Genomic DNA, 72,089 nt, shown 5'->3' with positions numbered 1-72,089 from the left:
GGTGAACTAATAAAACAAAATGTTGGCATGGTGTAAAGTGACATACCCGCTGTCCTGTCAAGCTCACACTTTGTCACTGATCCACGCAATCAAGTTATTCTTTTCAAACATATACAGTATGTCATCTATTTTTCCTTCTTATCACTTTGTGGTAATAATCCTATAATTTCCTTCCCAATACCCATGTCATGTGATTTTGTTTGCCATTTCAAATTAAAAGCATCCCACAATGCCATAATACAATGGTACCTCAGAACTCGAATCCGTTCAGAACTACGGATCGAATCCTAAAAAGTTCGAGATCTGATCGAATTTTCCCCATAAGAAATAATGGAAAACCAATTAATTGGTTCCTGGCCCCAAAAAATTACACCTAAATATGTTTTTTTTAGCATTTAAAGACAAAATGAACCGGATAAAACAAGAGCATATACTGTACTAAAGACATCTAAGCACATTTATCAAAACAGTAATTTGTAAAGTAAGAAAATAAATATATCCAAACAATGTGTAAAGTTAAAAAAAAAACCAATGTGTCCTGCCCCGATCGTCCGCTCCTTCTGTGTGCCACGCCCCCTCGTTCGTGTGGAATCCCCATGTGATCAGCTGTTTCTGGTTGTTTTCATTAGTCCTCTGTATTTCATCTGCGTTTCAGTTTGTTTCCCCAGTCCAGTCATTGTATTGTCCGTCTGCGTTTTGCCTGCCGTACCTGTAATTAAACCCCGTATTCCCGATACCCTGACGTCTGCGCCTTTGTCTCCATTCCGTCCCAACTCGGCACGACAATATTATTATAATTAAATGTATTAATAGTTTATTATTAATATTAAAATAATGAATAAGAAATCTTTATTTTTAAATGTATTTTGTTATATAATAATATTTACTGTTACTGTCTATCTGTCAGGACTGCGGGGCAGGCGAGCCAGAAAGCAGGCGAGCGGAGCCGTGAGGTCGGGCAAACAGGGTTTATTTGGAACGGAGGGTAGACAGGCACGAACATCCACTGACACTACAATGACGGATCTGGGGAAGACGGACTGAGACTCGGACTAAATACAAAAGACAAGGCAAACGGAGCAGGCAACAGATGAGAACAATCAGGGATGAACACGTTACAAGGGTAACGAGGTGGGTGTGGCACACATCAGGAGCGGACGGAGCGGGGCGTGACACTATCATTGTCTAAATGTATTTTTACTGTCTAAATAAATGTATTAAGCTAGAGTAAACATGCAGGATGCTATCACAGCGAATGCGAGGCTGAGACTGAAGCATTTTCCTTTGTTTCCACTGAGAGACTCATTTCCCCTTGTGTGCAAGTTATCTTAGTTCGGCGTTCACGGTTTCACTTCTGAGATTCAGATAGAGTTCTGGGTAATTTTTTTTCGAACTGGCTGGTTCACATTTTAAGAAATTCGAGTCCTAATGAGTTCGAGAACTGAGGTACCACTGTATTTGTAAACTTATTTTGTGATGCTTGGAGTTTCATCCAGGTGGTCTTGCACCGAAAGACCTGGAGGGGTATTCCCATTATGCAGCTGACTTTCTTTATTCCATCATAAATTACCAGTCAAATCTATAAAGCAAGGATTTCATCAGCATCACTTACAGTGCGGTGAAGCATTTCTTATTTTGGCTCTGTACACCTTTACAGTGAATTAGAAATGAAACAGTGTTATAGTGAGCTATATTGGCTGACCTGAATACGAGCCAGTTTTATATGTACATCCAAAAATATTTACAGAAATTAATATTATCTTAATTTAAAGAAAATTGTCACATTTAATACTTTGTTGCAAATCCTTTGCAATCATTGACAGTCTGATATCTGGAACCCACAGAGACCATCGAGCTCTGGGTTTTTTCACTGGTGACACTCTGCCAGGCCGTTGCTGCAGCCATCTGCAGTTCCTGCTTATTTTATCTGACTGCCTATGCTCAGTCAGATTTAGGTCAGGTGATTGACGCAAACACTTGCTTTAGCCCCATCTGGGGAAACACAGCACAGGATACATATTGTAAATGGTCCTTGACACACTCATAATGTATTCATCTCAAAAACAGGTCTAACAATACACAATAATATACACACAAAAAAGATCCACAAAAAAGATGAGTGATGAGGAAGTGATGAGTACAAGAAGACACTATAGGTCTCAAATAGCTCAATGGCCTCCACAGAAGAAAAACAGCACATGAGAAAGAAAGGGAATGATGGAGAGCAGAAGGGTCCAATCAGGGTCCTGTGTTGTTCCATATTAGGTGCTCACAGATAGGCCGGTCACCGTTTATATGTGCATATAGTTCTTTCAGGAGGTTGCTATCCCCATGAAGTGGCTGAAGCAGACCTACTTCCTGTTTGAGAGCCAGTAGCTCAGAGTGTTGGGTGGCCTCTTTTAACCCAAGTGGGACAGGCCCCTTTGAGGATATTTCACTCCGAGGCCTCCTCTCAGCATGTCAGTCAGTCACCAGCCAAGAGATAGCAGAGCATTGCGTTCTTCTACAGTGAGAAGACATCAATATTCTTAGTGACTTTCAGACGTTTCATTCTGGAAGGAGAGTGGTCATAATCTCAGGGCTAAAAACCAAAAATTAGCAGAGAAATTGTACTACTAATCCGGCCTGCATTTTTGTTTCAGGACCCGGTAAAATGATTCCTTCATTTACTTTGGTGTCGACAATGACAGAAAGCTAGAAGACCATTGCTGATGCAGGTAAGTTGTTATGTATAAACAAAAAATTTATGAAGAAATCAGAATCATTATAATAAATCTGTGAATCTGAATTTTTTGGCAAAAGAAAATATTTATTTATTTAGCTAATGTTGTTATTCAAAGTGACACATAATTAAGAAATCAGGATCAGCCAGTCCTTGGATCAATTATGGTTCAGAGCTATAGGCAAGGGCCCAATGGTAAAATCACTCTGTTGGCCATGGGATTTGAACCAGCAACTTTCTGACCCCAGGCACAGAATCTTAACCCATAGAGCCAAAAATCACCTGGTAAAAGCTACATGTATATGAGAGATTCAACCTATGTACTGCTGTTTCTAAAACTGACTTTACACTGTGGTATCATTTTAAAAAAGAATCAAACAATATAACGTCTGTTGCAAAATGGTAAAAAAAGAATATATGCAAATGCAGAAGAGGAAGGCAGGGAGTTCCAGTAAAAGTATGAGCCACACTCTCCCAGCAAACACAAATGCTGGTGAATTTTGTTCCAAAGCAAGAAAGACTCGAGGATCCAATAATATACCAAGCCTTCAACCCACACACTGTACGGAATAGGACGTATAGATCCACCCCAAGTTACACCATTGCTCAAACTGCTTTTGTCTGGGAATTCTGGACCTGCTAGTCTTCTACCCAAAGAACTGGCCTAGACATTCAGACATAGCCTCCTTACAAAAGCCTGCACATTTGTGGTGACATAATACCAATGTAAGATTAAAACACTCTGGGCACTATATAGATCCTAACCTTTACCAAAGTCATTGGTATTATATTCACCCCTAGCACATCTAGAATTCCTGCCACTCTGTGTTACAGTACCATCTTGCCTTCTCGTTCACAGGCTTTTGACTTTCACCTTGGAACCAACCAAAGTAGATAACACTTCCTTCTACAACCCAAAGATTACCTTGTAGATTATGTTTCCATCAATAGACATGATACATAAGGGATGATACATAAACAGGATTGAGGGATGCTGTAGAAGGGCATGTCATATATCCTTTTGCCAAATAAGCCACGGTCTAACAACTGGGTTAGAAGTAAAGCAATAAATTCCCCAATATTATTTAATAATAAGAATAGTACTTCCTAAGACTGACGCACTTAAAAAATATCAATTGTTTCAGAATTGCTATTATAGCACGGGAAGATGCTATTTCAGCAGGGGAAGCACCTCCAACCACATCAAGGTTAAATTACATAGCCTCGGAAACTCCAGTTTCCTCCCACAGTCCAAAGACATGCACTTTGGTGAACTGCCACCTCCAAATTGCCTGCAGTGTGTGTGATTGTGCACATGTGCGTCATGTGACAGAATCAGGTCCGGCAATCCTACCAATAGGTCCCTCTTGGTTGATTTTGCCACCCGGTGGGTCTCCCTCTGTAGATTTCACTGGTGGGTGGGGGGGGGGGTTAATTCAGTTTACCGCCTGGCTATGTGCTTGATTAGTAACAAAAATATTTTTTTGAGGGGGCAAATTTATAGTCCAGTGGCTATGCGTCCGCATGGACTGACATCCCATCTATGGTGCACCATCGTGTCCCATCCTCCTTTGCCCCCCTTGACTTTGTTAAAATTTCTTCAGAGTAGGTTCACTTCACTCTCTGTTATGCAAATTATGGTAATACTTCACTTGAGGGAGCACAAATAATGTAGAATTATGCTATTACTTATGTACTAATTAACCACAAACAAAGTCAGTTACATACTGTACTCATATCCAGTCATCATTAATGAATCTAGACATCTTTTATCTCAAGCAGTTACAATATTTATTGCTATATCTGTTAATTCTGTAAACCTTTGTGAATGACTTAAGGAATGACTTACAGAACTACTGAAAGAACAAATAATGAATAACACATGTGAAATACTGATCTCATATTTGTTCATCATTAATGAATTGTAACAAATCTTTTATCCTAAGCAGTTAGTATATTTGTTACTGTATCAATTAATTCTGTACATCTTCATGTGCTACTACAAAGAAACTACTAAGGAACTATTGAAGGAACAAGTAATGAATAACGCAAATGAAATACTGATCATACATTGATCACGCAATGAAATACTGAAATACATCATTATTGAATTATGACAATTTTTATCGCAAGTAGCTACTACATTTGCTCAAGATTTGTACTTCAGTAGTAACTAAGTAAATGATACATCTGCCCAATGAAGCACAGATATCAAAATTTCTTAGGCAAATGATTATAAAATAGCTATAACAACAGAGGAAATGAAAACAAATGAGAAATAATGTAGGGAACCGGATTTCTGGGTTAACATTGAAGAATGCAGACCAGTCCTAAAACATTCTGCAGACCATCCATTGATTTTAATCAACATCCCTTTGCATTTAAGGACATGATCAGGGTATGTTTTTATAATGCAAGCTTCTTCTGCCAAACCATGCTTCACAATCAGTTCTAGAAAACAATTCGATATCGTCAGCATTTTTTATTTGTATAAAAATGTAAACGAATGGCTGTGGTGGAATTCCCCTTCAGCCAGAGATTTCTAGTGGGAGCAGGTCATTACCTAATGCAAACACTCAATGGCTCATTGTGTTCTGATCGAAGCTGAATGACTCCATCCGCTGCCCACTGATTCAGATTGCTGCACAGTGCAGAAACACACAGAGAACTTCCAGACATTATGTTTATTCATTGTGAGAAATGTCATATTTTCTCAGTGACCTAAGATGACACTACAATGCAGCAATTTCACTAGTAAACTGGCATTGTGTAACTGACAATGTGGGAGATGGGATTTTTTGCAGAAATGACTGAAATTGCATGAGACAGTATCAGTCTCTGCCTTTATTAAGACTTGAATTTCTCCTCTGAGATGGAGGCAAATACACTGGGAAAGCAAGTAGATGAGGAACACAAAGGGGCTTTGTGCCCCCCTCAGAAGGAAACCATTCAGTGTGTGTAATAGTGTGTCACAGTGGCTGAGTCAAAGTCCCTCTTCTCTCACATCTGTATTATAGTCATACATTTCCTAAAGGAACTTCAAGATTGGCTTCACTTTCCAACTTCCCTGAGTCAATTCCTTGTTTCCTTCAAAGTATGCCTAAAACAATCCTTCATGTATTTACTACCCATACAATTCAATCATATGATAAAGTTTTAATATGTTATCTACTATGTATTTGTTGCTAAATACCAAAAAGCTTTATACCCTTTCTCAGAAATATTTATGTACTTGCACATCAGACAGATTATTGAGACACTGAAAAACTACAAACCAAACACTTTTCTAACAAACTTCAAAAATTTTCTTCAATTCTGTCATGGCCATATGTGTCATTGACATAAAAGTAATTGACAGAATCTTTTAGTAATAAAACTGAATAAAATTTACTTTAAAATAAATTTTTAAGTTATATCTATTAACCCAAAGAATTAAAGAACCCCTTTTTGTGAACGGAGAGTACTTTTACCAAGTTTGCTGTAGATCTGATATTAGCACACATTGCCACCAGGTGGTAAGGCAGTGTAAAGACATAATGGTAAGAAAATTGCCCAAAGGTCATGTCCTTTAAACTGGGGGGGGAGCATGATGGGGAAAAAACTGGGTAACACTTTACTTGAGAGGACACAAACACAAATATATGAACAAATATAGTTGCTTTTTAAGATGAAAGATGTGTCATGATCATGGCCATACCTACCGTTGAGGACACTGAGGTCAAGTCCTCAGTTTTTTCTGCAACATGAATAACCATGGTTACGAGGCACACTAAGAAGTGCAAGCATAACGAACAGGCATGACATCAATGCGCAACAATGAAATGTGTCCTCTGCATTTAACCCATATATGACATATCAATGGGCAGCTATTATTTAGCACCGGGGGAGCAGTACTTGGGGGCAGTACCTGACTAAGGGTATTTCAGTGATGCTTTGCTGGGCAGGAATTCAAACCAACAACCTTCCAATCACAAGCATGCTCCCCTAACCTTTATGCCACCACTGAAAAAGAAGAAAGTAAAGAATTTACTTTCCTGTTCATCCTGGAATTTCCATCGGATTTGAACCTCCAACTTAGGAAGAGGGAGACAACAGTGCTACCTACTGTTACGACAGAGCTCGGGGAGCTCAGAGTGATCAGCTGACCCAACAAAATCCATGTGACTGTGGCACCTCCTTACACTACTATAGCAAGTATAAATAGGTCAGGATTTTGGTGGTATGTTTGGAAGAGCAAAATATTAATATGGGAGGTTCAGAGAAGATTTAAAAAAACCACAGAAACAGAAATAGAAAAGTTAGGGACTAACTTTTAGGTACAGATAAATTAAAATTCAGATGTACATGTAAAGGTAAACAATATTTAAGCCACTTAAGGAAAGCCTCATTCATGTATCCCTGACAACCTACTTGTCACTGTTACGTGCTGAATGGGCACCGAGCGGAGACAGGAGCGGGAGTCCAGGAAGTCGGGGAAGCGAAGGATTTATTGGGGAAACAAGGGTTTTACTGGGGAGACAGTCGGGCACACAGGACAAACAGGCAGAAATGTCAATGACAGGACTGGGGGGTCGACGAACAGGGGGGTACTTAAATACACCAGACTACATTGAATGAAACTAGACACAGTCGGTGACATGGGGATTCCACACGGGGCAGTGAGGGAGGGGGGCTTGGCACATGGGGATCAGACGAGCGGGGCATGACAGTCACCCTTTTACATGTCCAGTCACATCCAGCTGTACCTGGGCCTCTTCACAGCACCGCTGTTTTTGCTCAGATTTCCGCATTCTTTACAGAAATTGCAGTCTGGATGAAGGATCAGCTCCAGCTAAGACTGAGCTTCCCTGCCAGCCCTGCCATCCAATATGACAGTTGTACAGTTTTGGTCATCAGTAGGGCTGGACTGACATTAAAATCAGCCCCAGACTTCCTCCATGATGACCTTCCATGGATACCATGTCAGTTTGATGTTTTGCATAAGGTACCTAGACTTATGAACTTAGATGTTAACGAGTTCCAATGATTACTTTAAGTGTTTAGCTGTTTAGCTGGCGATTCTAGAATTTGACCCTTAGGGAGGCTCAGCCCCCTTGAAGAAATATGGGACGTACCCCCTCATGATTATATTTGCAGAGTGTTTCTTATAAGTCGCAGTAGCTGTAACCCACACCTTCAATCATGTTTAATTGATTAGACTCCAGGTTTGCTAACTAACTCCATTTAACTTCTATTTTAGTAATTAGCCTAGGCCCTAGGGATTCACATACTTTTTCCTACCTACGCTATGTACTGTATGTTTGAATGATGTATTCAATATGTACAAGAACAGTACAATTATTTGTGTGATATTAGATAAAATAGATCGCATCTGTTCATTATTGGAACTTGGATGAAGATCAGACCAGAAGACTAAGGCCCTCTATTGGCACTGAGTGGGGAGACTTTGAGGAGCATGATGGGTTGCTGTACAGGTACTGGCTGCCAGCAGCTGGTGAGAGGATCCTGCTGTAGCTGCAAAGCAAGATGGTACGGCAGAGAGTCCCTCAAGGATCAATTCTGGGGCCCCTCTTATTTAATCTTTATATGTCCCCACTCTGCCAAAATCTTTGAGACAGTAAGATAGCTTATCATAGCAATGCGGGTGATACCCCGATTATGTAGCTCTATTGCCAAATGACTTAGTCCAGTAGATTCACTGTGTCTGTGCTTCAAGGAAATGCCTGGATGCAACAGAATTTCCTCCAATTAAACAAAGACAAAACAGAAATAATACTATTTGGTAACAAACCTATGGCTCTAAAGACAAGAGGCTAAGCTAAAAATGTTGCTTTTTAATAGATGAGGACCTTAACTTTGTCATTTTATCACCTTAAAAATATTGCTAAAATCTGAGAGTGTGTTCCTAAACAAGATCTTGAGATCTTATGCATGCATTTATCTATAGATTGGAATATCTCCTGACAGGTCTTCCACAAAAGACCATCAAGCAACTTCAACCCATTCAAAATGCTGCTGCTAGAATTCTACCTAACACCAAGAAGAGAGAGCACATTACTCTGGTTCTCAGATACGTACACTGTCTCCTAACTAACACCAAGAAGAGGGAGCACATTTCTACAGTTCTCAGATCCTTACACTGGCTCTGTCTCCTAACTAACACCAAGGAGAGAGAGCACATTACTCCAGCTCTCAGGTCCTTACCCTGACTCCCTGTCTCCTAATTAACACCAAGAAGAAAGAGTACATTACTCCAATTCTCAGATCCTTACATTGGCTCTCTGTCTCTTAACACCAAGAAGAGAGAGCACAATTTGTTAATTTTCATATTTCATGTCTATTTTTACTTTATGCACTTAATTTCTTATCTCTTTTCTGTAAAACACTTTGAATGACCTTTGTGTATGAAAATGCGCTATACAAATAAACTGGCATTGACTCACAGACAGACCAAGGCTGTATTCTGAGCCCACTGCTGTACTCTTTGTTCATGCAAGACTGTGTGGCCAAACACAGCTCAAATAAAATAGTCAAACTTGCTGACAGTTGTGATTGGCCTGATTTCCATTAACTCTGAGAAGGCCTGCATGGACAAGGTGGACAATCTGATGCAAAGGTCTCAGGATAACTGCCTCTCACTCAACACCTGTAAGACTAAGGAGGTAGTGGTGGAGTTTAAGCGTAAGCAGTCTGGTACCTACAACCCTCTCAAAATCAAAGGAAGAAGAGGAAGAATATCTTTAGATATCTGGGAGTCTATCTCTGATGACCCCACCTGGTCAAATCATGTACAGACTCAGATACTAAAGCCAGGCACTGCCCTGTCAGCACAGATTGTAGGCAATACGTCGCATAAACGGCGGATGGGATGGCGTTCCATTACGAAACATAGCGTTTTATTTGCGAAAACATTGGACTGTCGCAGTGTTAAAAAGCGTTACTCATCAAAACGCTGGATCATCGCATTTAAGTCAAAGGTCGCTTGTTGGTAGGGAAAACTATGCATCACATTGGATCTTGTTTAAAAAAAGGGTTTGTTTGCCTCTGGTAGTAGTATTATTACTATAATAATATTATTTAATATAGTAATATTACTTGTAATATTATAGGGTATGGTACGATTTACATAGCTATTTCATATACTGGACATTATTAAATGTTTCTTGTTATCATTGATAATGTTCATTTGAGATCCTGTTTATATGAGAGTATTTTAAATATGAGTGCACCTGTGTGGGAATTTATTGAGAGATGTCCCACTGTGGGTGAAAATTTGGCAATGTCAGATGGCTATACATGCAACTGTTCTTAAATAAGTGTGTGTTTTTGGACTGTTGTGTCTCTGATATTTGATGTGTGCCCTTTATCACCAAATCCATAAAAAACTGATATATGAACATCAACCTGTGTAGTGATTTATTGCACTTGTTCATTTTGGGAGCTATAGTTGTTTACATTTCGATACATGTTTTACAGTTAAAATAATTGCATTACATGAAGCCTACATTCCAAAAACACAATTAGGCCTAATTTCTTTACAAAATAATAAAGTTGGATTAAGTGTTCATCCTCAAAGCAGGCAAAAATAATTACAGCTCTCCACCATTTGGTGGCGCAGTGATGTTCATGTTTCTGATTTGCATATATAAAACGTACATTTTTTTCCCCCACTCAGAATCTTTCTTCGCGCCAGTCGCCGATAAGAGAGGTAGGTTTTTACCATTGTCCTTGATTTTGTGTATAGAAAAAACAAAAACTGATCGTATTTTAAAAGATATTTTGTTCCTTGTTAAACGAGCTTTAAAAGACAAGAAAAAAAGAAAAGTCTATTCCGTCGCGTACTGTACACTTGGTTGGAAAGGTAGGTTGAAAATCAGTTCTTTCTTAAATAGTTTCAAAATGATCTAAATGATTTTCTTTTTGTTTTTGATGATACAAATTATTATAAGTTAACAATCGTGTTTTGATTATTTATTGTTACGAACTTTTTATTGCACTTTAAGCATTTTAACATCTATGGCTATGCTAACGTTACCATGCTCGACCTTTTGTGTGATGCGTTTGTATGTTACTATTAATTTGAGTTGTATTACAATGGCGTAAGATCACTCTCAAAATACATGTGCATACTGAAAATTATCACAATTGTGCTTTTTCCATTTGGGTTATGTAAATTATGAATTACTACAAAGAGCCCTGATAACACCCAAACTTATCAAGAAGAACAACGTGAGGAATTGTTAAGTGCTAGACCATTTTTTGTGTGTGTGTTCTGATACTTTAAATGCCTTCTAATGCAAAAGTAATAACTGTGGTACTAGTGTCACGTTAAGCGGTGCAAGTGAGCGAGGAAACAGGCAAGCTGAGCCAGGAAGTCCAATAACTGGGGTTTATTGGTCTCAGACGGGCAGAAAAGGACAGGAACAGGCACTACTTTAGACAACATCAATGATATAACTGGGGAAACTAACCAAGACGTGGACTAAATACACAAGACAAGCTGAGGGTAACGAGCAACAGGTGAGAACAATCAGGCAGAAACAGGAGGTAACGAGGTGGCCGTGGCACACACGAGGATCGGACGGAGCTGGACGTGACAACTAGTTCCTATGAGTATCTGAGAGAGTATATTTCATGAGTGGTTTTAGGTACAAAAGAGGCATTTAAAGTATGTCGTATGTATATACAGTGGTACCTCAGAACTCGAACTTAATCCGTTCAGAACTCCGGATTGAATCCTAAAAAGTTTGAGTTGTGATCGAATTTTCCCCATAAGAAATAATGGAAAATCAAATTAATTGGTTCCAGGCCTCAAAAAAATTACACCTAAATATGTTTTTTTTAGCATTTAAACACAAAATGAACCGGACAAAACAAGAAGAGCACATACTGTACTAAACACATCTAAGCACATTTATCAAAACAGTAATTTGTAAAGTAAGAAAATAAATGTATCCAAACAATGTGTCATGCCCCGATAGTCCTCTCCTTCCGTTTGCCACGCCCCCTCGTTAACCCCGTGTGGAATCCCCGTGTGATCAGCTGTTTCTGGTTGTTGTCATTTGTCCTGCGTATTTCGTCCGCGTTTCAGTTTGTTTCCCCAGTTCGGTCATTGTATTGTCCGTCTGTGTTTTGCCTGCCTTACCTGTAATTAAACCGCGTATTCCTCGATACCCTGACGTCTGCACCTTTGTCTCCGTTCTGTCCCCGCTCAGCACAACAATATTATTATAATTAAACGTATTAATGCTTTATTATTCATATTAAAATAATTAATAAGATCTTTATTTTTAAATGTATTTTAGTATATAATAATTACTGTTACTATCATTGTCAGTGTATTTTTACTGTCTAAATATATGATTCAGCTAGTATAAACATGCACGATGCTATCACAGCGAATGCCAGACTGAGACTAACCATAACCCTAACCCTTTGTTTCCGCTGAGAGACTTGCGGTGTGACTCATTTCCCCGCGCCTATAAGTTATCTTAGGTTGGAGTTCACAGTTTCAACTTCTGAGATTCAGATCGAGTTCTAGGTAATTTTTTTTCAAACTGGTTGGTTTGACTTTTAAGAAATTTGAGTTCTAATGAGTTTGAGAACTTAGGTATCACTGTGTTCAGTTAGTGTAAACATGCATGGTGCTATCACAGCGAATGCGAGGCTGATCCTTTGTTTCCGCTGAAAGGCGTGCTGCGTGACTCATTTCCCCGCTCGTACAAGTTATTTTAGGTCAGCATTTACGGTTTGACTTCTGAGATTCAGATCGAGCTCTAGGTAATTTTTTTTTCGAACTGGTTGGTTCGACTTTTAAGAAATTAAAGTTCTAATGAGTTCGATAACTGAGGTACCACTGTAGTTATTTCCGGTTGAGATTCTGAGAGTTTACATATTGTCACGCTGTGCGAGCGGCGAGCAGGCAATGGAGGCGAGAGCAACCAGGCTGACGGAAGAACGGGGTTTATTGCAGTCAAACAGACAGGACTGGTACTCACACAAGCTATCGATGATGACACATCTGGGGGAAACTAACTGAGACGTGGACTAAATACACAAGACAAACTGAGTTTAACGAGCAACAGTGGAGAACAATCAGGCATAAACACGAGGTAACGAGGTGGGCGTGGCATACACAAGGATTGTACGGAGCTGGGCATGACACATATAATACAATATGTGTTTTAAGGTGAATAGAGGAATTGAAATTGTAAAAGTAATGCAAAAAAATATTTAATAGTACTTAATAATTAAGAAAAGCCATAGCGCATATTTCTGATTCAAACTTTAAACAATCCAGTAATTAAATGTCATATTTTCAAATCAACAGCTTTCTTGCTTCTATAATTCTTCGTCATATCTCAATCTTTATAAAAGCCCTCTACTACAAATTAAACCACTAATCCATAATTCATATTCCCATATCAAAAGATTTTTGGTTGATTTATAATTAATGCAAATGTACAGTTTTCCATTTTATACACTACAGAAACACTGAGCTTTTGTGTTTACTACTTGTTCTCTGACAATAGTATGTCTTTCACTTCATCCTCTTACTGGACATTAAAAAGAAAGGCTAAAGCTTTGGTTGATGAAAAGCTACAATCATAACATTTACAAGGATTGCACTGTTGGGACTCTCAAACAGAGACAGCAACGGAGGAGTTCGAGGACTGTCAGTCTCCAGATGATGAATTTTTTGATGCACTTGAATTCACCGAGACTGAATCAAGTTCTGACTCAGACAGAGATTTTCCAGAGTCTCTGGAAAGCAGTCTGGCGTCATGGGCTGTACACCATAACATCATGCATTTTGCATTAAATGGGCTTCTCAGGATCCTATCAGATCACCATCCAAATCTCCCTCTAGATGCAAGGACCTTGCTTGGGACAGTTTGTTGCAGTCAGATTAGCTGTAAGGATATATGGTGGTGGCCAGTATTATCATTTTGGTGTGCTCACATCCATTAGACACATTTTACAAAACACAAGGATCTTTTAAAGGAGACACCTCTTTTGGACCTCCAGAATAACATTGATGGCTTGCCTTTATTTAAAAGTTTCACTACACAATTTTGGCCTATACTTGGAATCATAGAAAATCTTCCAGAACATGAACCTTTTATAATAGGATTGTACTGTGGCAATCAAAAGCCTCGATCACTAGATGCATTCCTACATGACATTGTGTCAGAAGTCATTGACCTAGAAAAGGGATTTGATTATTAAGGAACCTACATGTCTATAAGGCTCCTCACAGTAGTCTGTGATGCTCCAGCATGTGCATTTATAAAAAACATTAAAGGACACTCTGGTTACAATGGCTGTGGAAAATGCACTCAGGAGGGCAAATACATTGAAAACAGAGTTGTATTCCCAGAAAGTGATGCTCGATTGAGAACTAATGAGTCCTTTTTAGCTCAGACAGATGAAGATCATCGTCATGGTCCCAAACTACTACAGGAAACATCATTAAAAATGATGACAGGTCTTCCGCTAGACTACAGGCACCTTGTCTGCTTGGGTGTTGTACGCAAGCTGCTGATGGTGTGGCTTCGAGGCCCTCTGTTCTGCGGACTGCCTGCCTCAACGGTCAACATGCTTTCATACAGCTTCACACAGTTCCAGAAACATGTTCCTCTGGAGTTTTCACGAAGGCCAAGGTCTCTGAGAGAGCTGGACAGATGGAAAGCTACGGAGTTCAGGCAGTTTCTGGTTTACTCTGGCCCTGTTTTGTTAAAAGACACACTTGACCCAATAATATACCGCAACTTCCTTTTACTTTTCGTTGGACTATTTATTTTAACCAGCTAAAACCTGGTTAAAACCTATCTTGCTTATGCTGAAAACATTTTAGTTTCATTTCTGAACCATTTCTGGGAGCTCTATGGTGAAAAATTCATGTCCTACAATGTACACAATCTTGTGCACTTGGCACAAAATGTTAAAATGTATGGTGTGCTTGAAATTTTTTAAAATTTGAATCATTTCTTTATCTGATTAAGAGGCTTATTCGAATACCGGGCAGCCCACTCTGTCAGCTGGTGAGAAGACTGTCAGAGAGGCCCCAAATTACAGCTAAAAGCAGGAATCGAATTGCTTTGTTCAAGCAACATTCTTCTGGACCTCTTCCCCAATTATTCCAGCCTGTTAATCAGTTTCATGAAGTGAGAACAGAAGATTTTTCTATAAAATTAGATTTAGCCAACAGGTATGTTTACCTAAATAACAAAGTTGCTAAATATTTTCACACAAGGGAACAATACTTTCATTGCTTACTGCCTATTTCTCCAACAAGATCCCTTCTTTGAATACCCTCTTACATCCACCATTCTTGGAATTTACTTATTGGACAAGCTCTCGGAGACAACAGAATTTTGCAAATTGTCAGACATTCAACAAAAAGCATTTGTTATGCCGTACAAGGACAAATTAGTCTCTGTTCCACTACTACACACAAGCTAAAAAAAACTATATTAGAATTTTTTCCCCATCCTTTTTCTTTCGTATTCTATTTTGTAAGTTGTTTATGTAAAGCAGCAAGTGGCAGTACCTGTTCCCTATGTGCTAGGAATGTACCTACTTGTTGAATTTGTGGATGAGGGGATTGTACCAGTGGCAGCAGACTGGTACAGAGATGGTCTGTCATGGTGGCCTCCCCACACAGAAAAGATAATAATTCTTCAGTGTGTCCAAGCAAAGGAGACACCAAATGAATTTGTTCAACTTTTACTGTACCATTTTTAAGAAAATCCACTTTGAAATCCATGGGTTTCATGCCAAAGAGATTGACTGTAAAATTACATTAAAATGGTGCAGTAAAAGTTGCCCAAATTTGGTGGAGGTATAGGGTAGGGCCTTGCCTTTCAGGGGTACCAGATAGGTTTGTACCTTATGGGATAATCCTAAGAAATGAGTTGTCAAACCTGGCTCATATATGCCAACGCATATACTGTAAACCCATGGATTTCAAAGTGGATTTTCTTAAAAATGCTACAGTAAAAGTTGCCCAAATTTGGTGGAGATATAGCCTAGGCCCTTATGGGATAATCCTGAGAAATGACCTGTCAAACTTGGCACTTATATATACTGTAAATGCATATACTGTAAAACCATGGATTTCAAAGTGGATTTTCTTTAAAATGCTACAGTAAAAGTTGACCAAGTTTGGTGGAGGTATAGTGTAGGGCCTTGACTTTCGTGTGCTTCCAGAGATGTTTGTACCTTAGGGGATAATCCTGAAAAATGAGTTGTCAAACTTGGCTCATATATTCCAATACATATACTGTAAAACCATGGATTTCAAAGTGCATTTTCTTAAAAATGGTACAGTAAAAGTTGACCAAATTTGGTGGAGATATAGTGTAGGCCCTTATGGGATAATCCTGAGAAATGACTTGTGAAACTTGGCACTTATATATAAATGCATATACTGTAAAACCATGGATTTCAAAGTGGATTTTATTTAAAATGCTACAGTAAAAGTTGACCAAGTTTGGTGGAGGTATAGTATAGGGCCTTGCCTTTCATGTGCTTGCAGAGATGTTTGTACCTTAGGGGATAACCCTGAAAAATGAGTTGTCAAACTTGGCTCATATATTCCAATACTTATACTGTAAAACCATGGATTTCAAAATGCATTTTCTTAAAAATGGTACAATAAAAGTTGACCAAATTTGGTGGAGGTATAGGGTATGGCCTTGCCTTTCAGGGGGTACCAGATATGTTTGTACCTTATGGGATAATCCTGAGAAATGAGCTGTCCCACTTGGCTCATAACATAAAATTATATGGATTTGAAAGTGCATTCTTTTAAATGGTACAGTATATTAAATCTGACCAGATTTGTTTAGGAAATAGCTTTGAACGTTGCCTTTCAGATGCCATATGACTTGTTCATACATTATGGGAAAGCAAGACATTAATTGCATTTAAGTATATCCTGTACTTTGCACATAGGAATACTAACCATTTTCCTATGCGCGATCGCTTGCAGTCTATTTTACTAAACCGTACGGCTGATACCGTAATGTCATGTCTATGCGTGCACAAAACATTTTAAGCGCGGATGATTTGACCATGTTTCGGCAAAGTGCGGATAGCTTGACCGCAGTAATTTACATGAGCTGTCTATAGATCGTTTAAGATCGGAATTTTTCATACAAAACAATTTGGTTTCGCGCTGTCAGTTTATTAAAAGTAGAGAAGAAAACATTCAAACGGTTTCCAAATGTTATGAAGTATCTATAAAAATCTTCACTTAGACGCGATTATTTTTTCCCGGCAACATCGGTAATATTTACTTCTTTGGAAATGTACCATTTTGCGGAATTTCGAAACGTCATTAGGAATTGACGTGCGTAACCCATAGTGCACTGCGGTAAACCCGTTTTCTCGCTATATATATATAACTGAAGCATCGCGGATGAGAAATGGATCGTTTCTTGATTAAAACTGGCACAACAGGCCCTGGAAAAACTGAAAATGAGGACAAGAAAATAAAAACAAAAGCTAAAAGGGACCGTAAGTATGATAAAAAAAAAAACATCTTTTATATAATGTTCTACCCTGTCAGCACAGATTGTAGGCAATACGTCGCATAAACGGCGGATGGTCGCAATCGGATCGCGTTCCATTACGAAACATAGCGTTTTATTTGCGAAAACGTCGGACCGTCGCGGTGTTAAAAACCGTTGCTCGTCAAAATGTCGGATCATCGCATTTAAGTCAAGGGTCGCTTGTTGGTAGGGAAAACTACGTATCACATCGGATCTTATTTTAAAAAGGGTTTGTTTACCTCTGGAAGTAGTAATATTATTATTATTATATTATTTAATATAGTAATATTACTTGTAATATTATTATAGGGTATGGTACGATTTACATAGCTATTTTATATACTGGACATTGTTAAATGTTTCTTGTTATCATCGTTAATGTTTATTTGAGATCCTGTTTATATGAGAGTATTTTAAATATGAGTGCACCTGTGTGGGGATCTATTGAGAGATGTCCCACTGTGGGTGAAGACTTTCCGATAAGTTTTGGGTGCTTTGTTACGAGGCTCCATGGAGTGTTGGTGCCAAGTTTAGGAGGTGATGATGAGAAAATGCTACAGTAAAAACTCACCGAAATAAATCTACTTACGATAACATGGCAATGGCAGATTTTTGGGACGTTTTGAAATGAAGGAGCAGGGGCCTCTACAAATAGCTGAAAAAAGAAGCATTTAACGTGGACCGGAAAAATCCGAATAAGGAGCTGCGAATAAGTAGCCAACTTCAGCCTCGTTGCTTTGTTTCGATATGCCGCTTGAGTTTTGATGGTTTTAGAGCCTCGTTTGAAAGTGTTAATCCCACAATACACACACGACCTTGGGCTTACAACGCTGGCTTAAAGCAATGCATTCTGGTCCTGACGCAATGCATCATGGTTAGATTTAAACGTGGTGCTGGCGGCCCTATACGGACCAATGGCCAGTCTCGATTTTAAATTCGCGGCCCAATCTGTAGCCTTCGCTGCCCATCAGTGGTTGAGAAACGTGGTTTTAAAAGATATTTTGTTCCCTGTTAAATTCAGTAGAAAATATGCACATAAGATGTATGTAATAATGTTTGTGTGTGCGCATGCACAGGAATTAAACACTGAAAAACTTTATGCCTACAGAAAGAAAATCCTCTCCAGCTGTCCCACAACATCCTCTGCACCTCTCAGGAGAACAAAGTAAGATTCCAAAACAATCATGTTTTTTTTTTTGGAATTGCTATTTGTGTGAATGAGAGGTAATTTAGAGTGCAATATTGCACTCAATCACTAAGCCTTACAAATCACTTCAATCGATGTGCTAAAATGTATATATTTTTGAACAGGATAAATTTAATTCCCATTTACTATCTGCAAGTTTAGGAATAGTTGGCACATCAGAATACAATACAAAATAGTAATTGTGATCACTTAGGGCTTTAGAGTAATTTTTTACTCTTATTCTTACAGATGTTCCTTCGAAAACTCGGTTACCCACAGGGCAACTTATACCAAGTCAATGCACACGTAAGCTGAAAACAAATCTACATCTACATCTGTCTCGATGTATGTCTAAATATTTAATGCTGTATTCTCTATTGCTGAGCTTGCAGCAACAGAGAGGATCCTTCTGCAAATGTTGGGGGAGTTGCAGAGCCAGGTCCAACACCTGACACAGATTGTTACCCAAAGACCTCCCTTTTTGGGTAACGGTCCTGCAGAGACACCATTAACAACGGCAAGTGCACTGTACAAAATTGCTTTATGATCTATTTTAATTAAATTATTTTAGATTGATTTTGGAAATGTTAATTTTTTTCCTAGTCTAAATAATAAAGTTTCAAGGTGTAGTTAAGTTTATATTTCATACCAATTGTATTTCTAAGTGAATTACTATTAACTCAATTACAGAGATTTTAAAAATACTTTGAACTTTAAATAATTTAATCTTTTGATTTAGATCAGCGGTTCCCAAACTAGGGTACGCGTACCCTCTGGGGTACGCAAGAGGCTGAGGGGGTACGCGAGGGAGCGGGGGGAATCACGAATTCGAACAACGAGACAGTCAGTAATTCTCACAATAACGGAGTCGGTGACCTCCAAAAACACAACATACAGTCGTGTTTATGTCATATGTTTTTGTGCTTATTAAATTTAAGTGTTTTCCAAAGATTAATCCCACAACAGTAATAAAATAAATGTCTTGCTTTAACATAAATACTAAAAGAATAGATCGCTTTAATCGCTATTACAGTTGGGTATGGGCACGCGGTCTTATTTAGAAAACATACAAAAAGAGACGCATATAATGTTTATTTGTATTTGTCCGGTCCAGGAGGTTAATTTTGGGGATTGTTAAAGTGATAGACCACCTATCTTGATTAAGCCTGATTCGGTTCCTTATATATATTATTAAAAAGTAAATATTAAGTAAGATTGAGAATATGAACAACCATGGGAATTATTTTTACAGTGAAAACAATTGGTATTAATTATATTGTATGTTCTTGAGTAATCGATAAAATCAGTATATGCAAGACATCAATCTGTAATAATGGAAAATATGTCCAGTTGATATGTCCAGTATGATCTAGGTCTGTGTGGTCAGACACTGTGCAATAAACAGAATTTTTAGGGACATGGCAAATGTTCACATTGCAGCATGGAAGTAGGTTCACTGTCACAACGCTGACCGGGGAAGCAGAGGCGAGGAGACATAGGATCGGGGAAATGCGGGGTTTAATGAGCAAAAGGAACACACACTAGCGGTAAAGCAGAATTACAATACAATGACAGGACTGGAGAAACAAACAGAAACACGGACTAAATACAATGGACTAATGACAAGTTTGACAACAATCAGGAACAGCTGGTAAACACGGGGAATCCACACAGGGTTAACGAGGGGGCTTGGCACACGGAAGGAGCGGACGATCGGGGCATGACACTCACTGGAGAGCTTTGTCACAGATAACTTAACGGTCTCTAACAGCGTCTAACCGCACATTAAATAAAGTCCTGCGTATTTTTCTATTCTGAAATTCTGCCATGGCATGCACCAGTATGATGCTGGTGCAATTTTCTCAGGACCCTAGTCAAAAATATCTGCCACTCTGGTCGCGGAAAACAAGCGCTAACGGAAATATATGAAAAACACGGGAGCGGTAGAAGATTTTTTGAAATTTGATGGGAATGGGACGGTACGGGAATGACATCCCACGGGACTGAACGGGATGGGAATGGGTTTTGAAAATTTGGCGGTTAAATTGGACGGGAACGGAAACCCTCCAACGCGAATGGGATGGGACGGAAACCAAAAACCTTTTCCGTGCCCATCCCTACTGTGAAATTCTCCCACCGGATAGCAACAATCTATTACTAAAATATATTAATAAATTCATTTGGTGGTGAGAAATAATCGACTGTTCAGTATTTATTTTTATGCATGCGGTATTGCAATCTATTTATAGACACTAATTAAGAGTCGTTGGTAGCAGGGGGTACGCGGCTAGAAAAAGTTTGGGAACCACTGATTTAGATGTACCTTAATAGATTTACTGATCTTTGTGCACACTGTTACCCAGGTCTTTGTATAAGAATCTATTTTTTCAGTGTGCAGAGGATGTTGGACTTCCACTGCAAGACATTGAGGAGCTGAAGAACATCGAAATGCAGTTGGGAAATGTTGACTTTAAGAACAAACTGGTATGATTATGGTTTTAGAAAACCACGTGATACATAGATAATACATGGATACTGTTACGGACGCGGTGCAGGCGAGCAGGAAAGCAGGCAAGCTGAGCCGGACTGACAGGCAAACAGGGTTTATTGAGCACAGACAGGGACAGGACTAGGCATTACGTCGGACAACGTCAATGACAGAACTAGGGATTACAGGTACAGACGGCGACTAAATACACCAGACGGGTAGGAAAGCACAAGGAACAGCTGATGACAATCGGGTAGTCACACGAGGTAATGAGGGGGGCGTGGCACACACGAGGATCGGACGAGCTGGGCGTAACAGATACTAAGAAATATAATATATACTTGTCACGTTCGGTTCCGTACGCGCAGCCAAGCGAGCGGGGAAGTAGTCGAAAGGACTGATGGGTAATCTGGGTTTATTCCAGTACACAAGCGAGACGACCACGAAACAATACATCACAATACAATGACGGATCTGGGGGATAGTGGGAGACGCGGACTAATATACACAGGACAGGTTGGAATTAACTAGACATAAGTGGGAACAATCAGGCAGAAACAGGAGGTAACGAGGTGGGCGTGGCACACACGAGGATCGGATGGAGCTGGACGTGACAATACTTATCATATTATATATATATATACACTCACCTAAAGGATTATTAGGAACACCATACTAATACGGTGTTTGACCCCCTTTCGCCTTCAGAACTGCCTTAATTCTACGTGGCATTGATTCAACAAGGTGCTGAAAGCATTCTTTAGAAATGTTGGCCCATATTGATAGGATAGCATCTTGCAGTTGATGGAGATTAGTGGGATGCACATCCAGGGCTCTGGTGACTGTGGGGGCCATTTTAGTACAGTGAACTCATTGTCATGTTCAAGAAACCAATTTGAAATGATTCGAGCTTTGTGACATGGTGCATTATCCTGCTGGAAGTAGCCATCAGAGGATGGGTACATGGTGGTCATAAAGGGATGGAGATGGTCAGAAACAATGCTCAGGTAGGCCGTGGCATTTAAACGATGCCCAATTGGCACTAAGGGGCCTAAAGTGTGCCAAGAAAACATCCCCCACACCATTACACCACCACCACCAGCCTGCACAGTGGTAACAAGGCATGATGGATCCATGTTCTCATTCTGTTTACGCCAAATTCTGACTCTACCATTTGAATGTCTCAACAGAAATCGAGACTCATCAGACCAGGCAACATTTTTCCAGTCTTCAACTGTCCAATTTTGGTGAGCTCGTGCAAATTGTAGCCTCTTTTTCCTATTTGTAGTGGAGATGAGTGGTACCCGGTGGGGTCTTCTGCTGTTGTAGCCCATCCGCCTCAAGGTTGTGTGTGTTGTGGCTTCACAAATGCTTTGCTGCATACCTTGGTTGTAACGAGTGGTTATTTCAGTCAAAGTTGCTCTTCTATCAGCTTGAATCAGTCGGCCCATTCTCCTCTGACCTCTAGCATCAACAAGGCATTTTCGCCCACAGGACTGCCGCATACTGGATGTTTTTCCCTTTGCACACCATTCTTTGTAAACCCTAGAAATGGTTGTGTGTGAAAATCCCAGTAACTCAGCAGATTGTGAAATACTCAGACCGGCCCGTCTGGCACCAACAACCATGCCACGCTCAAAATTGCTTAAATCACCTTTCTTTCCCATTCTGACATTCAGTTTGGAGTTCAGGAGATTGTCTTGACCAGGACCACACCCCTAAATGCATTGAAGCAACTGCCATGTGATTGGTTGATTCGATAATTGCATTAATGAGAAATTAAACAGGTGTTCCTAATAATCCTTTAGGTGTGTGTGTGTGTGTGTATATGTATGTGTGTGTGTGTGTGTGTGTGTATATGTATGTGTGTGTATATGTATGTGTGTGTGTGTGTGTGTGTGTATATGTATGTGTGTGTATATATATGTGTGTGTGTGTGTGTGTGTGTGTATGTATGTGTGTGTATATATATATATATGTATGTGTGTGTGTATGTATATATGTGTATGTATGTATATATGTATGTGTGTGTGTGTGTGTGTATATATATATATATATGTGTGTGTGTGTATGTGTGTATACATGTGTATGTATGTATATAAATATATATAGACACACACACACACACACTACCCAAAAGTATGTAATAAATTTTGTATGACGAAACATCTGTTGTTGCCTCCAGGTTTCCAAACTGTCAATGGCTGGGGGGCAAACACTAAAGAAAACAGTTTGGAGGATCTGTGGAAAGGTGTTTGCTCCCCAGTTGGCAGTTCATTTAAACTGGTGTGGCAGAGGGGACAAAACACCAATGAGGAATACAAACATCATAGATGTGATTATCCGTAAGTAAAACCAATGTTTAAGCAAAATTAAAATTTGACCTTTCAGGATAAAGTTTTTATCCTAAAGGTGCAAACACAATATGGATCTAACCTCCCAATGCACGTTACATAATTCTTTCCCATAGTTTTCTTTGGTTTTAATGCCCAAAGTTGCTTTTTTTCAGACAAAAAAAAGACAGATAAAAACTGAACAATCACAATGTAAAGGAATAACAATAAACTCACCTGTTTATGATTGACATTTACCATTTAATAATGTATAATGTAAGTGAATTGTGTCTGTTCTGTTTTTTAGAGTCTGCATTACAAAACCCACTGGTGTCTAGTCCAAATGAGGCTGAAGCTGAAAAAACCATCAAAGAGTGGCTCAGACTGTCTCGTGACAGGCTGACCAGGCGTGTCCGATAGTCCTTTTCTTTCAGTATTTTTATTTTTATGTATTTTTTTTTTCCCCAACGTGTGCATTTTATATTTTGTTTATTTAATAAAAACTCTTAATGAACACCTTTGTATTTTTTTATTATATATTATAAATAAAATATTAGTATCAATATGTGTTCAACACTAAAGCAAACATAGAAATAATTATTGGCAATCATAGGATAATGAGTGGGTCAGGAAATGATCGCGGAGTTTTACTTAGACATAGAGTTTTGGAAAACGTCGGGATTACATCACCTAGACCAGGGGTGGCCAATCTTATCCGCAAAGGGCCGGTGTGTATGCAGGTTTTTGGGATAACCTGTAGGTCAGCTGTTCAAACCCAGATGTGAGGACTCTTCAGCCAATCAGTCCTCTAATTAGGGAGTTGCAGCGAAAACCCGCATACACACCGGCCCTTTGCGGATTGGCCACCCCTGACCTAGACGGAGCTGTTTCAACACCACTACGTAGGGCCAATGTGCAAACGCCTGAAATGCTACTAGATACCAACCTTTCTAAAAAACGTTGCGCCGATGTACTTCTGCTGACTGGGTGGCTGTACAATCCTAGGTAGCTGAGGAGGTTCAAGGTCCCACCAGACATTCTCAGAGCCTTCTACTCTGGACCTTTAGAGAGCTTTCTCCGCATGAGAATCACAGCCTGGATTGGCAACTGTTCTGTCCTGGACCTCTTGCTCGGCAGATGGTGGTATTTTTTTGAGCTGAACCTATCAGCAACCCCCACCAGAAAACAATACTGTCTTTCAGTGAAAACTGAGAGGCACAGAAGAAACTTCAACCCCCAGTCCATCAGACTATTTAACAATTGACAGTTGTAATTAATTATATTCTCCTTACTCATGCACTATGAACTTCTTGGAGCTATTGATGCACATATCTGGTTCTCCTTTTCTCTTATCAACTGTGTAACTTCACTGTTCTTTATTTATTGTTCTGAAACTTTGTCTTACTGCTTTCATTATTTTTATTATGGTGGAGTTGAGGACCTTGTATTTCACTGCAGGTTACAGGCGGACAGTGTACCTTGTAAAACCTTTGAATCTTTGGTACCCTGAAACCTCCGCCCCACAGTCCTGTGGGCGGTGCATAGCAGATGAGGAGCTAGGCTGTTTGGACCAGTAAAAACTTGAGGAAACTGCGTTGCTGCTTCTATTGGCGCAGCTGCAGCTAGGACATAGAACTGCACATGGACTGCTGTGACACGCGCACCACCTAGAAGGGTGCGAGTCATCACTCTCGAGTGGCAATGCTTCCACATCAGGTAGGGGACCCATGGAGAGGGTTGGGGTGGATGTTTCCCTGTAGTGATGCTGATCATGGGTATCATGAGTTGCAATGCATTGTTTATCACAGGGTACCATGTCACCAGGGTTCGAAATTAACACCCGCCAAATGCGGGTTAAAAATCATTTTGGCGGGTATTGATAAAAACTTTCCAGCCAGTTTGGCCGGTGATGCATGAACCAATCATGCAAATCATGTCAGAGACGCTCTGGGTCGTTTGTCCCCTCCGTTCTACATTTCACATGAACACTACACTACGGGTGACGTTTTAGATACCTTTGGCGGCAGCGCGCAGATACTGTACGCTTCGGTTTGCGGGTCCAATCAACGACGAGAGCGCGAAAATACAAACAAGAAATAGGAAATATCGGATGAGCAAAGAGGACTGAGCTGGACAGTGAAATAAGCTAAAATCAAAATGCTGCGGTGGTTAGGACAGACGTCAGGATCAGGAAGAGGTGAGAAGAGGCAGAAGATGAAAATGTTGACAGAGCGTGCGAAACAAAGAGAAGGAAGTTTAATTGTAAATGGCAGACAGGTCGTCATTGGCTAATGTTTGATAGTAAAAATGCGGTCATGTTTTGTCAGATTTTCCCTGAGTACACGAAAGAAAAAAATAAAACTAACAGTTTCGTGGTGGGGATGTATAGTTAAGTTTATAACAGTTTATAACTGTATAGTTTGTTGTGTGTATTGCACTTTCTGTGCGTTTTTCATGCACTGTTAAAAAAATTATCACATTTTCATTCAGTGGCATTCATAATCTCTTATTTTCACCACGTAAAAATTTGTCTAATGGAAATTCTGATTGGCTGGTAACTTCAGAAAAGTTAATTTTGAACCCTGCTTGTCACATATTCAGATAATAAGCAGTCATGGGCAGTATGAATGCAGTGATCACCTGCAACATCCACTCATCATCCATCATGCTGTCACTGCAAAAATGGAATCTAAATGCATTTTTTTATTATTCTGGAGTTTTATCAGCAAGCTCCCTAAATCAGCATACAAGAGTTCTGCCATGCCAGAGTTTGATGGTGAATGTATTTCAGTGTATTAGGGTTTCATGTTACAACCCAAATGACCTGCCAGGTCTTTTCCAAATTTCCCTCCTTATTTGATTTAGACTAAGGTCCTACATTCCCCTCTAGTGGCCACTACTGAGTTCATGAATGGGATTCCATATATGTTCAGATTTATTTTATCATCTTTCCGTTAACCTACTGCAGGCCCTATAACACCTTGAAAGGGAAGCCACCATCCCCAAAAAAGCTTATGTGTCTCATCCCCATATCTCTGCTGGTTTCCGGAGTTCAGTGACTTTAGCTGCTTTTGTAGTATCCAGGACTGTCTGAACCACTGTTACTCACAATCCATTTAGCCTGTGGCACGGAAATGCGAATTGTCATGACCTGCGCGTCCAGTCCTCGTGTGTGCCGTGCCCACCTCGTTACCCACGTGTCCATTCCCATTGTACCAGCTGTCTTGCGTTTCTTCTGATGTCATGTCCTGTATTTATTCATCGTTCAAGTCTGGTTCCCCAGGTCTGTCATTGACGTTTGTCTTGTGCTGCTCCCCGTTTACCCCATATAAAACCTCATGCCTTTGGATTTCATCTTTTGGATTTGCTTCCCCGCTACCAACCGTTCGAGCATCGGACCTGACAATGACAGACCTCACAAAAAAGGTACCCCCCCTAGCTGAGGAGGCTTATCTCGGCCTGGTCCTGTACTGGCTGGCCCAACCTGAAGTCCGGGAAGATCCCGCAGCCTGGGCAATGGTCTGCCAAAGCCGGGACATCCTAGAAGTGATGTCCCTGGAAGATGACGCACATTGGGCGACAATCTTCCTGAAAGCGTCCTCCCTCTCCATTTCTATCCCCGCCGGGTATCAGGGGGAGCCCCTCCCGATTCGGGACCCAGCGGTGATTTCGCCGGCAGAAGCAGCAGCTCGTAGAGGACATGCAGCAGCCCCGGATCCGTCATTAGCTGGACAGTATTTCGCCCTCCAAGGCTTGTACTGGAAGGTGATGGATCAAATGGCCTTGCAAGACTCCCCAGAAGCTGCCCAACTCGCTGAACAGTTTCAGTGAGAGTTCGCCGGCTTCACCCTGACTTCCCCAAAGAGTGATTTAAAAACAATTGAAGACAGCCTGAGGAGGCTGTTGCAGTTCAGGAAGGAACTGGTGCCCTCCACCACGCTGGCGACGGACAAGGTAACGCCGGCCCTTAACAGGCTTCTGTCTCCTGCTCCGTCCACGGCTCTAGTTGCGTTGCCTTTCCTGCCAGCGCATGATCTGCCTGTCCCGCCGGTGCCTGACGTGCCTGTCCCACCTGATCTACCTGTTCCGCCTGTCCCACCTGATCTGCCTGTTCCGCCTGTCCCTCTGGCTGCCCCCTGCTGGTAACCCTGAGTCGGCGGTTACTGCTGCACCACCCGAACTCCCTGCTGCACCGCCCAAACTCCCTGCTGCGCCGCCTGCAGCTCCACCCGTGCCCCGCCTCTGTCTGCTGCTCCACCCACGTCCCGCCTCCGGCTGCTGCTCCGCCCGAGGTCCCGGCACCGTCCGCTGCTATGCCCACGGCCCCTGCTACGGCATCGACCGCTGCTACACCCGAGGCTCCGGCTCCACCCACGCCTGATGCCCCGGCCCAGGCTCTGCTAGTCCCGATCCTGCTCCAGTCCCCCCAGCACCAGTCCCAGTCCCCAAGGAGGTCCCAGACAGTCTGACCACTACCCTCGGCCTCTCGGTCGCCTGCGGCCCCTCCAGCTGCCGCCCATCGCGGCTCCCTCAGGCTCCCCTTTGCCCCCCGGGGCTTACCTGTCTGGCCTCCCTTGTCTACTCCTCGTCCCTTTGTCCCTCCTGTCTCTGCTTCTCGTCCCCCTCTGGTTCCTCCGTTCACTCCTGGTCCTTTTGTTCCTCAGTTCTCTGTGCCCTCTGTCTCTCCCTTTCTGGTGTGCCTGTCTGTGTTCCCTGTGCTCGTGGTTTTGTCGTGGTTTCTGCCCTTGTGTCTGTTTCGTGTTTCAGTCCTGTTCCCTGTGCCCCGGTAACGGTCTTGTCTTGTTTTCCAGGTTCGTCTTGTTCCCGGTCTTGTCCTGTCCGCCGCTCCCCTTGGGGCACGCCCGTGCCTTGGGGGGGGGGGGTTCTGTCATGACCTACACATCCAGTCTTCGTGTGTGCCACGCCCACCTCGTTACCCACATGTCCATTCCCATCGTACCAGCTGTCTTGCATTTCTTCTGATGTCATGTCCTGTATTTAGTCTGCATTCAAGTCTGGTTCCCCAGGTCTGTCATTGAAGTTTGTCTTGGGCTGCTCCTCGTTTACCCCAAATAAAACCCCGTTCCTTTGGATTTCGTCTTCTGGATTTGCTTCCCCGCTACCCGTTTGAGCACCGGACCTGACACAAATGGCATCAAGCCTAACTGAAGAATAATGTACACATTACCATCGGTCTGTTTCTCAAAGTGTAGCAGGAAAAAAAATTATAAGATAAGATTATAAAATATGTAATTAAAAAATATATAGTCATTCTTTATTATTCTAGGAAGCTGCTCAAGATTTACTATTTTGGTTGCGTATGTTAAAAGTAAATTGAGTATGTTTATGTTGTAATTTATCTTGTGCATTATAGTCAGGGTTCATTCAAGCATGACTCAAATCACTCATCCACAACAGATATGTTAGTTTTAGTTTTTTTACAGGCTTTTAATGAAATTACTGGGACAACACATACAGCACTGATATTGGATTTCTCAAAGTGTGCATTAGGAGACCTGGGAACTTGTGTTTACAGTAACATTCCAGGATTAGGAAACCTGTGTACTACTTTGATAATTATTAGACAAAAATGTAACATGCAAAGATATGGTTACAAGGCAATTCTATGGTTGCAATAATAAATCTAAGACTACACAGTGGATGACAGTGAAGTGTCAGAGCTCGATGTCTCCCTATTATATTCATTTTCACTCTTAATAATTTTATGTGTCCCACACTGTTTTGAAGCAAGCACCTACTTCTATAGTTTACATGTCATCACTTTCAGTGAGGTCTAAACAGTCCCTGCCGCAGTTGCTTTTTAAACTGGGTACAAAGCAGTTATTGTCATAAAAACCACCCATTACCCATTCCAGACAGATACAGTGTCACAGAAAAACATGCATTGCTGTGTAATTTGGTCCTTTGTTGGGAATGTACCCATAAATGGAGCTAACTACTATAGAAGTCCTGAAGGACAAAACACGCCAGCAAGTACAAAAACACACCAGCACATGAGAAAACACTCCAGTAAATATGAAAATATGCCAGCAAATGGGAAAACACAGCAGCAAATATGAAAACACTTCAAAATTAGCAGCACTGAAGACAGAAAGGGCATATACCTACTGATCATCACATGCTTGTTACTGATTGGACAGGGAGCCTGTAAATCAGCCAACAAGCCATAACCAGTTAATCAAATGGTGCTTCTTTAGGTAGCAGATGCAAGCAAAAGATTCAAAGAGAAAACAAGTGTCATTAGATGTGACTATACACATTGCAATCGAAAGACTTAGATGAATGTGAGCCTCTTGCTGTAAATGTCATGGGTGACTCTGAAGTGGACGAAATATTTTGGTGTATTCACATATAAGTATAAATCACTTGCTTACTCATCATTTATTATTATATATAATCATTATCTTAATTTTGTCATGTAATGCCATTAAATGATATGTACAACCAGACATGTGCAAGCAATTACTTTGTTCTGGGCTATAAGGTTAATGTTACGGTGCTGTGCCTGTTTTCGTTATCATTACAACAAATCTCGTCTGATCGCACATAGGTCAATGTGTTTTATAGGTAAATTGCAGATCGATTTATTTGTTGTTGTGCTCTTATAATTACTCATCAAATCCACCACTCCTAGAGAACAGCCGCTACTCCCAGAAGAACCTCTTTCCTTGATAGAGAAGTTCACGCATTTGGGTGTACTGTTTACATATTTGCACTTTTATCAGTGGGCTTTGCACTTTGCCTAGCCTGCACAAACTGAGGCATGCTGAATATATTTATTGTTCCACTCTTCATATTCATATCTTATATTGCACTTCATATCGCATCTGTTATTGCACTGCTGTTTATACTATTTTGTCCTATTGGCCCTCATACACCTGTTTCTTCTCCTGTAACTGTGGCACAAGAATTTCACTTACAGTTCATATGATGCATGTAAATAAAGGGATCGTGATTTAAGATATTTCTCACTGACCTGTATTTAAAGGCACAATATGAAACAAACTTCCAACCGAGATCACGAATGAAGTGGTCATTATTTGTCAGTCCTCGCTGCTTTATTTTTCAAGTTCCAGAAAATTCTCATTCAAATGGAACAACAGACTGACACACCATATTCTCACTATTTTGTTTACTTGAACCTCTTTGTCTCCCGCTTTTATATTTAACATTTCCACAGGTAAAGTACCATGCAGGATTGAATATTGATCACTCTTTCTGCATGGATATGGAGACTTACAAGGTTAATGCATTGGGTTTCACCTTTTAAGCGTAAGTTTGACCGTAGTCTATGGTGGACGTAAACTGCCCCTGTGTTCGAGTTTACAAACTACTAAGTAATAATAAGTTGTGCCATGTTAAGCTATAATGTATGACTAAATCATAATATAAACTTTCTCTTGACAAATGCTGTTCGCGTTTGTAATTACAACTTGTATTTTCCCAAGATAACTTTTCTTTTGTGATTTCAAGAGAACAACTTTGGCTATGTTAAGATCACAAGAAAAATAAGTTCTGAGGCAGAGTTACAATGAACTCATACAGACAATACAGTTGTGTGTTCATGTTAAAGGGGCATGTGTTACAAGTTCTTTGCTTTGAGTTTTCTTTAAGTTGTTTGAGTAATAATTGGAAAGCAAAGTTAAATTTGTCTCCTTTTTTTGCTAATTCATTAAATGGTCCGGTCCATGACTCAAATACCATGATACAAGCCGAACAGTGAGTTTTGTGATACGTTGCATCCCTAACTATATTTAGTAAGCTACCCAGTGAACACAGTTCTTATGGTGCATTACTAGTTTTATTACAGCTGTGGTTGAAATACTACTTGCAAATACAGAGAAAACAAATCAGTAGCTACTGTATGTATCATCCAAACTCAACAAACATGTGGAGCAGTGAGTTGGTTACAGTAATATCAGATAATGATACTGATTGGCTGTCCAAGGTCAAAACATCATTCTGTGCGACAAGATTTTTATTTAGTAGCTACTATCTATGATGTAACTTAAGTGGCAGTAGTGCAACTGACAAAGAACATGGTGCTAGTTTAAAACTAGCTAGCTTCAACATATGATTTAAGCTACACTTTACACCCAACTTTATGATCGAACTTACGCTTAGCTGGTGCAACCCAATGCTGGTACTTAAAGATGCCTACTCCTATAAGACAATGGGATGCCAATTGACAGGCTCCCTGTCCAATCATTCACAAGCACGTGACGATCAGGAGGTACATACCCTTTATGATTTCAGTTCTGCGAATGTTGTAGCATTTTCTCATTTCCTGGTATGTTTTCCCATTCGCTGGTATGTTTTCATATTAGCTGGCATGTTTTCTTATTTGCTGGTGTATTTTGTTATTTACTGATGTATTTTTGTATTTCATGGTGTGTTTTCTTATGTGCTGATGTATTTTATTTAACAGCATGCTTTTGTATTTGCTGACATGTTTTCTTATTTTTTTAGTGTGTTTCTGTATTTGCTGGCTTGTTTTTATATTGGTGGCATGTTTTCATATTTGCTGGTGTGTTTTGCCCTACAGGGTTTCCATAATCTTCATTGTCTGTCACATGAGTCTGGATATAATGTAATTTTAAACCACCTAATGGATTCATTAAACACTAAATGAAAAACGGAATGGTTGTCACTAGAACTTAAAGGTAACTTATCATGGGATTGTTGTCCCATTTTGGTAAAGATGATACTTTCTTGGCCACCTGGTCCTCGATGGGCCAGCCCCAGGCCTTAAAGAAAGGCACCAGGTTTTTCTTCACCTTCTGAGAAAATTTTTCCGCCCACAGGTTCATCTTCTCCTCCTTCTTCATCTCACTGTGGGGCATCACCTTGTAGTCAGAGAAGACCTTGATGAAAGCGTCCCAACCAAAGCCTTCCTGAAGCTGGGAAAGCAAGAGAAGGATGTCCAACAGCTCTGTCCTATTCTGGTCTTCCACTTCATTTTAGTGTATAATCAATGCAGGCCACATTGACAGCTTAAAGATTGAATTCAAACTGTTTTTTCTCTCTGTTTTAAGAAGAATCATAACTCATGGATATTTTTTTCTTTCAAAGATCAACCTTACAGATAGCTGTATAAATTACCGTATCATAGACCTACCTGCAAGTAGGTCTCCAAACATGTCCAGACTGTCCAGTCTTTTAAGTTTGCTCCACCCACAACATACTCTTTTATCGTCACTTTACGAGCTTCTGGCTTGAGAGCAGGATGTGCTTTGTATCTGGGGATGTTTAATACTGTCTCATGAATGTAGACAGACCACAGGTTATTGGTGGCTTCTGTGGTATGTGGAGGGAATTCCCACATCTTCCTCTGCTGGTTGTGTCCCAGCTCATGGATGGGACCCCACATGCCTTCAGATCTCATGTACGTAAGCTGGGCTATTTCTTTCACAGATTCCAGATGAAGCATAACAGGGTACCCTGCATGCATCCATCCTATTGGGAAAAAACATGAAATGATAGTTTGACAATGAACACTGGTGGTGAAAATTGTGGAAATCTTCCAGTTTTTAGAGATTGTAGAACTTTATATCAGTTCCTCCAGTCACTTATTTAATCATCCACTGTATGAAATTTGTAAACATTCTTTGTTAATAAACATTACTGCCAGTATCTGTGTTGCAATTTTAAAAGAGTAATGCCAAAAATGCTAGGTGATTCCACAGTTTTGTGTATCTGAGGCAACATTTGACCATGGGTTGGGTCCTATCTAAAAAGGTACTTCTACAGTTAGTCAACGCCACACTGATCGCAAGAAAGTATTGACCATATGTGAAAGTTAGGTTTCTACAAAATTTGTTTTTTTATCACAAGCAGATCTCTTCCACAGAAAGAAAAATATAGATCCCATGCACACATCACCATACATAAATTACACAGGCCCAAATATTTCACTTTCTATATAATATAGGTTAGTTATGTTATTTGCTGATGTCTTAGAATGACGGATTATGTGTTGAATAACTTATTAAACCTGTTTAGTATCAAGTATATATCTTTAAACTGCCTGTTAGAAGGTGAATCCTTATATCCCCGGCCTCCAGAAACCACTACTCTAGTGGCTTTTAGAGCAGATATTGAGTCATCTGTTGTCTTGCACTGCCTTGTCTCTTATTGCACTGTTGTGTGTCCAGCTGTCCCCCATGCATCTGTCCCTTCCACTGCAATTGTGGCATAATAATATCACCATGTCCCTCTGAACACATGTGAAAATTAAACAATCACTTATTACTCTTTAGTAAAAAGTAATAAAAAATCAGATTTCCCAGTTATTACCCTCGCTTATTATGCCAAAAATATACAATAAGCAAATAATTTCAGTAAGCGATGTTTACCTGCAGATATCTGAACATCTGCGACGATGCGCTCGGGGCGTGGAAAAGGGGAGGGGCCAGCAGCCAGTTTGGAGACCCCCTCCATGATGCTGTTCCAGAGGGTCAGTAATGGTATGGGGTCGTCCAGGTGTCGCACATCACTTGAAGGCACTGTCAAGATGATGCTGTCAGCCTCCAGTTCTGCCCATGGGGCAGGATTAGAGCGCTCACTGGACTGCCAGCTGGAAACTTTGCTCAGTCCTACAAGGAAGCCAATAGGATCCAGTTTAAACAATTTTCTTAGATATTTTGTTAATAAAAAAGTTGTCTATTATCATTGTACAAGGAGCAAGTACAACAATTAAATTTATTTTATCCCATCGTGCTCCAATAACACACACAAAGACATATAAAGGAGAGAGCAAAGCTTATGGTAAGAGTGAATGGTCATTTGGGAGCTTTTGGGGTTAAGGGCCTTGCTCAAGGGTACAACAGTAATATGACTATGTCAACCATAGGATTTAAACCAGTAACTTCGAATCAGTAACCAGCAGAGTGACACATTGCCCCATTCGTGTTTCGGCTAAACAAAACACCCTTTAGTCAAAAGAAACTTTCCAATGCTACAATTACACATTTCACTCATGTAATGCTTCATGAATATATATCTTGATTAGACATAAAAACCACTATCTGCAATTTTAATGGTCATAAGTAAAATAGCTTTACTTCTTACTATAAAATTACATTGCATTAATGTTTTCGGCTTTTCATGAGATCTACTGTAGCTATTCCATACCCAGTTTGAAATAGGGGGCCTTGACTGCGTTCTCCACAACTATGTCCAAGCTGCCAAGCTGGCTGTTTGGGGGCACAATGAGGTACAGGAGTCCTCCCCAGAGGCTGGACACATTCACCCTCTCTGCTTCAACTGGGAAGCGCTTAGTGACCACTGGTGCCCGTTTCAGCTCTTTCAGGCTACTCAGGTCATCAGTGTGGCAGCCAATCTGCACCTATGGATCACAGTAAAACAGCAGGAGTCACAGACAGCAGTTTTCCTCAAATTAATTCTTATGAACATAGAAAGAAAATTTAAAATGTTAATAATGACACTGACTTGCAGGCCTTTCCCAGAGACACCTGGTGGCACACAAATTGTTACTTGTGTCCCTGGAGACACATAAAGGCCTGTGCTTCTCCATAATTTTGCACCTTAGGGAAACAGACATAAGATTTCAACAGAATGAAACTTACTTCACTAAAAATGCTTGTTTCAAGTAATCTCAGGATGTCTGTAAATACCTCACCTTTATTGCTGCCATCAATGGTAATGGTTGTAGTATGAGTGGAAACATACGGTCTCAGAATGCTTGTGGTCAGTTGTCCTGGATTCAGTTCATATATGGTATTAGCAAGATGCAGTATGATCTTTTCTGTCTCACTTCTCACGGGAAACTCTGGACTAACTTTAAAAACACTGCTCCCTGTGACAACTGAAGTTAACTCCTCCAAAACCCCAGTGTACATGGGACTGTAATGAGCCTTCATGTTTAGGTAGGAAGTACAGTTTCTAGAGAAATGACTCATTGATGACTTGAAACCCCGCAGAGATCTATGGTTCTTCACATGGCTTATCATTTCAGAGAGCTCTTTGCGGAAGTGAGGACACTTCAAAGCATTGTCTACACTGGGAGCCTTGTAGAGTTTCTGCTCAACAGTGTACTGCAGTATGCTGATCCCAAATCGATTGAGGATTCTGTTCCCAGGGTACCATGCAGTTGGGTCTTGTTGACGGTTATTGCCGGACCACCACCATGCTTGACCTGCCATCAGCAGCCCACCACCCTCAGACACAAAGCAGTGGATCTCTTCAGCTTGAGCATCACTGTAGGAGGAGCAGCAGTAGACACCTGATCTAGCATTGAGATTAGACACTTTGCTGTTAATATTGTGGGTTGAGAGCATTTTATGCAAATGTTTTATTTCTGGGTTCACCAAGATTTGTTGATTCCTCCCTTTGTCTAGCCAACGGATGACATTAAGGATGAAAGTTTGCATGGCAGGTTGGTCGAGGTAACCTTCATGGGGTATCACCACTACCCTGCCACCCCCATAATGAGCTGCAGCCAAGAACACTTGTCCTGTCTCATCCTGGGCAATGGGGAATGCCAGGAGACCATGGACCAGCAGAGATGAGGGTACACTGGAGTTTTGCAGGTCAAATTGAGTTAATCCATCCAGGAGAATTTTCAGAGCTTGTCCATTATCCTTGCAATTCCTACAACATAAAATGTATTTTTATAAAAAGTTATTCCAAGTTACCATAAAATTCCATTTCACAATTTAATTTACATAAACAATGTAATAACTTACGGAGTAAAAATTGGTTGCAGTGGTATTTTCTGAAGAACAGGAAAGGAGCCCTTTTCCCCATAAGTGTCGGTGAATGAGATCCCAGCAACTCTGGTTATTTTATTTCCAGGAAATGACTGAAGATCATGCTCCTTGTGACCGTAAGACCAATGCCATGCCTGACCTCCAATGAGGAGCCCACCGCCCCCCTTTAAGAACTCCACCATCTCTGCTGCTTGATTATCAAGGTAGGCATCGCAGCAGAAGACACCCACAGAACCATCAAATTTAGCTAAAGACTTGACATTGAATCCGTTCTTGGATAAATGCTCAGTAAGGCAAGGAAGCTTATGTAGACCCACCCAAGAATCTGGCTGGGGTAGAAGCCAGGAAACAGCATTCTGAAGAAACTGACCAAATTCTGGTTCTTCCATGTATGCCTCATGAGCTATTACCACAATCCGACCTTTGCCATATTGAGAAGCTGCAATAAGGACGTGGCCTGAGGGACTCACAGCCACCGGCACAGCCATGTCACTGGTCAGCCGCAGTTGGCATGGCACACTGGTACCACCAAAACTGAATTTGTTGATCTTCTGGACCAGGAAATTGTAAATAGCATTGGCATCCATTTTTTTTTAGTTTAGATGTTAATAATATATATATCCAGAGTGAAGTTCTTATCCTACAGGGAGATGGAAGAAACATGCTGAATTATATAAAAGAACTATTTAAAAAATACCATGTTAATCCCTAATAAACTGATGTAATTCATTCAAGCAAGCAGAAAAAACACTCAACAGATGTGTTGCCCGCTTGTGGTCTCATGTGGAAACATGATGTCTTTTTAATGGATGAACTTTGCCCATAATTACTTCCATTAACTGTGCCAGGTCTGTTCTGGTGCAATGAACATGTTTACGTTTACTATGGAATACTGACAATTCTGACAATAATACTGTTCTTACCCAGATGAATACCAGTACAATGAAGACCCCCGTATTCTTGGTTTCATTAACCGCAGTTTCAGTTATCTGCAGTTTACCACGGTCTGGAAAAAATGGGAAAATTTCACAAATAAATGGTTCATAAGTTTCAAACAGTGTGGAAAGTGGGGACAGGCTGTAACATGATGAAATCCATCAGCCCACTCGTGCTCAGTACATGACTCTCTTTGTCCCCAAACACAGGCTTCCCTGCAGAAGTCTCTTCCAGTCCACCTGTAGTTCTTGCGGATCACAGTCAGTGCTGCATTATTGCAGTGTATGTGTTAACCTTTACCATATGTAGGTACACGAAAATCACATTGTGCATGGGATCCGTGGATGGTTCACTATTATCTGCAGTAGGTCTTAGAGTGTATCATCCACCGATACAGGAGGACGACTGTATAGAGAAGATATCCATAGATCTCACAAATATAACCCAATCCACAAAGGCTAGTTCCTATATTTATTTATCATTACATACCAAATATTAAGACTGGGAAAATGTCTTAACCCCTGCGCAGGTGTCCTCTCCCCTTCTGGGATCGAAAATTTTGGGGTGACGGTCATGGCGACCGGTCAGAGGGGGTCGGGCAGTGTTGGACCTCCCTGGGGCCAGGGACTGGTGGTGCATGAACTGGGTCAGAGACCAGGGAAATTGGAATTGGAGGGACAGGAACCTGGAGAACTGGAGTTGGAGGGACAGGAACCAGGATGGGCTGAGCAGGGATGTGCCGAGCCGGAACGTCAGGTGCTGGAGCAGGATCCTTCAGTGTGAGTGGAGCTGGGGCCGGGACATCAGGCGTGGGCGGAGCCAGGACTGGAGCCTCTGTGGGCAGCGCATCATCCGCCGGGACTGGATCCTCTGTGGGTGGCGCATCAGCTGCCGAGACTGGAGCCCCGCAGGGTGGCAGGGGGCGCTGCAGGGACCTGGGACACAGTGGGAACCTCTGCGGGCAGTGGTGCAGAGACCGTCGGCTCTGGAACTGCCGGGAAGTCAGGCAGGTTGGGCAGGCCAGGAACATCAGGCAGGTCAGGTACATCAAACACAGGCAGGTCACGAACGACAGGGAGGTCAGGAACGACAGGCACGTCATGAACCACAGGCATAACAGCCAGGGTTGGTGCCTTAAGAGCAGGTGTTGCCCCTTTCAGTATCCCATACTGACCTGGCCCCTTTAAGAGCCAGGCGAGTGCCGGAAAAGGGGTGTGCTGCTGATCTCAGTCACATCGCGGCAGGTGGCGGCGGTGAAATGGCGGTGGTGATGTTGTAGCGGGTGAACACTGCTGGGTTCAGGATCGGGGGGGGGTTCCTCCTAATATCCGGCTGGAGAGGAAGCAGCGGAGATGGAGATGGCCCCCAGGAAGATCGCCGTCTTCCGGTCTCGGATCTCTCCGCTTTTTCCTCCTTCTCCAGCTTGTGGTTGTTGGCGGAGGTTGGATCACATCAGAGAGGTTAGGCGGCTCTGGTAAGGATACTAGCCGGGTCCTCACCTCCTTCACCCTTTCAAATAGCTGCGGGAGATTTTCGCGCACCTCGTTTACAAGGTGACTGTTCCTGGGCGGAGACATCTGCCGCAGGATAGTCATGCTCCGGCTGGCTAAATCCCGTGCCACGGGATCCTCCCGGACCTCAGATTGATTTAGCCAGTATATGACCTCTTGCAACAGACTGAGACGTTGGCTCTTAGTCAGCAGATGTGTGTCTTCAGGGAGTCCTGTCATGCTGTGATGACCGTGTGCAGGGCGAGCGAACAGGAAACGGGGAATCAGGGTCAGTCACACAGAGAACCAAAAACAAGTGGGTTTATTGCTGGCAGAGCACAACACGGTGAAAAGTCTATGACAGGACTGAGGAAACACACTCGAACGTGGACTTGAATACAAGAGACTAATTAGAAATAACATGGGACAGCTGGTCACATCCGGATTTCACACGAGGTACAGTAACGAGGGGGGTGTGGCACATGGAAGGATCGTACGAGCAGGTCATGACAGATGCAGCTCACTATGTGTCCACATGCACTGACAAATGTGGATTAGATATAAGATGTATCAGTCCATATAAAGGTAAGTCCTCATTGACTGAATGCTGCATTTCTAACTAAGTAAGACAAATTATAATTTTGCTCAATCAGGCCGTGGAGTATTTAGCTGTGGACAACGAAATGGAATACAGAGGAGAACTTGTTCCGAAAGATGAAGTGGAAAAAAGACAACCGTATTCTCATGATACTTTAAAGGCTTTTATATTTGAGTATATGTTTCACAGGAAATGGCAGTGGTATTTCACTATGTTCGAACCTTAGTTATGGCAGTTGTGATATTGCACATTCCCAGAATTCACAGCTAAAATCAAACCCTTCAGTAAGTGTGTCATGAGGAAGCTAATTCGTTTTAATTAAATTGTGAAATTGTTTTGTGTTATTGAGGGCTAATATCTTAAAATGAGGACATATGCGGTTACTAAGTGCACTTTCAGTGGTTGTCAGGTTTGTGTTTTAAAAGTCATTTGCAAAATATGTCATAGATGCTTTATTTGACTCATTCAAAATTTTTGTCACAGAAATATATAAAGGGAAAAATTAAGACAATAGCACTAGTTTAATACATTACCATTACTATTTTTGAATACTCTAGTGTGCAAGAGAAGATGGGTCCCTTAACAGGTTTGCCAGTAATGACCAAATAACAAAATGAAGAGCACAACTGTGACTGGGGAGCCCCATCCGTGGTTGTTTGCAATTAAATACATCACTCCAGGAGAGGAGATTACCTACAACTATGGTGATTCAGAGTGGCCCTAGAGACACAAGGTATGACTGCCATTCTCATTTGCTCAGATGTACTTGAATAAGCCAAGTGCTGTACAGGGTTGACATTCGGCCGGTTTAGGGGGCATTAGCTCCCCTAAAATGCCCCCTCCCCCCCCAAATAAATGCACAGTAGTTCAAATTGTGTTGCCTTTTCAATCAGCCCCTATTTTCATAGATCTTTAGTGCCACTCCCGGTGCTGTGTTAGTGCAGTGTCATATTGGACTCAGATATTCACAGTGCAGTGAGGGTGATTTTCGCACAACATATCATTGTATTATTACTGTAAACATAAAAATTGTTTGATAATCAGTAGTTTGTCTTCTTAAACTTCTAGATATTCAGTAGAATTTTGTATAAATGTTGGATAATGTAGTGAATTAAAATGAATTGTATATTATTCAATAAATGGTGAATGTGATATGTTATGTTGTCTTTCTGCCGGATTTTGAAGACCAGGCACCTGTTCTTCAGTCTGCTGTTTCTGGGGAACAACCTGACAATGTTAACACAGTTTGTACCATAATATTTCCGACTCATGATTATGTATAATGTGGTTGTGTGTGTGTATGTGGGACAGTAGTTTGTAAGGACAGTGTTGAGAAATGTCTCAAAGATGTTTTTGGGCTATTAATCCTCAACATGCGTGTGTATATGTCTGAAAAAAGCTGTTTTACAAGGACCACAGTTATTGTAAGGATTCCCATAGTTCTCCTGTTCTTAGGTTTGTGAGGAGGTTCTAATTCTAGTCCAGTGTGTTTAATCGCCTGTCAGCCCTGATTAAAACCCCGTATTTCTGAAGTTACGGTTGGACTTGCCTGCTTACCCGCTCGCCGGATCACCAAGCATGACAGAATGACTGATCTCTCGAGCGCACCTCCGCAGCTTGAGGACAGCCGCCTCAAGCTGCTGGACAAGGTGCTTTATTAGCTGTCTCAACCTGAGGTCCATGAGGACCCTGGGCTATGGCAGCTAGCCAGCAAGAGCGGCCGCCTGCTTCAGGAGATGACTCCGCTCACGGGTGCGCACGTAATCGCCGACGTGCGCGAAAACCTCCAGCAGCTGGTCGAGGGATTCATGGAGAGGCAACTCCAACCGCTCACCTTCTCGGAGGCGACCCCGCCTCCACCGACCTGTCCCGGGCGGCGAAAGAAGAAGAAGTGGAGGAAAAGTCGAGAGCAACAGGAAGAAGCCCCGACGCTCTTCTTGGTAGCCTGCTCTCTGTTCCCTGCCTGGGGGTCAGCCAGTCGGCGAGGGAGCTCCCCGCTCACCTGGGAGGACCTTGCTGCTGCCCACCCGGTCAGCCATAGTGAGAACCCGCCTCCCTTGGAGGCTTATCACTACCGGCCAGCGCGCCTGGTCGGTAAGGGGATCAGCGCCGTAAGGGACGCTATTCCCCAGGTCCCTAGAGCCCTTAAAGGGGCAGTTCCAGACCTGCCTGCTCCAGACCTGCTTCCCTGCTGCCGCCGCTCTGCCCGGCTTGCCTGTCCTGCCTGTCCAGCCCGGCTTGCCTGTCCAGCCCGGCTCGCCCGTCCTGCCTGTCTCTCCGGCTGCACCGCCTGCCGCCACCCCCGTGGCTCCGGCTGAACCGCCTGCTACCTCACTGGAGGCCCTGGCTCCTGTCCCCCCAGCACTGGTCCCAGTCCCTGAGGAGGTCCCAGACAATCGGACCCCCGCTCCTTTCTCCTTGGAGGAGGAGGACCTTGAGTGGGACCCCTCGGGGGCCTCCCTTTTGACTCCATCGCCCTTGCCCCAGCAAGGCCGACACCCCCCAGGACCCCGCCTTTCCGTGTCCCGTAAGGGGAGGGGACACAAACATCGGGCCCGGGTCCCACCCGCCCTGCCCCCTGGCTCACCCGTGCGTCTCCTGGCCGTGGCTCGGTGGCTGCCTGTGGGTCCTGCGGCGTCAGCTCGATGGTCGCCTCCGCGTCCCCTCCCAGTGCCTCGATGCCGGTCCTCGCTCCCACCTCCGTGTCGGCCGCCTCTGGGCCCCCCTGCTTCGGCGGGGCATCGGACGGCGCCTTCTCCGGCTTCCCCTTTGCCTGCCATGGCTTCGCCCTCCTGCCTGCCTGCGCCGGTGGTCCCTCCTGCTCCCTCCATGTCCCCTCCGTCACTCCCTCGACCCGTTCCCTTGGCCCCTGTGTGGTCCCCTGCAGCTCCTGCCTCCCTCTCGCCTGCGGCCCCTCCGGCCGCCGCCCGTCTGGGCTCCCTCGGGCTCCCCTTTGTCCTCCGTCCCTTCCTGTCTGGTCTCCCTGGTCTGCTCCTCGTCCCTTTGTCCCTCCTGTTCCTGCTCCTTCTCCTCTTGTTGTGCCTACTTTCACTCCTGGCCCTTTTGTTCTGCCTTTCGATGTTCCCCCTGTGTCTCCCTTTCTAGTCTGTCTGTCTGCGTTTCCAGTCCTTTGTCAGGTCCTGTCGTTGCTTTTGCCTTTGTGCCTGTTTTGTGTTTCCGTTCTGTTTCCTGTGCCCCGGTGATGTCTTGGTTTTTGTCTTTCAGGTCCTGTTCCCTCGTCTCGTCCGTCGCCTCCCCTCGGGCGCGCCCGGTGTGAACTTTAATTTCTTAAAAGTCGAACCAACCAGTTCGAAAAAAAAAATTACCTAGAGCTCAATCTGAATCTCAGAAGTCAAACCGTGAATGCCGACCTAAGATAACTTGTACAGTACGAGCGGGGAAATGAGTCACGCAGCACGCCTTTCAGCGGAAACAAAGGATAAAGCTTCAGTCTCAGCCTCGCATTCACTGTGATAGCACCATGCATGTTTACACTAACTGAACACAGTGATACCTAAGTTCTCGAACTCATTAGAACTCGAATTTCTTAAAAGTCGAACCAACCAGTTTGAAAAAAAATTACCTAGAACTCGATCTGAATCTCAGAAGTTGAAACTGTGAACTCCAACCTAAGATAACTTATAGGCGCGGGGAAATGAGTCACACTGCAAGTCTCTCAGCGGAAACAAAGGGTTAGGGTTATGGTTAGTCTCAGTCTGGCATTCGCTGTGATAGCATCGTGCATGTTTATACTAGCTGAATCATATATTTAGACAATAAAAATACACTGACAATGATAGTAACAGTAATTATTATATACTAAAATACTGTATACTGTGCAGGCAAAATGTGTAAAATGGTAAAGGTGTGCGTTTGACAGTTGATTGATTGGGGAGTGATCAATGGTATTGCCTAGCATTTTAAATATGTCCTGCGCAGCTCAGTCGAGAGATTGCCTCTGTCGGGAGAGGATGTATGGGCTTGTGCTGCATTGTGTCCTTCTGGTAGTTTAAAAGGAAATTAATAAAGGAAAAGTAATTTTTTTTGAAGACCTCTGTGCAGCTGTCTATCATTCTGTTCTGACCCACTTCTCTGCTCAGGCACACCCCGTTACAGTCCGATATACAGTAGGACCATACCAACGCCAGCTGTGGGCCTACCACTGGCATCTCAGCACAATGAAACTGTTGCAGTAGACCTACATGAACTTGAGCCCCGTGTGTGGTATCTTCACATTATTGACCAGTTCACAAGGTTTAGTGCAGGAAGCATTCTGACCACAAAGAGAGGATCTGAAATATTGAAGCACTTAATACATGACTGGATAAGCGTGCATGGCCTACCTCAGAAACTGTTTAGTGACAATGGTGGAGAGTTCAACAATGATGAGGTGAGAGATATGGCAGAGACTGCATATAGTCCATGGAGCAATGAACTGCTAGAAAGACACAATCAGACACTGACTGAAATCATCATGAAGGTGAGAGCAAGTAATGGCTGTGAGTGTGAAACTGCATTGAACTGTGCATTTATGGCAAAGAACACCTTGCAAAATGTTCATGGTTACAGTCCTCATCAGTTGGTGTTTAGACAGAATCCAAACTTGCCCTCTGTGCTGATCGACAAGCCTCCAGCTTTAGAGGGCACCACAAAAAGTGAGTGGTTAGCCAAGCAAATCTCCGCTTTACATACAGCAAGAAAAACATTTAGAGGCAGAATGTTCAGAAAGAATAAGGAGAGCATTGCGCAAACAATTGCGCAACACTGATGAGAGATATGAAATGGGCAACAAAGTGTACTATAAGACAGTGGACTGTCCAGATTGGAAAGGACCAGGAGTTGTGATTGGTCAGGATGGAGCAGTGCTCTTTGTCAGACACGGAGGAACCTGTGTGAGGGTACACTACCTCAGACTCAGAAAGGTTAGCATTGATGATCAACACCTCAGAAATGAAAATGCTGAAAATGATGTGGAGAAAAGAACTACTGACAATGACATGAATGACACAGATACTGAAATGCACAGGGATAAGCACTAGGGTGCAGAGTATATCACAGCACGCTGTTGATGCTGTAGAACAGGGGTGGCCAATCTTATCTGTAAAGGGCCGGTGTGTATGCCGGTTTTTGGGATAACCTGTAGGTCAACTGTTCAAAACCAGGTGTGAGGACTCTTCAGCCAATCAGTCCCCTAATTAGTAATCTAATTGGGGAGTTGCAGCAAAAACCCGCATACACACCGGCCCTTTGCGGATAATATTGGCTACCCCTGCTGTAGAGACTCGTGACAGAGAACAGACGATCAATGTCCATCTGAAAACAGGGCAAGTTTTAAAATACTTGCCCTGTTTACAGTGAAAATGGACACTTCACTCGATGGACATTAAGTCTGCATTCTTACAGGGAACTGAACTGTTGAATGACATTTAAGACCTCCACCTGAGGCCAACTGTAAAGGAACATTGTGGAAGCGTAAAAGCTGTGTGTACGGTCTGGCAGATGTCACACTGTACTGGTACAACAGGACCTACACATGTGTATGTGTGCATCCCTGCATAACAAACGAAATAAATAAATTCCCTATTGCAAAGTATGAAGTTTCCATATTGTAAGTAATAATTGATAATGCATATGAAAATTAATGTCCATGTGCTCTCTATTAGAAAAGCCTGTAGCAGCATCCCCACCAAATGCTGCTGCTGATGACAAATCGCTTTCCACAAACCCTGCTGACTGGCTGTCAGTTCTGACAAACAGAAATCAGACACAACTGTCTTGCAAAGGACCAAGTGAGGTACCATATAACTTTGCTTTCCCAAGAAATGAGAGTGATGGAAGAAGAACGTTCAGACTTGGATGGCAGAGAACTTGCAAAGGAGCTGAAGAATTTGTCTGACTTTCCATCTCTTTCCATTCCGGTAGAGACCGGATAGGCAAGAAGGGAGGTGGTGTTGCAGTATACGTAAAAGAAAACTTGCAGACAAGGGAACTCACTGATAAAAATAAAAATTCAGAAGCTGTATGGATAAAACTTGATGCTAAAGATTCAAATGGCCTAATTGTCGGGGTTTGTTATAGAGCACCTAATGTAGCTGTAGAGGAAAGCAGAATGTTATATGATGATATCAGGATTATGAGTAATAAAAATGATGTGGTGGTTATGGGTGATTTTAATTTACCTGGGATACAGTGGGACACAGTCTCTGGCTCTTCTGTAAATGAACTTGAGATGGTGGAATTAGTACAGGATTGTTTTTTTACTCAGTTTGTTAATACTCCTACCAGGGGAGAAGCCCTTCTTGATCTTGTTTTCTCTAATAACCAGGATAGGATTGGAAAATTTGAGGTTTTAGACCCATTGTACGGTAGTAATCATAACATGGTTAAATTCGAGGTTAATTTTAGTGTCCGAAGAGCAAAGTTGAAATTAAAAGTATACAATGTTAGGAAGGCTAACTTTAATGGTATGAGACGGAAATTAGAAACTGTAAACTGGACAGAGTTAAATAGCAAAACAGTTGAAGAGGCATGGGAATTTTTCAAAAGCACATTGTTGCAAGTGCAAGAGGACTTCATACCTGTTTCCAGCAAAACTCCATCCATCATCTGCCGCTTGTCCGAGGCTCGGGTCGCGGGGGCAGCAGCTTCAGGAGAGGCACCCAGACCTCCCTCTCCCCAGCTACCTCCACCAGCTCCTCGGGGGGGACACCGAGGCGTTCCCAGGCCAGCCGAGAGATATAATCCCTCCAGCGAGTCCTGGGCCTGCCCCGGGGCCTCCTCCCTGTAGGACATGCACGGAAAACCTCTCCGGGTAGCCGCCCAGGAGGCATCCGAACCAGATGTCCAAACCACCTCAACTGGCTCCTTTCGACATGAAGAAGCAGCGGTTCTACTCTGAGGCCCTCCCGGATATCCGAACTTCTCACCCTATCCCTAAGGGAGAGCCCAGACACCCTGCGGAGAAACCTCATTTCGGCCGCTTGTATTCGCGATCTCGTTCTTTCGGTCATTACCCATAGCTCATGACCATAGGTGAGGGTAGGAACAAAGATGGACCAATAGATCGAGAGCTTGGCTTTTTGGCTCAGTTCTTTCTTAGCCACGACGGACCGGTTAAGCGCCTGCAGAACTGCAGACGCCGCTCCGATTCGCCTATCCAGCTCCCGATCTCGCCTACCCTCACTCGTGACCCCGAGATACTTAAACTCCTCCACTTGAGGCAGTACGTCTTCCCCAACCCGAAGAGGGCAAACCACCCGTTTCCGGCTGAGAACCATGGTCTCGGACTTGGAGGTGCTAATCCTCATCCCTGCCGCTTCGCACTCGACTGCGAACCGCCCCAGTGCATGCTGGAGATCCCCAGCTGATGAAGTCAACAGGACGACATCGTCTGCAAAAAGCAGCGAGGCAATCCTGAGGTCACCAAACTGGACACCCTCGACACCTTGGCTGCGCCTAGAAGTCCTGTCCATAAATATTATAAACAGGACCGATGACAAAGGGCAGCCCTGGCGGAGCCCAACACGCACCGGGAACACGTCCGACTTATTGCCGGCAATGCGGACCAAGCTTCTGCTCCGTTCGTACAGGGACCAGATCGCCCACAACAGCGGACCCCGGACACCATACTCTCGAAGCACCCCCTACAGAGCACCTCGGGGAACCCGGTCGTAAGCCTTTTCCAAATCCACAAAACACATGTAGACTGGATAGGCAAACTCCCAGGCCCCCTCCAGTACCCTTGCAAGGGTATAAAGCTGGTCCAGTGTTCCACGACCAGGACGAAAACCGCATTGTTCCTCCTGAATCCGAGATTCGACTATCGATCTCACCCTCCTCTCCAGTACCCCGGAATAGACTTTCCCAGGGAGGCTGAGAAGTGTGATCCCCCTGTAGTTGGAACACACCCTCCGGTCCCCCTTCTTAAATAAGGGGACCACCACCCCGGTCTGCCAATCCAGTGGCACTGTTCCTGACCTCCACGCACTGTTGAGAAGGCGTGTCAGCCACGACAGCCCCACAACATCCAGAGCCTTCAGGTACTCAGGGCGAATCTCGTCCACCCCCAGGGCCCGGCCACCACGGAGCTGTTTAACCACTGTGGCCACCTCAGCCCCAGTGATGGGCAAGCCCCCCCCAGCACCCTCGGGCTCTGTGCCCTCAGATGTCTCAAAGGCAGTGTGCGTAGATGTATTTGAGGCAGGATTGAGGAGGTCCTCAATGTACTCCTTCCACCTCCGGGTGATGTCCCCAGGTGAGGTCAACAGCCTCCCCCCCCCACTATAAATAGTAGGAACCAGGAGCTGCTTCCCCCTCCTGATACTCCGGATGGTTTGCCAGAACCTTTTTGAGGCCGACCGAAAGTCACTTTCCATGGCCTCACCGAACTCCTCCCACGCCCGGGTTTTTGCATCTGTGACCGCCCGAGCTGCGTTCCGCCTGGCCTGCCGGTATCCGTCAGCTGCCTCTGGAGACCCCCGGGCTAATAATTCCCGGTAAGCCTCCTTCTTCAGCTTCACGGCCCCCCTCACCTCTGGTGTCCACCATCGGGTACGGGGGTTACCGCCACGACTGGCACCGACCACCCTGCAGCCACAGCTCCGTACGGCCGCTTCCACAATGGAGGTCCGGAACAGGGTCCATTCAGACTCAATGTCCCCAACCTCCCCCGGCATGCAGTTGGAATTCTGCCGGAGGCACGAGTTAAAGCTCCAGCGAACAGGAGCCTCTGCCAGACGTTCCCAGCATACCCTCACTTTGCGCTTGGGTCTACCAGGTCTGACCGGCTTCCTCCCCTGCCACCTGAGCCAACTCATCACCAGGTGGTGATCAGTTGACAGCTCTGCCCCTCTCTTTACCCGAGTGTCCAAGACAGAAGGCCGCAGATCAGACGATACGATTATAAAATCGATCATCGACCTGTAGCCCCGGGCATGTTCGTACCATGTCCACTTATGGACACCCTTATGCTCGAACATGGTGTTCGTTATGGACAAACCATGCATTGCACAGAAGTCCAATAACAGAACACCACTCGGGTTCAGATCAGGGAGGCCGTTCCTCCCAATCACCCCCTTCCAGGTTACACTGTCATTGCCCACGTGAGCGTTGAAGTCCCCCAGCAAAACAACGGAATCCCCCCGCGGCACGCCAAATAGCATACCGCTAAGGGAATCCAAGAAGGCCGGGTACTCCGAACTGACATTCGGCGCATAAGCGCAGATGACAGTCAGAGACCTATCCCCGACCCGAAGGCGCAGAGAGACAGCCCTCTCGTTCACCGGGGTAAACTCCACTGTTAATGCACCGAGCTGCGGGGCCACCAATAGCCCCACCCCAGCCCGGCGTCGCTCACCCGCCGCAACTCCAGAGTAAAAGAGCGTCCAGCCCCTCTCCAGGAGATTGGTTCCAGAACCCAAGCTATGCGTTGAGGTGAGCCCGACTATATCTAGCCGATACCTCTCAACCTCCCGCACAAGCTCAGGCTCCTTCCTCACCAGAGAGGTGACATTCCATGTCCCGAAAGCCAGTTTTGTCAGCCGGGGATCGGACCGCCAGGGCCTCCCTTGGCCGCCACCCGATCCACAAAGCACTGAACCCCTGACATTCCCCCTGCGGGTGCTGGGCCCACCTGGGGACAGTCCCGCGTGCCTCTTTCGGGCTCGCCTACGAGCCCCTCCCCCAGGCCTGGCTCCAGGGTGGGGCCCCGGTGACCCTAGTCCGGGCGAGGGAAACGGGACTTTGATATTTAACTTTTTCATGAGGTTCTTTTGGATTGCTCTTTGTCTGGCCCCTCCCCTGGGACCTTTTTGCCTTGGGAGACCCCACCAGGGGCTATTGCCCCGGACAACATAGCCCCCAGGTTCACGGAGGCACGCAATCCAAGGTGGCAATCCAAGGAGGAGTCCAGCAAAACTAAATCTAGGAAACGACAACCAAGGTGGTTTACTAAGGAAATTAAGAATAAAGTCAGGAGGAAAAGGGCTCTGTTCGAACAATTGGAAAATAACTAATGATTTCAAAATTAAGCAGGTGTCAGGGTCGGCCTCCCGCTGTGGTCCTTCCGTGCCCCTTCCCCGTTTGACCAGCAGGTGGTGCTGGTCATCCCGTCCATACGCCAGTCCTTGTTTCTCCCCTGTCTCTTGTCTGGTCTCGTGGCTCAATGTATTAAGCATGTGCTGTTTGTTTGCCCCTCGGTCCTGAGTTCCCTCTTGTTGTGAGTTCGAATCCCGCCTCCTCTGTTTTTGTATTTTGCTCCCTAGTGTTTCATTTGAGTTTCTTTAGTTCTTGTGTCTGATTTTGTAGTTGGTTTTGGTTTTGTCCCTTGTGCCCCTGCTTGTGTCTTTACCTGTTTTATTCCCTAGTGTTGGTTTCTGTTTCCTTGATTAATTCTTAGTTTCCCTGATTGTTAGTGTCTTTGAGTTTATTGGTTTCACCTGTGTCCTGTTTCCCTAGTCTTTGTTAATCAGCCTCACCTGCCCTGTGTTAGTCATTACTCCTGTAGTATATTAGTTCCTGCCTTTGTTCTGTTCCCCGCTGGTTCATCGTGTCGTGTCTAAACTATTTGTCTAAGCTCGTGTCTCTGATGTCTACGTTTGTCTGTGGTATGCCCTTGTCTCTGGTTTCCCCCATGGTTGAATTTTACTTTAGTGTCTTGCTTTTCTAGTTAGTTTTTCCATGTGTGTTATTTAGTCTAGTTTATTCCTCCCTGTTTAGTTTTGACCCCTCGTGGTCTTTTGGTTTTCTTAAGTTATCTGTTTGATTTAATAAACCCTGTTTTGTTTGCTGGAGCTGCAAGTGGGTCGTCCGCCCCTTCTTTGTGCACCATGCCTCGTTCCCGTTCCCGTGCCATCCAGAAACATGACAGCAGGAGTATCTAAGTCAGGGGTGTCAAACTCATTTTAGGGTGAGGGCCGGATGAGAAGAAAATGTGACCATGTGCGGGCCGAATTTATTATTATTTTTTTTTAATCATAGTGCATCAAATTACAACAAATGCACTATATTCTGTAAAACTGCATTTAACAAGTCCTCAGGAACTGTTCATTAACACTCATTCCTTTTTAATACTACTACTACTAATAATAATGATGATAATAAAAAAGATTTGATATTTAATACTATTGTTCAAATCATCCCGCGGGCCGTATTGGACACCATAGTGGGCCGTATTCGGCCCGCGGGCCGTATGTTTGACACCCCTGATCTAAGTCTACAGGCAGAGTTAAAAAATAACATTAGGCTATCCAAGAGGGATGTAGAAAGAAAAATTGCATTGGAGGCTAAGGATGACAGTAAAGGTTTCTTCCAATATTTTAACTCCAAGAGAGCTCTAAAAGCTGAAATTACTAATTTGCAGGATAGTAAGGGCCTTATAGTTGATAACGAAATTGATATAGTAAATGAGTTTAATAACTTTTCAAGGGTGTTCACAGTAGAGAACACAAGTAACTTACCACCAATTAATACGAATACAGCATCGTCTATGACCAATATATGTATAACTGATATTGATGATACTAAGCCTAGCTAAACTCAAAATAAATAAAACGCAGGGCCCTGATGGCATCTTACCTATAGTCTTAAAAGAGATGAGGGATATTATTAGCCAACCTTTAACTTTAATATTCCAGAAATCGTTATCTGCGGGTGTGGTACCATCAGATTGGAAGCATGCTAACACCCATATTCAAAAAAGGGGATAGAAGTAATCCAGCAAACTATAGGCCAATCAGTTTAATTAGCATTACTGGAAAAATAATGGAAGCTATAATTCAAGTGAAAATGGTAGATTACCTAGATGCAAATAACATTATAAAGGATAGCCAACATGGATTTAGGAGAGGTAGATCCTGCTTAACGAATCTACTTGAGTTCTTTGAGGTAGCTACAAGTGAAATTGATCACAAAAAGGCCTATGATGTGATTTACTTAGATTTCCAGAAGGCCATTGATGTTGTCCCCCACAAACGGCTCTTGCTAAAGCTTAAAGCTGCAGGGATTTTAGGAACTGTGGCAGCTTGGATCAAAAACTGGCTAACTGACAGGAAGCAGTGAGTAGTTATTAGAGGCACAATGTCACAGTGGGCCTCCGTTCATAGTGGGGTACCGCAGGGTTCAATTTTAGGACCACTATTGTTCCTAATTTACATTAATGATATTGACACAAATACATACAGTAAACTGGTTAAATTTGCAGACGACACCAAGGTGGGTGGTGTAGCAGATACTGATCTAGCAGCAGAGAGGCTTCAACGGGATCTGGATTTAATTAGCGAATGGGCTGATACTTGGCAGATGAAATTTAACACAGATAAATGTAAGGGAATCCATACAGGGAGCAGAAATATAAAGTACAGATATTTTATGGGTTCCACTGAAATAAAGGTAGCTGATTACGAGAAAGATCTCGGTATGTATGTTGATGCTTCCATGTCCCACTCTCGCCAGTGTGGGGAAGCAATAAAAAAGGCGAACAGAATATTGGGTTATATCTCTAGGTGTGTGGAGTTTAAGTCAAGGGAGGTGATGTTACACTTATATAATTCCTTGGTAAGACCCCACCTAGAATACTGTGTGCAGGTTTGGTCACCATACCTCAAGAAGGACATTGCTGCCTTAGAAAAGGTGCAACGAATAGCTACGAGAATGATTCCTGGTCTTAGAGGAATGTCTTATGAGGAGAGGTTAGCGGAACTGAATCTGTTTAGCCTTGAGCAAAGGAGACTAAGGGGGGATATTATTCAGGTTTATAAGATTCTAACGGGTCTGGATGCTGTTCAGCCAAATGACTATTTCAATATTAGTCTAAATACTAGAACTCGTGGCCATAAGTTGAAATTAGCGGGAGAACATTTTGAGAAAATTTGAGGAAGCACTTCTTTACACAGCGTGTAGTTAGAGTATGGAATAGTCTTCCTGCTAGTGTAGCGGAAGCTAAAACCTTGGGTTCCTTTAAATCAGAGCTAGATAAGATTTTAACAACTCTGAGTTATTAGTTAAGTTCTCCCCAAACGAGCTTGATGGGCCGAATGGCCTCCTCTCGTTTGTAAATTTCTTATGTTCTTAAGCCATGACCCTGCTTGAACTGCTGACATTTATTCATGAAAGTGAGCTGACTGAAATTTACCCAAATTTGTGGACTGCTCTCTGAATTTGCCTTACTCTCCCAGTGACCATAGCTGAAGTACAGAGAAGCTTTTCTAATCATAATCTACTTGAGGTCCACCATGTCCCAGGAGCCCCTTAGCAGGCCCGGATTGGCTAATCGGGAGGACCGGGAGAATTCCCGGTGGGCCGGTCCGTTTTTTGGCCGCAAGGGCCGGTGTCCCTAGCTGCCTGCACTCACAGCAGTCGTACATTTTTTATTATTTGTTTGTTTGTTTGTTTATTTATTTATTTATTTTACCATAGCCTCACTCTTTTTATTCATCATTTTACCGCAGTTCCACTCTTTTTATTTTGTCCCATGAGCAGAATACAGCCTCCAGGTTAATGATGACGTAATTATCATTCGACTTCCCTGACAGCGGCACTTTGCTCAACAGATCAAAATCAGTTGTTAAGAGATACACAAGAGATGAAAAATGGATAATAAAAAGCGAAAAGGTGGCGCTGAAAAGGCCAGAATTTAAAAAAAAAGAAAGCTCTAGAAACTGACGCGGCCAAATGTACTAAGCTGAGTACATTTTTCGTTAAAACCAGCGGCAGCGAGAGTACAACAACACATGAAGACGATGAAACGGCAGGTAAGTTAACGTTAAGCTAGTTAGGAGCAGTGCAAAACAACGATGTCTGCAAACCACCGTTCATGTTTATGTATCGAACTTTTTTTTGTACTGTAGCTCTTCAGCAGCAGCAGCCTCTAGTCCAGTTTGCTGCTAACAGTGATGAGCCAGGCCCCGTAACGTTACCAAGCACAAGTCATGAGCCCAACACACTAGAATGGGCAGGTAGGATTGTCATTGAGTGAATATAAGAATTCGAATAATTTATATTAATATTAATGAATATTACACCTGCTCAATGAAAAATACCCTGAGATAATTAATGACATCAGATGATTTACTACATTAATAAATCTGACTTAACTTCATCAGAAAGCTAAAAAGGAGAAATTTGTGGTGAGAAATATTATATATAATATTTTAAAAATTTCATTTAGTGTCAGACGCAGAGCCAGGACCCAGTTGTATCATGCAAGAGACTCTCAATGTGGAAAACACAGGTAAGCTGTTGTACCACAGGTTAAAAAAAAGTCTTGCAGATAATAGTGCAATACTTGTTTTATTCTTTATTTGTGTTTAAGGACTGGATATCTGTGAACAATTTTGCACAGAATATATATTCAGATATTGCAGAAAAGGACATTGTGATGTTTTAAAGAATAGTGTTGGAGATTTACCCTTTAATGTTGTCATATTTATGAAAAATATTTGAAGTTATAAAGCAGCTGTTTCCTTGAAAAAGACATGATAGTGTCATTAGAAAGTTTAATACATTTTATTTTAATCTTTATTTTATACATATAGCTAAATATATATTTGTATTTATTTGATATTTTTTCATTTCATGGTTTGGATATTCATGAGCACTAATTCTTACAGAAAATAGATTTTGATACTGTTAAACATTGTGTTAACTTCACTGTGAAGCAACACTTAGGCTACTGTATTTGCACTGAATTGGAAATGACGTTATTTTAATATAGTCCAGTCGTGAACTAAAGTGGACCGGTCTAAGGCTTGAAACTCCAGGGCTGAAAAGGAGTCCCACTCCGGCCCTGCCCCTTAGCAATCTTTCCATCATCAGTATTAACTATATAAATGCTGGGCAGACATCATATGATGATGTAATTGATGACTTTGGATCAAGGAAGGCAAGAAAGGTCAAGTTTTAGATGGCATTTCTGCAATTTTATTTGTTTGTGTGTGTGTGTGTGTGTGTGTGTGTGTTTAATGTAATAAATGTTATCATCTTTATTTTTATAAAGGCAACACGAACAGATTAACCCATTTCTGCTATCCCATGTAGTGAGGCTAGCTTGCTAGTGTAGGTTAACCAATGTGAAAATATCAATTTTAGAAGACTAAAAAATTCATATTCATTAATATTACTCAAACAAAAAACATCTTAGTTGCCTTTATGAAAATGCCGAGAGCAAACACGCAGTAAGGGAGATATCTGTCATGGATAGCACTAAGGAACCCCCATCGTCGTTTCAGCCACGCCCCTCTGGGGGTTCCGATCGATAGGGCTTCCCCGAGGTTTTGCGTCCTGTCAATCAGTTTTTCTGGCCAAACCGGTTGCTTCCGTTCCAGACACTCCTCTCCCAGCTGTGTCTTGTTTTCCCCGGTTTCGGTTTCGCTATATCAGGCAACTCGGTTCTCTGATCAGTGCGAGATCTTCATGGTTTGCCCTGAGTTCGAGCGTTTTTTCCGGTGTGTGTTTCCCTGTGTTCTGACCTCTGCTACGTTTCCTAGACTCCGAGTTTCTGCCTGCCCCCTTTCTGGACCGACGCCGATCACCCGACCTCAGCCTGGACCCTCGACTGTTTTTCGCCTCTGCCTCTTTCTGAACCGACGCCAATCGCCCGACCCCTGCCTGGATTCCCGACCGTGTTTTGCGCCTCTCCCTTGTCTGTACCGAAGCCGATCTTCCTATCTCCCCGCCTGAGTTTCAACTATTTTCTTGGGCTCAGCCCCGGGTACCTCTGACTTCTCTGCGGAGAGTAGTAATAAAACAACAGGACTTACAACTTTGCCGTCAGTGTCCGTCTTATTGCCTTCTCAACAGATATCGTGTTGAAAGTGATCTCCTTCCGTCTCACTGCTGTGACCCAGGCCACCCAAAGCCTCTTCGTTAGTTCCTCTACCTGCTGTCCATATCCTCTTTTCCAAGTGGGAAACCGAAACAATCTCATGAAAATGCCCAAAATGGCAATTTGACCCACAATACACTGTGGCTATAGCGAATGTAATGTCAGCTGACAAAGACCTATTGAGTGGACCTGCTGGCTGGGCCAAAAACACAAGGATGGACCACTTGGACATTTCTTACATGACAGAAAGCAATACCCTATGTAAATAGTTTTAATGGGATGGATGTGTAATCAATGTAAAGTAATTTGATTTAAAAAATTAAGTTGTGATGTTAATATAAACATAGATGTGCTTCAAATTGCATGTTTAAAATTAACTTGTGCTTTTGTGTCATGAAGTGTTACATAAATGTTTAAGTGAAGCGAATAAGCTATGTTAACATTCATTGTTCTTATTAACCCCTTAAAAAGAACTCAGTAAATTTTTAAGTCAAAGAAATAGTAGAAGCTTACTCAGTAACACCACATTCATTACTAATGAGTTACAGTGTGTTTCACTTTATAATACTGTTCTTGATCTTTAGTAACTCCTATTGAAGAAGTCAGTAATGCCACATTCATTACTAATGTAAGGCTGGAGGCCTTGCAGGCCCCGTCGGTCTGAGCTCTGGCAAGCCTGTAATGCTCCACCCAGTGTCCTGAAGCAAAGGTTCACCGGCTCCGACAAGACTGGACCCAAATCACCTGATCACCACATCAAAAGGGACACCTCACCCCCACTGGGCGGCCCGAACCCCACAGTCAAATTCCAGTGATAAGGCCTGGCTGCGTCAAGACACAGATGCATCCTACATTCACTAATTCACACCAGAGCATGTGAGCGGAGCGGAGCGTGAGCGAGGAGCGGAGCGGGCGGAATTTTGCCAGAGCGCGGAGCGGGTTTTCTAATTAAGGCTGGAGCGGTCGCTTTGTCTCGCTCCAATTTCGCTCCGATACCGCTCACACTACAATTCTGAGGCGTGCCCAAATCTACCCAGAATTCATCTGTACAATTATCAAGACTGTTACACAAATTGGCCGAGATGGAATTCGCAAAGTATTTCACAAAGAAAACTGATAAATCATACAAGTGTACTATTCTTATCAAACGTATAGATGACAAGAATGTACAGCAAGAACAACAATGTGGTGAAACTGTTTCAGTGAGTAAAGATTCACTTTGGAATCACTTTTCTCAGAAACATGAGTGTGCTACGCGAACAAGCAAAAGCCAGAGCAAAACGCGTGCAAGTTTTATATGGTTGTAGCATATCAAGTCTATAAAGTAAATTAAAGTATAAAAGCCTATAAAGTAAATATTGGTAATCAAATAAATTCGTTTTGTCATTCAAAGTAGGTCTAATAAGATTTTTTTTTTATTTCACGTAACGTAAAATTTTATTTTAGAGACGTGCTGCATCAACAGAAAAAAATTGAGGAATTTAAAACGTGTCTGTATATTCTTTAGGCTATTAAACCCACTGATTCCTTTATTTTTAAGCCTATTTTTGTGTGGAATGACATTTCCAAACCTGTCCGTTGTTGCCGATAGGTTGCTTAAAAATAAATATTTTCTGTTCTGACTGGCAATGTTGCCGTTGCTCATATTTCTTTGACATAAGGCTTCGGTTTAAGGTGACATTTGTTAGGCATGCAGATTATTTGTTCCTCTTTTAAATTGGAGCGAGCATGGAGCGATTTGACTGGAGTGGGAGGACATTTTAGTGGAGCGAGGAGCGGTGTTAAGCGGAGCGGCTTAGTGCAAATTAGAGCGGAGGAGCGGGCGGAGCCAACAGCCTCGTGAGCTAGGAGCGGAAATTCTCACCGCTCCGCTCCGCTCACCTGCTCTGATTCACACTAACACAGGAGGTATACATTAGGGACACATACACCCATGTTTGGTCTCGTTTGAATAGTCACAGTACGACGGGCACAATACTCTCAACCTTAAAGCGGCATGTTTTCACATAAGAGAAATATAGAAAGTAAGACTAAACCCACCAAAGTGGAGGATCTTATCACCTGGTAGAACAAAGGAGTTGTCACATTCCTCCTAAAGCAATTTGATTGGCTGAGGGTCTGAGAATTGATAAGATCAACAGTTCTCCAAGACATACACACAAGATCAGAGCAGGCCCTAAAATAATCAATCACAACCTTTGATACAGCCTGTCACCTGGTTTGGAATACTTAAGGAAGAGCTCCAGAGTAGCAAGGGGAGTCACTCTGTAATCAGAGCTCCCACATAGTGCTGTATGAATCTTCATCTGCAATCAGATATTTTCTGCAGTTACTATGTGTCCACTCAGCTGAGATATGGAATTGCTATATACTGTTAATTGGATTATATAGTTTAGGAATTGTGGCCACATGTTAAAATTATTGCAACGCTATATTTGGTTAATTTGGTGTAATGTATATTAATTGTGAATAACCTGTGTTTGATTACTTCTTGGCTGTCTGACTTTGCTGAACCTCTGCATGTTCCTCAGAGACTGGGGTTATTCTAACACTCTCTTGCAGCCTCTGACTCGACCCCGTTTCTCTGAGACCCGTTGCGGCTGCCCAAGTTGAGTTACGGTGAATGCCGGCTCAGCCTCTGAGGTGCGCACAAGCTGGGTTACGGTAAAAGACCGGCTCAGCCTCTGAGGCGCGCACACGCTGGGTTACGGCAGGTCCGGCCCAGCCTCTGAGGCGCGCACACGCTGAGTTACGGCACAAAGTCCGGCTCAGCCTCTGAGGTACGCACACGCTGGGTTACGGTAACGTCCGGCCCAGCCTCTGAGGCGTGCACACGCTGAGTTATGGCACAAAGTCCGGCTCAGCCTCTGAGGTACGCACACGCTGGGTTACGGTAACGTCCGGCCCAGCCTCTGAGGCGTGCACACGCTGAGTTATGGCACAAAGTCCGGCTCAGCCTCTGAGGTGCGCACACGCTGGGTTACGGTGATAGACCAGCCCAGCCTCTGAGGCGTGCACACGCTGAGTGACGGCACCAAATCCGGCCCAGCCTCTGAGGCGTGCACACGCTGGGTTACGGCAGACATCGGCTTAACCTCTGTGGCCCTCACTAGCTCGGATTCGGCAATGGTCAGCTGAGCCTCTGGGGCGTTAAGGGCCGCCGGGTCATGACAGGTGTCTAGGCTAGCACTGTATTGCCTTGTAGTGGTTGTCCAACTTCTAAACCTACATAGCAGAGTCACGGATCGCCTTATCGGCCGAGGCGAATCCGATGCGCCCCATCATCCGGGATTAGTGGGAGTTCAGCAATAGAAGGCACAGCCCAGAAGTAATCTAAATAACAGAAATGTCATGACTAAAAATTGACAATAAAGATCTTTAATTAAATTGGAGTCAGATATAATTTGGTCTTTACCTACAACGGGTAAGTAACTTTACAGAAGCGCTCGGAAGGATCCACACGCATTTCAAGTCTTCAGCTGTCCAATTGGATTCCGCCATTGGGCCAGTGGACGGTTCCCCTATACTAATGAGTTACAATTAGTTTTATTTAGGTCATTATTAAGGCTTCATTCCTTATTTAACATACATATACATTAATTTTTTAATGTTTAGAAAATATCAACAATATGTGGTAGAGCACATCATGTGGCACTCTACTCTACTTCCTTATATTCATATTCGATTCTGCACCCTGCGTTCAGCCTGCGACCTATTTTCAATTTTATTGAATGAATATGAACTTGAATTTTAAAGTTATACTTAATTCAATTCTGAATGCTACGCAACAGTGTTATGTACTCAAATTTGCATGCAGGTGCTACAACAACGAGCGTTTTTTGCGCTAATGTTTCGTCCACGTTATAGTTTTATAAAGCAACATTGAGCTCTTATCATCATATCATTATTACGTTGACCAAAAAGAGCGTTAATGTGTTTTTGTGATCTATTTTGTTCGATCTCTATAACTGTGACAGGACAGCAGGCGAAAGTTCAAATAAAGAACGACATAGAAAGTAACGACTGAGTCGAAGCACATGTAAATTTACGAGCAAGATTACTAAATATTTTAGTTAGAAGGGATTCAAGAAACACTCGCTAATTAATGATTGAGTCTAAGTGGTAAGGTAGGTAACGAACTGCTTAGCGTCACGAAGCTTTCGAGAGACGCAGCCCAAATCAAAAGAATTGATATTTCAGCTATGACCAGCACACCCCTAGCCTGGACCTCTGAAAGTCTTTCCCTTTCTCTCCCTTGCAACAATCGATATTTTAACGTTAGAATCCATACTAGTTTTGATGGGTTTTTATGGGTTTACACGCGATATACGGACAAATTATCAGTTGTGAAATTTTTCACAAATCAGGATGTTTAATATGAGACGCTTTTTGAGTCATGAGCACGTCTGGTTTTGACGTGAGAAGCTAATGAAAATAACTGGTCAAAATACATTAAAGGCTGTTTTTACGCAATGTATTTATATTTTCTGAATTCACACAACAGGACTATCACAAGGAGCCATAATTCGTATTTTTTCGTGCATATATAAGGTTTTTATGGCCGTTTGCAACGTGAAAAACGAACCGCAAACTAACTTTACCAACGTAACAAACTCAGCAAAAAGATATTTCAACTTCGGCTATTTTTTTCAGTTAGAACACAAGTATGCATTACTTAGACTCCTAGGTATCCTAATTTCTCCAATATGTGTCCATAATTTAACACAGATGTGATTTTCTTTAACTAAACAAATAACTCTAAGGGGTGAAAATCAAGATAATAATATAATGCATAAATGTACAGTCAGGTTATATGCCACATTTCAGTCAGCAAGAAATTTGAAGATATGAAAAATTTAATTACCCATGCAGAGAAATAAGGCTATACCAATATTTCAGGAACGACTTACATGCAATATCTAGCAGTTACGAAAACTTAAGTTTAGTTTAATAACGTGACATACCCAAAATCTGATCAACCGCACTCATGTCCTGTTGAGAAATGGTGAGCACTTGCCCTTATGGATTATATATTAAGGAAATTACAGTACTGATGGCGAGACCCGGAAATGTATCACACACGGTTAATTCAATAAATAGAAGGCTGTATATAATTTAAGAACTATTTGGAAATTACCATACCTACCATAGTCTGCTACAACTGCATGGAGACACCCGTGCTGTCCAATAACGTCTTTAGACGGTAATTTATACAGCCGTATGTACAGTCTTCATTACAGCTGCAGGGGACTGTTTAATTGGTTTGGTTTGTGTATTTATATACGAGCAAGAACTTCTATTTGCGCTCCTCCCTTCTTGTTTACTATTCTGGAGAACAGTATAGGGTACGTGTTTCGGGATTTTTGGAATGTCTGTGGGAAGTTCATTGCATCTAAACCCGACCTTATAAATTACTTTATCTCCGGTGCGCTTCGGGTTTTATACTCTTGTTTTTTTCAGGTATTAAATTTTATGTTGTGTCTGTACGAACGAAGCCGTATTTCAGTTAGCAATATAAGAATAAACAAAAAAAAAGCAGGAAATTAAGTTTTAAAAAATAATAATTAGTGTAAATTAAGCTATATGTTTGTCAATGTTTCATTTATTCATTTATAATCCAACGAGAGTTTTCATTACTGTTTTCTTGGGTATTTAGTTCATGTAGGCCTATGTCAGTTTTGTAAACATGACATTCACTTCTTTACCTGTTAATTTGTTTGTATTACTTTGCATGTATTTTTCTCGTTTCACCCACCTAGCAACTCTCCTCAGCCTTTGTCTTGTTAATAGTAGGGCTACCTACACACATTTGGTTTTGATAAGACGAACTTGTTCCGCGTTTATACAAAAGCAGTGCTAGTAACAGACCCTCTTATTTTCTTGCATTTTATTTTTTGGCAATGTGAGTTACACGGGGTTCCGTAGACTACCTGTCAATATTAAGTTACATTTCTCTTTTTTGTTATATATTTAAAGCAGTCCTTTTTTGGAAGCAAAGGAGCAAGAGAGATTGGAAACTATGTTTGGATTCTCGTAGTTTTCCTGTCGGATCGTGTTTGTTCATGTGCTCACCCTGACTTTTATCCCGAGGGCGCTAAACTCCCCGTTTGAACAGAAAAATGAAACAGAACTGAAGTCTGCTGTAAATATGGTCACACTACTACTACTACTACTAATAATAATAATAATAATAAACGGGGGCAATGTGTCGGTACCCAGAGCTTGAAAATGTCACATCAGAGCAGCTGGTCTTCATTAATTATTTTATATAGGAACATATACAATGAAATGATATCGGTTTAACTAAAAAAAAAAAACATCTCCAATTTTTGCACAGCTGTTTGTCATTAATATAAAAATTCAGACTTAAAGATGATGCTTGTAAGAATTTTGTAGTAGATTGAACTCATTGAGTAAAAACACAATGGTGAACTATGTTGAAAATTAGATTTATCACACGCATTTCAAAATATGTGCCGTAGAAAGGGTGGCCTGGTTATCAACAGTATGGATTCATCTCTCCAAGGTTGTTGACCTGATTCTTATCTGTGGATTTGTGCATTGGCAGTTTGCATGCTCTTCCTGTGTTTATGTCGGTTTACACCCAAAGCCCAAAAACATGTGTTTAACTTAAATTCCACATAATTTACGTCATTGTCTCATTTTAAATAGCTCTCAGTATGAAACAAAATGAAACTCAAGATTAATGATTCATTTGACTCAACAGCAACATCTGTTTCTATTTATTCCTTGTCATATAAAACATTTATTGAACAGGAAATAAAGTCAAAATATGTCCTTGAGTTTAACCAGTAAAGATGACCTCCCCACATCAGCATACAAGAGTGCTGCCACACCAAAGGTTGACGGTGAATGTAAACAATCGGTGTTTTAGGGTTTTATGCTACTGTTTAGGTTGCAGGCCTGTTTCTCATTTCTCATCCTCACTTGATCTAAGGTGTGATCACGCTAGTGTAACAGGTTGTTATTTTAATTTTGTTTATAATTATACAAGATTCTGTTTTCTTTTTTCTGTTTAACCTGATGGGTACAATATCCCTTAATTTTTCCCATGATGCTCTTGTCCTGCATTACCCCTCCCACTGTCTTTTCTCCTTTATAAGGGTCCCGATTTCGTTTCCTCTTCCCTTTGTTGTACCGCACACGCGGGAAGAGGTGAGGATCTAGTGGCAGGGTCCCTTGGGTTAATAAATCAGTTATTTGTTATAAACAGTTAATTCATTCTATAATATGAATAGGGGTTAAAGACATGTCCATATATAATATGAATATGCGTTATTTTACTTTGTGTAGAGAGAGCGAGAGGGCCTGAGCACATGTGGTTTATCCCCCCTCTAATTGTTTCAAACAGGTATGTCTTTATTTGTATAAATTAACTTTATTAATATTATTTTTTTTTGTATTATACTCAGCGCGAATAATGTGTGCATTGCCTTTGCCTTTGTTGTACCGCACACGCGGGAAGAGAGAGAGCGAGAGGGCCTGAGCACATGTGGTTTATCCCCCCTCTAATTGTTTCAAACAGAGTTCAATAAACCCCCAGAACGACAGCAACGTCTGCTTCATCCCCTTTCTTCTGCACCCCACACACCTATCTAAACCCACAACACAACGCAGAGTATAGGCAGAAATCCACCGGTTACACTAGCTTGAAAAAATATTCGGCTAGCTCAACGCAATAAGCACAAAATTCGCTTTCAGTAGTGCAGCAGATTTGCAGGGTATTTTTTCCTCAGAGTTCTTTTAGATGAAGTTTGACTCACATATTACTAATCTGGTGTGGCATGGGCAGGGTTGACCCTGCATTCAAAGATGGGAAAAAAAAGACAAAACTAAACCAAAAACCGAGCAAAATATATACTTTATCATGCAAATTGAATGTTTATTTTGGGGTACATGCAGTAAAGTTGAAAAATTAAAAAACATTTTATCTAGTTTTGTGTTCTATGATTTTTGGCTCCCTATTTGGGGAAATTATTTAAAAATCATCAGATCAAAGCAACAGGTAATATAATTGTCATGGACCCGGGTGTTTCTGGCACGGAGGCGAGGCATGGAGCAGAATGTGGACAACCTGCTGGTGGCTCACAGGAATACGGGGTTTATTAAACAAAAATGAACACGCTAAGAACACTACAAAATAAAAATGGACCACAAGGGGTCAAACTAAAAGGGATAAACAAAGACTAATAACAAAAGTGTCAGGGCAACACGGGGCGGGTAACAAATAACACAACATTCAACATCACTGACATACATCAATGACTCCAGACAGAACAGGGGTGTATTTCCCAAAATTATAATTGCTAACTATGTTAGCAACTTGCGTGGTTCGAACTATGTAAGTGCGACACAGGTGTTTCCCAAAACCATAGTTCGAACGAACATTCGCTAACACTGTTAAGTTGCGAAGTTTGAACTACAGCTCGCGAACTGTAGTTAGAAGCGTAGTTCCGAGTAAATATGTCAGCGATGGTGGAAAATGCAGTCTAATAAAGGTATAGTCACTGTGTAAAAAAGAAATGTAATAATTTCTAATACATAATAAGGAGTAATTTAGCTCTACGATCACATATAATGTGAAGTTGAAAAATGTAGTTTGAAACATAATTCTTGTGTGGGTCTCTGGTCATAAGTACGGTAAATGTCTGTAGTGAGCAATAGGGACAAATCTCAGACTGAAAAGTATTGATTAGCACAGGGGTGGCTAATTTTATCCAGAAAGGGCTGTTAGGCATGCAGCTTTTCGCAGCAACTCCGTGCTTAGAGTAGAAAATAGAGGACCGATCGACTGAAGAGTTTGCACAATTGGGTTTGAGCAACTGTTCGAACAGTTATCCCAAAAAAACCTGCAAACACACCGGCCCTTTCTGGATAAGATTGCCCACCCCTGTAGTGGTATATGCAGTTAGTGTGCATTGCTTGGTAAAGGATGTTGTCTACCCTATGGTCATTGTGCCATGTGGTACACTTCGCCATATATAGGGAAAAAAAAGAGAAATAATAATAAAAAAAACATTAATAAAATAAAAAGAAAATAATAAAACCCAAAAATAATAATAATAAATCACTATCCCTTGCACAGTATATACTTTAGGTGAGTGTATTCAGTACTGAAAGTCTGGTGTGACAAAATGGGAAATAGCAGTAGCAGCATTTGAAAGGGAAATGCATAAACGTGATAAGGGAAATAAGGGTTTACTACGGGGTAAAACATGTAGGGAAGCAGTAGAGGAAAGAACTGGAAAGGACTTTTCAGATATGTGTGAAATGTGGGCGAAAAGGACAGGTGGTAAGTGGCCAAGAGATGGGTCTTTTGACCCTGCGAAAATAAGGATGGTAAGAAGAAAGATAAAGAAGCGAGAAGGCTGCTGTGGATGTTGTAGAAGTACTGAAGGTGAAGAGGAATGTTTGGAAATTTGGGAAAATGTGGCAAGACAGATTGAAATAGAGGCTGAGAGACGCAAGAATGAGGGAATCATGAAAAAAAATAGGTGAGGAAAAAGCAAAGGCAGTCCAAGCACAACTGTTACAACCCGCTCGTTTGAGGTCGTAACATAAAAGAGGGATCGAAACAGAATACATATAACCAGTAAAGATTATTTATTACTTGTACGGGTTCGACAGTAGAAATAAGTCACATAATAAAGTCTAGGGATAGAGAAGCAAACAATCACCACCAACCCTTATTCTACATAGCACAAAAAGAAAAATAAAATGCACAAGAGAAAAGAACAACTAAAGGGGTCAACAAATGACTACATGATAGACAAAGACCCACTCCCCAGTCTCCCTCCCTACAGAGTCTTATATAGAATACCAATTAGCAATTAATTATAGGATAGGCCATCAAGATCAGCCACACTTTTCCCAGTAGGGCCTGGAGAAAACGTCAGGGTCGTCTGAATATGTTGATAAAAGAGAAAGAAGATAGAGGCAAACGCAGTGCATCTGTCGTGTGAAAAAAGAAAGCGGAAGACAGTTGCATCTACCCACCCCTCCCTTCAGCGCCGCCAGCTCCCCCTGCTCAGGAAATCCTGCCACCTCCAGCGAGACAGGATCCGCCCTCTGCATACTCACCAGCAAAGCTGCAAGAGCTGCAGATTCGGCAGAAGATGAAGAAGATGAATCCTCCTCGAAAGAGTGAGCGTATTCAACAACGCATGCAACGACCTCTGACTGAAGAGCAAAGGGCAACTGTTGGAGTGCCAAGACAGTTCCCCTTGGTGGAAATGCCAAACCCCAGAGACGACGGGATGGTACAGGTGCAGAGGAACTGGGATCTAAGTGAACTGAAGGAGGTGGTCAACAGTCTGCCAGACCCAAGTGGGAGGGGCCCATTTCTCGGATGAAGTCCTTGCATTGGATGGAATTTACCAACCCAGTGGAAGGGAATGGGAACAAGTTCTCCGGAGGAAGCTGAAAGGTGACTGGGCCGCAGTGAACGCTGATTTTGGAGGAAATGCCATGAACACTCGGGCTAACCCATTCACTGCAGACATGGCAGCACTGGGAACCAGAATTAAGGAAAAATATAAGACTCCAGACTGGAACAAAATCCAAAAGGAAAAACAAGGATCTGGAGAAACCGTCTCCCAGTGGGAAGCATGTTTGGATGGGCTAATGAAAGACCACTCTGGGATCGACAATGACAAAGCAAGGAGGAACGCCATGTAGACGCTCTTTGTGGCGGGTCTCCAACCCAAGGTCCAGCAGATGGTGAAAACCACATGCCTGGGATGGAGTCAGGCGGAATTGGAAGAACTAAGACGTCACGCTATACATGCAGAAGAGGTAACCCAGGACCAGAAAGAGAGGCAGGCCTCGACTCTGCAACTGGCCCAGCTCCAGTTAGCCCAAGCCCAGCTCCAATACCACCGGGGTGGACCTAACAACAGAAGGGGCCGAACCCCAAGAGAAAGAGGCGGCTTTAGCAGTCGAGACCGGAGACAGTTCCACCACACCCAACCCCGGGGTGATGACCAAGAGGGATGTTTCCTCTGTGGAAAACAAGATCATTGGAGAAAGGATTGTCCCCAGAATAATGGTCAACAGTGGCCGCCTCCACAGAGGAGAGGAAGAGGAGGAAGCCGTCAGGGGCCCCCACCCCAGTGGGGTACAGATGGCCCACAATGAAGAGGCGAAGGGACTGAGGGACCAGGAAACGGCCAGTTCCTGTCCCTCACAGTGACATCAAGGGAGGACCCCACGATAACCCTCGAGATTGACGATCATGCTGTTGTCTTCTTAGTGGACACAGGAGCTACCAAGTCCACAGTGAAAGACACAGACCTCCCTGGAGTCCCTAAGTCTGGAATTCATGTGACAGTTGTGGGGTCCTCTGGCCTACCCCACACCTTGTTAGAGACTGTTCCGTTATCCATTGCCACAAGGTCCAGTCCTGTCCATCACGCCTTCCTGTTGAATAACCACTGTCCAGTTAACCTTTTGGGCAGAGACCTACTATGTAAACTGCAATGCAAAATTGATTTGGACGAGAGGGGAGTCCACCTGACCTCTCCCCCACTTGGATTGTATGTCTCCCAAGAAAGCAAGCCATGCTACGCCGCATGGGTCCTCACTGATAACACCATTGGTCGAGACAAGGTGCCACACTCACTTGAACAACCCCCTATCCTCCATTGCACGGCTCTCTATAGTTCACACTGCGACCACGAGATAAGGGAATGGATGATGTTCTTCCTGGAAGAACAGAAACCCCCTGAGACCGTGTTAACCCCTTGGGACCGGCAATCCCGCCGGCGGGATCTGACAGAAATTTCGCAAAACCGTTTAAATAACTCCGCGAGTTTTTGTCATATACACATTTTAAAAATACTCTCAGAAACCTTGGACGGTCTACTTTTCAAATATATATAGGTAGAAACTAAATATATTTTTACAGCTTCGTGATACGAATTGAAAGAACAAGAGTGACTGACTTAAGCGTCTGCGTCTCGAAGCGGCTCTGATCGCCCACCCACTTGCAAATCGCGCTATTCGCATGATAATAACATGATAATCCGACAGTTAGTATTGGGTAAAGAAATATGTGAATACGCCCATTGTGACCGAAATAAACAAGAGCACATGTCTGGGTAGTGTTTACACTGATCGGCTACAATATAGCACACGGATACGTCTCTGCCGCTGAAGCTTTCCGCCAGTGTTGCCACTTTCAGCAGCGAAGCTCATACCTGTGTTCATAGCTCAGTGGGCTAAGCCTGTGTGCCTGCAATCACGTGGTCGCCGATTCAAACGCAGCGTATTTAGAACGTGAATAGCGATCTTCCACTGAGAGCGGTCCTACACGCTCCCAACGCAAGTAAAACCAAGAAAGGTGACACGATTAGCTTTTTTGCCTATTTAACCTAATTTTAAAAACGTTAATACTTCTGACAATGGAAGTTTTGAAAAGAAGACAGATAACGGATTTAGTCAGTGTTTTTTTCATGATTCTACATAATGATTTCAACGAGATATAAACTGAAATACACGAGAAAGATACGCGGTCGATGATGTCCTCGTCCCCAGAGCGTCAATAATAGTCACTGCATCATATTTATCGCTTTCTAAATTTATATAGTCACAGTTTTTCATTTTTCATTCCATCTATCAATAAACTGTGAAAGGGATTTTATTGTTGCTACTTTTCTTGCGTTTCAAACTGCCTTTCCAAAGTGATGGGTGTGGGGTGCAGTGACATTCCAGACTGATGGGCCATTGACAGTATGCAAACTACTACAGGTGTGAGGACACCTATCTCATCAATATTCATTGTGAAGACTACTGACTTTGAGAAAAAGAGTGTCACTCCAAAGTTCTAACACTTTAGTAATCAAACTACATAAAATTTCAGAATGTCACTTTCACCTATGTGTAGCCAACCCCTGTGTCTATAAGCTTCAGAGCTCAAAAGTCTTACCTAGAAATGTCTATAATGTGATCTTTTACAATTTCTCAGCATGTCTGAAAATAGGTTTTTGAAAAGTATATGTTTAAAGTTGATTTTAACAAAAAATAGAATAACAACATTCTAAGAGGTCTCAGATTATTGGTGCTGAGTTTGTGCTGAATAAAAGCAAATGTATCACTTTGGGATAAATGTTTTTTAGATAGGTGAAATATTTTAAAATGTCAAGGCATGTCAGACTACCTCGAAAGTGGAAGGCCTCAGGCCCCAGGGGGTTAATGAAGTTTCTGTATGTAAGCGCGTCCATGGCCGGCATGTCTGTCCAGCTCAACCAAGATCAAAGTACATGGATCTTCGATCATCATATGCCCCATGTGTCACTGGGAAAAACTGACGCCCACCAATGGAAAGACCTAGGCCCATGGATCAAAGGCTGCGAAGACAGACAAGACTGGATTCCAGTCGAGGATGGCCGAAGTATTACTACTGATGGAACCGTTCAAAGACATACCGAAGTATTACTACTGATGGACCTGATGGGAGCCCATCTACCTCTTACGCTGTGGTTGCGTCAGAGGGCCAATTGCTGTCTGGAGGTAAGTTACCGTCCACCTGGTCAGCACAGGCTGCAGAGCTGTTCGCCCTAGCCCAGGACTGCCGCCAGTTCGCAGTTGAGGATGTCACGATATTCACAGATTCCAGGTATGCATTCGGGGTATGCCATGACCATGGGGCCCTCTGGAAACAGAGGGGCTTCCTCACCAGCACAGGTAAACCAATACAGCACCATGAGTTAGTCCGAGACCTCCTTTCTGCCATCCAACTGCCTCACTCCAATGCTGTGGTTAAGTGTAAGGCTCACACGGGGTGCTCTGACCCGGTCAGCATTGGTAACTCCTGGGCCGATTGGTGGGCTAAGAGGGCAGCCTTACACACTGATGCCCCAGTGGTGCTCATGCCTTCACGGTATTACATGACACTCACACCCTCCTTGATGTCCAGTCGGGTGTGACAGAGGGGGAACTGGGGAAGTGGAAGAAAGATGTTGTGAAAGGGCCAGATGGGCTATGGTGACAGAGGGAGACGCAATTACCATTCATTCCAAAATCGGCATATCCGGGCCTGGCCCGAATGACACATGGATTAGACCATGCTTCAAAAACGGCCATGGTATAAATGCTGGCCAAAAGGTGGGCTGCACCAGGTTTTTCTGCCTATGCCCAAGAATTCGTAAAGAGATGCTACCTGTGTGCCCAACACAATGTTGGAAGGCCAGTATCCGTTACACAATCAGTAAGGAAACCTTCAGAAGGTCCGTTTCGGCATTTACAAATGGACTTCATTGAGCTCACCCCATGTAGGGGATACAAGTACTGTCTAGTGATCATAGATCTATTCTCCAGGTGGCCGGAAGTTTTTCCATGTCGCAGAGCAGATGCCCTGTCAGTTGCAAAGAACCTCCTTCGGGAGATACTACCTAGGTGGGGAGTACCAGGAAAATTAACTACGGATAATGGCTCCCATTTTGCAAATCAAGTCATTCGTCACCTACGTCAGTGGCTGGGGATTGATCTAAAGCACTACTATGCTTACGACCTGCAGAGTGGTGGAATACTGGAAAGAGCAAACCAGACGATTAAAGTAAAATTGGCGAAACTGTGTACTGAAACTGGACTTGACTGGGTGACTGCTTTACCTCTTGTTCTCACGGCCATGAGGGGAAGAACACATAGTGGAACGGTGTTAGCTCCATTTGAGGTGCTCACCGGGAGACCAATGCCGCTCCCATACCCGGGAGGCACGCTCACGTTAGAAACTGTTGACGGCGATTTACTAACCTATGTGTCTAGTTTACAGATTTCCTTGAAGAGGATCCATAGCCAGATCAGGGCTGCTCAGGTCGGACCGGAGCCAAATCAGCCAGAGACCATAGGACCAGAAGAGTGGATCCTGATCAAGGATCTGCGCCGGAAGCATTGGCATCAACCGAGGTGGCGGGGACCATACCAAGTCCTTCTCTCTACACCTAACGCCATGAAGGTCGAGGGTATCTCCTCCTGGGTCCATCAGTCGCACTGCAAGAAATCTTTAGTCCTCCTGAAAGACTATGATTTGGAGATGTAGATTGGGGTATTGGGCCCCAGCTTATAAGCATTATTATTGGTTGTGCAATTTTGTGTTCTATTATTGCTTATGTAGGGGTATATGTATGATCATGTGAATCTAAAGGAAAGCAGAAGCATCAGCTCCACCTGAGCATCAGCTCTATACAAAGCTTCAAAAGTTTGGAATGAGCCTGTTTCCCCATTACGGCATGACATAGGTTTGGAACCAATTAGAGACCACTCATTACCAATTGCCCAAGTTCGTTAATGCCTCCATTGTTGCATTCACTGCAGTGAAAGAGGAACTCACGGCTGTCCGTTTAATGACCACCCAAAATAGATTAGCCCTAGACATACTGCTAGCCAAGGAAGGAGGAGTTTGCGCTATGGTGGGAGACCATTGCTGCACGTACATTCCCCCAAATGACGAGGACAACGGAAATTTGTCACAGGCCTTCGCCAAAATGCACGAGGTAGCCCATGCGCTGTACAGTCAGGAGTCTCATGATAATGGCATATGGCCATGGCCCCTGAATGTGTTTCAGGCATGGATTGGGAAGTGGACCTTGATTATCCTCTCTGCTCTCCCTATTGTTTTATTGCTTGTCTGTGTGTGCTTATTTGTTCCATGCTGCATACCATGTTGTTCTACTATGGCTCAATTTCATCCTCGGGCGTCACATCATCAGATGGTACAGCTTATGCAGGACGTTCCACCACAGAGGAAGAAGCAGCAGACAGCACGTTCTGCTGCCTCCCATGCCCAGCTGGAATGGACTGCTCCTGGGAACCCTTACTCCTAGGACGAGGACGACGTCAGTGTGTGATACAAGAATGATTTTGTATCAAGAATTCTATTAGAAAAGGTGCAACGAAGAGCTACGAGAATGATTCCTGGTCTTAGAGGAATGTCTTATGAGGAGAGGTTAGCGGAACTGAATCTGTTTAGCCTTGAGCAAAGGAGACTAAGGGGGGATATGATTCAGGTCTATAAGATTCTAACGGGTCTGGATGCTGTTCAGCCAAATGACTATTTCAATATTAGTCTAAATACTAGAACTCGTGGCCATAAGTGGAAATTAGTGGGAGAACATTTTAAAACAAATTTGAGGAAGCACTTCTTTACACAGCGTGTAGTTAGAGTATGGAATAGTCTTCCTGCTAGTGTAGTGGAAACTAAAACCCTGGGTTCCTTTAAATCAGAGCTAGATAAGATTTTAACAACTCTGAGCTATTAGTTAAGTTCTCCCCAAACGAGCTTGATGGGCCGAATGGCCTCCTCTCGTTTGTAAATTTCTTATGTTCAAAGGGGGGAATGTAGTGGAAAATTACCACCAAGCATGATGTCCGATGGTTACTAAGGAAGTTAGGCTGCAAAATAAGGTTGCTATGCTTGAAGAAACAGATGCAAGAGACTGGGGAGGGGGTTTTAGACCATGTTAAGCTAGACAAGAGATGAATTTTTATTCAATATATGGTAAATATAAGATGTTTGTGCTAGATGAAAAGCTTGTCCTGAGCATAGAATGTGCAAAAGCAGACATGGGTCTTCCGGTTGTGGTTGCAGAGAAGGGTCATTTGTCTGTCAATATAAAATGAAAGCAGCTGCGTCTGCTATTTGGAGAACTTCTCAGAACTGTCTGTGGAGAGTCTCCCCGAGCTCGCATAGAAAGATATTTCAATAAATGAAACCAAGCTACACCATTGGACTCATCTGTTCCTTCCTACCTCCAAATTTCCATAACAATATCCAGCACAGTTACGTAGTCGGGATTATTAATAGTCATGCATCTGGTCAGGAAAAGTTGGATTACTACATGTACAATATAATAATCTATACCACAAGTGTGTCTGCTGCGGTGTGGCATGAGTAAATGGTGTCCCGTAGTTGTGTTCTGGGCATACAGTAACTCTGGATATAACGGACTTTGGATATAACGGACTGTTTTGCCAGGTTCCTTGAAGTCCATTATAACTGGACTTTACTGTACAGGAGGTAAATGCTAGTGCAGTAGTTCTCGAGACCGGTCTTGAGACCAATTTGTTGTGGTCTCGGTCTTGTCTTGGTCTCGACTCTATTTGGTCTCGGTCTTGTCTTGATCTCGACCCTATTTGGTCTCGGTCTTGTCTTGGTCTCGGACATAGTGATCTCGATGGGATGGGGAAA

At 42.8% G+C, this 72,089-nt stretch overlaps 2 protein-coding genes across 10 annotated transcripts; one reads left to right on the top strand and one right to left on the bottom strand.

Annotated features, from left to right (window-relative positions):
• Window positions 1-16,715: 16,715 nt before the first annotated feature.
• On the top strand, window positions 16,716-23,801 carry LOC111848765 (uncharacterized). Of its 7 annotated transcripts, none has more exons than XR_011991999.1 (8): window positions 16,716-17,245; window positions 18,389-18,445; window positions 18,716-18,772; window positions 18,859-18,983; window positions 20,830-20,950; window positions 22,145-22,201; window positions 23,140-23,299; window positions 23,595-23,801. XR_011991999.1 is itself a non-coding variant. In XM_072713111.1 (8 exons), the coding sequence occupies exons 1-8, from the start codon at window positions 17,155-17,157 to the stop codon at window positions 23,705-23,707; spliced, it is 753 nt and encodes a 250-aa protein (XP_072569212.1). In that variant the 5' UTR covers window positions 16,723-17,154; the 3' UTR covers window positions 23,708-23,801. The 7 variants fall into 7 exon arrangements, 3 of the variants coding, with proteins under 3 accessions (XP_072569212.1, XP_072569214.1, XP_072569213.1); XM_072713111.1 differs by having other exon boundaries at window positions 16,723-17,245; window positions 20,858-20,950; XR_011991998.1 differs by lacking the exon at window positions 22,145-22,201 and having other exon boundaries at window positions 16,723-17,245.
• A 4,909-nt stretch (window positions 23,802-28,710) lies between these two features.
• Window positions 28,711-60,155, bottom strand: LOC111848795 (TRPM8 channel-associated factor homolog). Of its 3 annotated transcripts, none has more exons than XM_072713108.1 (9): window positions 60,030-60,155; window positions 36,963-37,045; window positions 36,016-36,679; window positions 34,950-35,920; window positions 34,760-34,854; window positions 34,442-34,655; window positions 33,664-33,903; window positions 32,427-32,764; window positions 28,711-32,208 (listed from the first exon to the last, which is right to left on the bottom strand). In XM_072713108.1, exons 3-9 carry the CDS (start codon window positions 36,624-36,626, stop codon window positions 31,966-31,968), a joined length of 2,712 nt encoding a protein of 903 aa, XP_072569209.1. In that variant the 5' UTR covers window positions 36,627-36,679; window positions 36,963-37,045; window positions 60,030-60,155; the 3' UTR covers window positions 28,711-31,965. The 3 variants fall into 3 exon arrangements, with proteins under 3 accessions (XP_072569209.1, XP_072569211.1, XP_072569210.1); XM_072713110.1 differs by lacking the exon at window positions 60,030-60,155 and adding an exon at window positions 59,848-59,904; XM_072713109.1 differs by lacking the exon at window positions 60,030-60,155 and adding an exon at window positions 41,651-43,383.
• Between the last annotated feature and the right edge of the window lie 11,934 nt (window positions 60,156-72,089).

Source organism: Paramormyrops kingsleyae, chromosome 6, assembly GCF_048594095.1.
Source record: "Paramormyrops kingsleyae isolate MSU_618 chromosome 6, PKINGS_0.4, whole genome shotgun sequence".
NCBI classification, from domain to species: domain Eukaryota; kingdom Metazoa; phylum Chordata; class Actinopteri; order Osteoglossiformes; family Mormyridae; genus Paramormyrops; species Paramormyrops kingsleyae.
This window is presented reverse-complemented; position numbering and strand designations above follow the sequence as displayed.

What these genes read in the sequence shown, in the direction of transcription:
- LOC111848795 (XM_072713108.1), bottom strand. Translation starts at nt 36,626, where the DNA reads ATGGATGCCAATGCTATTTACAATTTCCTGGTCCAGAAGATCAACAAA. An exon ending in CATTGATGGCAGCAATAAAG is followed by an intron (nt 34,855 to 34,949) that starts GTGAGGTATTTA and finishes TGTTTCCCTAAG; the next exon opens with GTGCAAAATTATGGAGAAGC. An exon ending in GGCCCCCTATTTCAAACTGG is followed by an intron (nt 33,904 to 34,441) that starts GTATGGAATAGC and finishes GCTTCCTTGTAG; the next exon opens with GACTGAGCAAAGTTTCCAGC.
- LOC111848765 (XM_072713111.1), top strand. Translation starts at nt 17,155, where the DNA reads ATGGATCGTTTCTTGATTAAAACTGGCACAACAGGCCCTGGAAAAACT. An exon ending in TTGACTTTAAGAACAAACTG is followed by an intron (nt 20,951 to 22,144) that starts GTATGATTATGG and finishes ATGTCTCAACAG; the next exon opens with AAATCGAGACTCATCAGACC. An exon ending in CATCATAGATGTGATTATCC is followed by an intron (nt 23,300 to 23,594) that starts GTAAGTAAAACC and finishes TCTGTTTTTTAG; the next exon opens with AGTCTGCATTACAAAACCCA.